The following is a 72,089-nucleotide window of genomic DNA, read 5'->3' as shown; positions in this document are numbered from 1 at the left end:
TTACTGTACAATCATTGATTTTATGTGGGGGATTTGTCTTCAATGACTTTGTGAGTACTCAAAATCCAGGAATTAATATGTCCATGAACTGTTCAAATAATTACAATTAGATTTCCCTTGCTGTGCTTAACTATGAAGTCAAGCATCCATTTAATAGCAGATTTTTGAAAAACTGAAAACTGAACTCCACGATAATATATGATTTTTCAGTAACAGACCATCTCAGGTTATTATGCTTAGAGCCATTTCTATAATAAGAGTTTATAGGAAAAATGAAATAGTAAAGTTAGAAATAAATGTTTCTGATTTGAAAATATTTGTCTCAGTAAGTGTACAGGGATTGATCAATGACATTGTAATTATATAGAAGAATGAAGGACACAATTACAACCATGTTGTATTTACTTAAGTGTTTAGATATATATATGGTGAAAATGTGAATCAACCATTAATTTAAAACGCTTGACATCAAATGTGAGTCAGCCATTGATTTCTAATGCTTGACATCAAATGTGGCTAAGCTATTGATTTCAAATGCATGACATCAAATGTGAGACAGACATTGATTTCTAATGCTTGACATCAAATGTGGCTTAGCTATTGATTTCTAATGCTTGACATCAAATGTTAGTCAGCCATTGATTTCTAATGCTTGACATCAAATGTGAGTCAGCCATTGATTTCTAATGCTAGACATCAAATGTGAGTCAGCCATTGATTTCTAATGCTTGACATCAAATGTGAGACAGACATTGATTTCTAATGCTTGACATCAAATGTGAGACAGACATTGATTTCTAATGCTTGACATCAAATGTGAGTCAGACATTGATTTCTAATGCTTGACATCAAATGTGAGACAGACATTGATTTCTAATGCTTGACATCAAATGTGAGTCAGACATTGATTTCTAATGCTTGACATCAAATATGAGTCAGCCATTGATTTCTAATGCTAGACATCAAATGTGAGACAGACATTGATTTCTAATGCTTGACATCAAATGTGGCTTAGCTATTGATTTCTAATGCTTGACATCAAATGTTAGTCAGCCATTGATTTCTAATGCTTGACATCAAATGTGAGTCAGCCATTGATTTCTAATGCTTGACATCAAATGTGGCTAAGCTATTGATTTCTAATGCTTGACATCAAATGTTAGTCAGCCATTGATTTCTAATGCTTGACATCAAATGTGAGTCAGCCATTGATTTCTAATGCTTGACATCAAATGTGTGTCAGCTATTGATTTCTTATATTTGACATGGAATGAGGGTCAGCCAATGATTTCTAATGCTTGACATCAAATGTGTGTCAGCTATTGATTTCTTATATTTGACATGGAATGAGGGTCAGCCAATGATTTCTAATGCTTGACATCAAATGTGTGTCAGCTATTGATTTCTTATATTTGACATGGAATGAGGGTCAGCCAATGATTTCTAAAGCTTGACATCAAATGTGAGATTGATGTCAATGTACATAATTTTTCTAGTCAATGTATCAAATATCACAATAAAAAACACACAAAAAAAATTAATAGAAAAATAAAGATGCAAAATACAAAGTGAGAAAAAGAAAATGAATGTTTAGAAAGAGACTTAAAACACATATGTCATTTTTTTTTGTACATGTACATTCTGACATCACTTGTCTAGTTCTGTTAGAATTCTGTCAGGATAATAGCATTCTGATTTTATACTTAAAGTACTTTAGGCAGGTCCTGTTAGAGTTTTATACATCAATATGTTAGCATGTCACTTAATACTTCTCTCACTACTGTACATATTGGAGGTTTAATTAACTTGCCAGACTTCACAATGAAAGTCTTTGTATTATTTTGCGACATTTCTTGTCCTGATTTTAACTGAACTCCCATCTTGCTATTTTTTTTTTTTTTTTTTTTCACATTTTCACATCTTTTATTAATTGTTTTTTTTCTCATCTGTGTGAATGTTTTCAAAAATATCTGTTCACTTTCAGCATGATCTTTCATGCTTAGACTCATTTGCATACATTGTTGTTAAGAGTTTTTATATATTATAGGAACTTTATCATCATGCAATAGCCTTTGTTAATATGTAACAGTACAGACACTGATGGAGGTTGTAATACTGTAGAAACAATAGCCTTTGTTAATATGTAACAGTACAGACACTGATGGAGGTTGTAATACTGTACAAACAATAGGCTTTGTTAATATGTAACAGTACAGACACTGGTGGACAGGTTGTAATACTGTACAAACAATAGGCTTTGTTAATATGTAACAGTACAGACACTGGTGGAGGTTGTAATACTGTACAAACAATAGGCTTTGTTAATATGTAACAGTACAGACACTGGTGGAGGTTGTAATACTGTACAAACAATAGGCTTTGTTAATATGTAACAGTACAGACACTGGTGGAGGTTGTAATACTGTAGAAACAATAGCCGTCATTAATATTTAATGGTACAGACACTGGTGGAGAGGTGGTAATACTGTATATAAGTCAGGTCCTACCTGTGCATTGGCAATTATTGATGGCCCCAAATATCATAAGAAAGGGTATGACTTAAACGTCAGTGTGGCTTATTTGTGGATGAAACCATGAAAATCAATAAAACCAGCTTATACTCTGGTGCGGTTTATAGTACAGAAAATATGGTTGTTACTTTGTTGAAATGAATGACCTGGACCCACTTTCAAGGTCACTGGGGTTACGAAAATCTTTTTATAACAATTCTTTACAGCCAAAAGGCCGAGGGTGCTGATATTGACCCAATAGCGGTTTTCTAAGGTCATTGAATGACTTTGACTCACTTTCAAAAATGCAAGGTCACAAGAGTAAGATGTGTTCAAATTTTCAAATGACTTCTTCTCAATCCTTGTACTGAATACTTAAACTGCAATTGATGCATTTCATGTCACAGAGAATGAAAATACATTGGGCAAATATATAATCTGTATATGTAGTATCACTATCAGTTCACAAAATTTTACTTTCATACATATAAGTGCTTGAAACACCTGAAATGTTGATAGGACTTCAGAACAATTAAACTTCAAAGACAAGTGTACAGTTTTAGACGACAAGGTCTGGATGAAACAAAACTGCTGAAGAGTCATTTGGGTGTAACCAAAAAAATGCTGAAATTATGATCACACATTCAATGTATGGAATTGAAAATTATCTACTGAAAATTAAACTGAAAAATAATTATATCTATTTCTGATATTTAAACAAAAATGATTTTTGAAAAGTTAGCATGACAGACTCTTCTTTTGCATTGCGGCCTTGCTTTGATTGCAAGGCTTAGACGTTCATCAAAATTTTCAAAGCAATATTCAATAAACTAGCAACTGAATATCGATCAAAATCATAATTTCAAAACATTTGAGTACAAAATGCTGGTTCAGTCTGACATTTGTATCTTATTTTCCAAATGCATTGCAAAAATGTCGAAACAGAATATTGATTATCTCCTCTCTTTCGTTTTTTATTTTGCAGGTAGACTAATTGAAACGCAGGCGTCAGATATACTGTGCATTGCTACATAAAGAAGATAAGTTTACTGTAACTGAGAAGCTACGTGGTTTTGTTACAAGAGGATCAAAGGCTCAGGAGACTGATTGCGTAGATTCAACATGGAGGACACTTGGTACTCGACTTGTCTTGACTGGAAATATACAATGTTAATTTAAGGTAAGGTTCTTTAGTGTTGTACCAGGAATATTTTATAATCAGTCATGATCAGATCCACACTCACAATGTGTGAACATTTTCAGTATTTTTGGTTTGTTTTTGTCTTTTTAAGTATTTTCAAAATTTAAACATTTTTAAAGAGTTCAATATTTCCCATTTATAACTTAAAAATGTGAGATTAATCTTTTGGCTTTCAATCTGTCAACTCTGATTTATGACGAAATTTGATCTAAGTATTCTGCCTTTACTTCTTACATACAACTTCCTGGTCAAGGTGCCTGTTCAGACACAACTAATATTGAAGAATATTTCCTCCTATAGTTTAATTTAGTTCTTATAGTTTTCATATCATTAATATATTTTTTGTTAGATAGGAGAAAAATCAATGTCAGATTAGACAGGATATTAGAATACTCAATCATCAGATGGATATCAAAAGGCTCAATAGTCAGATAGGATAGATGAAATGATAGACTCCATAGTCAGATAAGAGAGATGAAATCATAGACTCAATAGTCACAGAAAAGGATGAAATCAAAGACTCAATAGTCAGATAAGAGAGATGAAATGATAGACTCCATAGTCAGAGAAAAGGATGAAATCATAGACTCAATAGTCAGATAAGAGAGATGAAATCATAGACTCAATAGTCAGATAAGAGAGATGAAATCATAGACTCGATAGTCAGATAAGAGAGATGAAATCATAGACTCAATAGTCAGATAAGAGAGATGAAATCATAGACTCAATAGTCAGATAAGAGAGATGAAATCATAGACTCAATAGTCAGATAAGAGAGATGAAATCATAGACTCAATAGTCAGATAAGAGAGATGAAATCATAGACTCAATAGTCAGATAAGAGAGATGAAATCATAGACTCAATAGTCAGATAAGAGAGATGAAATCATAGACTCGATAGTCAGATAAGAGAGATGAAATCATAGACTCGATAGTCAGATAAGAGAGATGAAATCATAGACTCGATAGTCAGATAAGAGAGATGAAATCATAGACTCGATAGTCAGATAAGAGAGATGAAATCATAGACTCGATAGTCAGATAAGAGAGATGAAATCATAGACTCGATAGTCAGATAAGAGAGATGAAATCATGGACTCGATAGTCAGATAAGAGAGATGAAATCAAGGACTCAATAGTCAGAGAAAAGGATGAAATCATAGACTCCATAGTCAGATAAGAGAGATGAAATCAAAGACTCAATAGTCAGATAAGAGAGATGAAATCATAGACTCAATAGTCAGATAAGAGAGATGAAATCAAAGACTCAATAGTCAGATAAGAGAGATGAAATCATAGACTCCATAGTCAGATAAGAGAGATGAAATCATAGACTCAATATTCAGATAAGAGAGATGAAATCATAGACTCCATAGTCAGAGAAAAGGATGAAATCATAGACTCCATAGTCAGATAAGAGAGATGAAATCATGGACTCCATAGTCAGAGAAAAGGATGAAATCATAGACTCAATAGTCAGATGAGAGAGATGAAATCATAGACTCAATAGTCAGATAAGAGAGATGAAATCATAGACTCAATAGTCAGATAAGAGAGATGAAATCATAGACTCCATAGTCAGATAAGAGAGATGAAATCAAAGACTCAATAGTCAGATAAGAGAGATGAAATCATAGACTCCATAGTCAGATAAGAGAGATGAAATCATAGACTCAATATTCAGATAAGAGAGATGAAATCATAGACTCCATAGTCAGAGAAAAGGATGAAATCATAGACTCCATAGTCAGATAAGAGAGATGAAATCATGGACTCCATAGTCAGAGAAAAGGATGAAATCATAGACTCAATAGTCAGATGAGAGAGATGAAATCATAGACTCAATAGTCAGATAAGAGAGATGAAATCATAGACTCAAGAGTCAGATAAGACAGAAGATAACAAAACATTTCCTGGTCAGATACAACAGATGAACTTAAATGACTTAATGATCAGGTAACACAATAATCAGCTAAAACCAATCAAATGACTTAGTAGGTATATTGTCAGATAGGTAATATTTAAAGACCAAGGGATGTGGTACTCAGCTATTTCACTGTCACTTCATACTTACCTATCTCTTTTGTTTATATACCACGGTATCCTACAGTTTACATTAGAAGTAACAAATCCTGATAGATTAAGTTTTGCCAATACAGCAAATATGATCAAACATTGTAATACTAAATGAAAATATTGATACTGAAATTGATAGTGTGAATTGTTTATCTTTCTATCAACTTGTCAATAGGATCAAGTAGAACACTTTGTTACCTTCCCATGTGTAAACAGCCAGGATTGGAATTATCTTCAGTCTAATACAAGATAATCTTTTTCATCCTGTCTCCCCAGTGTCATACACTGAAATTTTCCTAATCAGTAGGTTGAATTTCCACTTTTTTTTTACATCTGGGGATATAAAAGATAAAGAAATCAGATTGATGATGTTTTTAAAATCATATATCATGCATTTGTCATAGAAATGTTGCCCTTTGTATTTTTAAACTGGGGGTACAGTGCATTCCAAATAGTGCATTCATATAGCCCTTGAAGTCTTGAATGTTACCAAAGTTTTGAATTAGTGGTCTCATTCAGGATAATGGGGAATACTAGATCAAAATTTAGGGAGTAATTTTTGTAATCATTATTTTGTCATTATTAGATAAAATTGGTGCATCTCACACACACACACACACACACACAAACACACCCTCCCTTCCCCCCAACCCAACCCCCCCCCCCACCCCCCACCCCCCTTCCTACTTGGGGCAGAGGTGCGGTCTTTTAAATACTTTTCCACTCTTCCTTATATGAAACAATTTCAGTAAACTTAACCAGGGGATTCATGTTATAGATATTGTGGATGCAAGAATTCATCGTCATGCAAATTTCCAAACAGTGACAATGCACTAAAATTGCTCCAAACTAGGTTTTAATACAGTGTATTTTTTTTTAGGCAAGCTTTAAATTGCACCCGAGTATAAGCCACAGGGCTAGTTTTTAGCCTTCTCTTTTTTTTGGCTTGATCCCTATATAAGCTACACCAGAATATAAGCTGCACATTTTTCTTACATGTGGTAACTGTTATGTTTCATTGATATAACAGACAATGGACAACAGTTTATTAAGATCGTCAGTGAAACATTTAATATAACTTTGCAAATGAATTATACACAGATAGTCCTTTATTCTGTAGATGTGTTTGAAAAATGTACAATAGCAATTATCAAACTTGTTTGGCTAGGAAGCCTTCAAAGATTGTCTACGCACAGATATAGGGCCTGACTTTAAGTATGGTTTATTTAACAATGTCTCCGTCGGAGTCAGTACTGTGAAATATTACTGAAGACCCTTGTATGCTGACAAAATTCTTGTAGTCTCATATTTTTTCCTGTGAGTTACACAAAGTCATTCTTAAAAGTCGTTCTAGAATTTGACTCGATGACCTATCAATCCCAAGATGCAACAGGCCATTGTAAACTTCTGAAGCAACCAGGAAAGCTCAGAAGACATTATTGTGATTCACATTAAAAGATGTATTAATTCAATCAATCTTGTCCTGTGTACAGTTGCAAATGACCGTTCTAGACAATCTGTTTCAATCACAAACATGTGATGGACAGGTACTCGTTAAAAAAAACTGGTAACTGGTACCGACGCCACGTTCTGATGTACTGGTATCCTTGGTTTAAATCTTTATTTTTTATTCTTTCTAGAAGCGTGACATGTTACAGCAACCAAAATGATCAGTGTGGGAGGTCACGCAGGTCAATAGTACATGTGATACACCTCAACAAAATGGTCGTTTCTAAATGCATGACAGTCTGGAACCGATGTCCAGACGATATTCTTCATTTTGTTTTTTTTCCTTCTGCCAATTTTTTTTTATTCACATATAAGCCGCACTGGTATATAAGCCGCACTGGTATATAAGCAGTATATAAGACTGCAGAGGAAAGTAGATGTGTCTTATTAGCTGGAAAATACAGTGATTTTTTTTTACCTGGATGTAAAAGGATATTTCATATATACCTATCTCATTATTTCATGGATTAAGCTTTCACGATTACCTTGATGTACTGTAAAAAAGTGAAAATATCGTCCTCCCAAAAATGACCATTTATGCAGTATCTGTTTGCTTTTCTGCTAAAAATTGATATAGTGGGCTTGCATTGGTGGATAAATAGGATGACACATGTAATATACATTTATGATAATCACCAAATGAATTACCAAATATGAGCACAAGGTTGGCAGGTAGGATGAATATTGATCATTATATTCGATAAAAATTGGCAAAACGTGTGTTATCTTTTAGAATATGATATATTGCTTGGCAAGAAAAGCATATATCTTAGGTGAGAATACTAGGCACAAAAGTGGCATGGTAGTGTGAAATATGACATGTGATTGATGTGACAGGGTTGTGGTAAACAGAATTAAATTAAATATCTTCAAATGTACTGACTACGATACATTTTCCTGTACATGTCCAATGCAATATTAAGGACTCTGTCATATACTTGGAAACAGACTTTTAGATTTTGGCAGGAGGTATCAATTATTTATTGGTAATGCAAAAAACTACAGTTCTCAAGCAAAGATATAGAGGGTGTCTGTCAGAGCCTTGTTTCATATGTCAAAAACATTACTGTGATGGCTGGCAAGTTGGTAGAAATCATCACTCGACCAGAGTTATGAGAAATTGTTTTTAGACAGATAGATATTTACATTACTCGTAAATCTGTATACCTGTTTTATATATTAAAATTATGTTTGATGATGTAATGAAAATGTGTGGCCAATAGATTGGGATAAACAGACAACTGAGTTAACATTTATTTTGTTTTATGATGGATGTTCTAAGATTAAAAAGTAAAAACTTGATATAGATGCTGCCTCCAATGTTGTCCATTGACATATTCCATCATAGTGTTTTATTGAATTACTTGTAACCCTAAAATATCATATTATATCATAGTATTTTAAATCAATTCTTATATAATGACATATTATGTAACTGAAAAAAGAGGACAAAATGAATGAAAACTGAGTATAGTTTTGAAACATATATATTTGCTGGGAATTACTGTAAAAAACTCTGTAATGTGCACAGTTTTTTTTTTGTCTAAAGTCGGGGGTGTGCACGTTATGTAGATATAGGATTTTGAAGGGTTTTTTTTTTCATGGAAAAACCAAAGATTTTGTGTGACCACCATCATTGTTTGTCAGGATTATTTGGTACTGAAAACTGACACAAAAAGGATTTGACCAATTATTTATGAACAAAGATTATGAATAAGATAATTACTGTATATATTAATGCAAACTACTTGAATGAGTATCACGCAAAACCTGGACATATTGTTTGAAAATGTGATAGCAAATAGACAGACAGAAAACTAATGATCGGCAAAGACAGCAGCCTGTTTGAGACATCAAAAAATACATGTATGTTGATTATAGAAGTTCTGGGATTGTCTTACCAAAATGTGTAATGAAACACAGTTCTTCTTTTGACAATACAAATATGCATGTCTATAGTACATTCTGTGTGATTCCTTTCCATGATCTGTATACCGATTGCTTACATATACAGAGTTGGGGCCTCAATTTATGTCAGCTGGTGCATGTTCGATGTGACAGCGAGACATGAAAGAAAAGTTGATTGGTGGAAATCATATTTTCCTGGTTTGGTCATGAATAGGTAGATAATGACTTGTACCTGTGATTTCAACACTGAACACTGATAATTGGGGCTAGTGTGAAGACAAATGCTTGTGTACATAAGATAAAATAGGGATAATTGGATAGGTAAGTGAATGACAGCAAGACATGTCTGATGTCAAAGAAAACAAGAATAAGCACAAACATTAGGCAGTAATCAAACAGAAAGATATTAAAAGTCAGTAAATGAGATGAAAACAAATTTTGAAGAGAATACTTTCAAGTTTTGGACCTTGTATTGTTGGTCTAGCGTGTTAGCTGAACATTCTGAGATCAATTTCTTGGCTGTCGGAGATCAATTTTTGGTGTGCATATTATGCAAGTTTAAGCTTTTTTTTTTTTTACCATATTCAGCCCAAAAAAATACATGTGCACATTATGTAGGTGCACACATTACATGGCATATGAAATTAGATTTTGCTAAAATGTAAAGTTTTATTTAACATTTAAAAATTGCCATTTTTTTGTATGCTGGACACTGGTTTAGAAATGTTCTCAATCTGTCCATGTATAAACAGAGTGAATGAGAATTTGAATGAGCTTACCCTTTATATTCAACAATAAGCCTGTGTCTGCTGATAAGCCCACACATCATTTACTGTTAACACCTTAACCAACAAAGACTACTTTGTCTTGTTATATCTATCCCCTCCCTGAATAGAATCAGTGACTACTACATAGTTGATAATATTCTCGGATGATATATTAACGGTCAGTAACGATTGTGTGAAAATTATATATACTGTGAACATTTGTACAGTGAATGAAAATTTAGGAAAATGTCTGTTCTGGCCTTTACATGGAAACCAGTACATCAGCTTGTGTGAAAAAGAATACCTTTGAAAAACCCTAACCGAAACAACCACGAATTATTAGCTCCGCAAAATTAGAGGAAACTATGTAGTGCCCCCAAGGCCTTTTTAAGGATAAATATGGCATTAGGTGCAGATGGAACTTAAATACGTACATCACTGCAGCTAGATCTAAACCATTATTACATCAATACAGCCGAGTGATCCAGCATCACCAGCGAGAGACTAATCAATCAAGCTTTGTAGGGCTGATCACTAATATTTTTACAAGGCTGTGCTATAGATCTCTACCAGTAGGTGTCTTAAATGTCACAATGACCTACATGGAGAAAAGCTGATTTTGCAGCCTTGATCAAACCTCTGGCTGCACTGTATATTAGAACTCATTTCAAATTTGTACAGACCATGATTAACCTCAGAAAAAAAATGATTCAGAAGTAATGATTTTCTAGATTACAGAAACAGTCGGGCGTAATTTCTTTTTCAGTTTTTTATTTTTCATTTAAATATACAAAAGCCCCATAAAATTGACTTTTTAGAAATATCTATGTATTTTTTCCATTGATTCCAGAGAAAAGAATGACTTTCTGAAGGTGATTCTTCCAAAGAATCTTTCATGTACTCTGGGGATTGAATTCCATTTTGAAAAAACTAGATGACAAACTTTCCAGTGTCCTAACAATACACATAAACATGATACTTTCCTTGTTTGTTTTTTTTCCAAACATTTATGCAATAAACACAATATGTACTAAATGTATTTAAGTCTTCTTAATTGCTGAGTAATGATCAGTATGAAAGACTGAAGGAAATATACTAAACAAAAAAAGAAAGGTAACACTACTTTATTCTGTGATTAATTATTTAGCCCCTTCATAAATCCTTACCAAGCATGTACGAATAAAGTAATTGATCAATTCTGATAAAACTGCAGTCATGGTTCATTATAAAACTTTGCGTTCAGTTGATTTTATTCGACTGTAAAGGACGTTGGGGTCAATTTCAAAGGTAACACCATTAGTAACGGGTATGGCCACCGTTTGCGAAGTAAACAGCATTGCAGCGTCGTCGCATGGAACTCGTAAACCGGCGGATAATTCGAGGAGAGATATTGTTCCATTCAGCGATCAAGGCTTGGGCCAGCTCCTGCAAGTTTGACGGCTGATATTAACATTCTCTCACACGTCGCCCAAGAACGTCCCAGACATGCTCAATCGGTGACAAATCAGGTGATTTAGATGGCCAATCTAACACCTGTACATTATTCTGCTGCAAGAAAGTTCTGCTGACGCGACTGGTGTGCACTGGTACGTTATCCTGTTGAAAAATGGCGTCTTAAAAATGGCAGAACCACTGGTCTTAAAATTTCGTCTTGATATCGAATGCTGGTTAAATTGCCATTTAACACAACAAGCCTGATACGAGTCCCCCCACAAATACCAACCCAAACCATTACACTTCCGCCACCAAAGCGGTCCGGTTCTGCGATGCAGCAGTTTGCAAAATGCTCCACACTCTGCGCCTTCCGTCACTGTGTTGCAGACAAAACCTGGACTCATCTGAAAACAGAACATTGTTCCATTGTCGTAAGGCCCAACGACAGTGAACACGGGTCCAGTTACGCCGATTATTACGGTGACGTCGCAACAGATTGGGTCCAGTGAAGGGATGCCAAGCTTTCAATTGGTAGGCCCTCAACCTGTTGCGGACTGTTTGGGGAGACACACAACGCCCAAACAATGTCCTTGTAGTCTCTACTGCGGTTACGAATAGATTGCGCAAGTGTATCAATCGTATACAACGGTCATCCCTGGCGGTCGTTTTACGGGGTCGGCCTCTTCGGGGACGATCGGATGTTGACCCAGTTTGGTTTAACCACTGCAACCAAAATGCCGTGCAACTCGACGGCGAGACTCCCGAGCCTGGATCATGCCTACAGCCCTTTCTCTCTCTACTTGTGACAGCCGGGGCATAATGATAAAGTTGATAGATAGCAAGATTCGGTGATTTCTAAGTCCTAAGGATCTAAGGAACAGTTGTCAGTTTGAATGTTTATGAAATTCAAGCGAAGATACAAGTTAGTTGCAGAAAACCTCATGCAGCTCTTTCGTTAATACAGACTTTCACGCTTGAATGATTTTGGTAACCCCCTTGGATTTTGTAATGTAAAACATTACCGTTTTCTAATATTGCACAAACGTCATTTTGTTTTCACTCATTTACAGGTATTCGCCAAGGAAACATGTTTACCTTTCTTTTTTTGTTGAGTATATATGGTGAGGATTATCCAATATCGTTGTAGAAATATTTATAATTCTTTTTGTTTGCTTTAACTTTTTGTGCTTGGATCTTGTTTCCTTTGTGTGAGATTTAGATTAAAGCTGAAACATTATACATTGTACTTTACCAAAACGTTAAAAACATTTATATTTTCATTTTTTTATCATTTTCAGCACTAAACTTTTCCTAATTGATGTAGAATAAGCATTAGCTGTCTCATAATGCATAATAGGGCAATGTATTGAAAAACCAGACTAGTATCTTTACCAACAGTGAAACCTGTCTATAGAGGCCACTCAGTGGAGCAAAGAAAATTGGTCTTTATAGACAGGTGGCCTTTATATAGAGGTTCAATGACTATAAATTGCTTTACATAGGGAACCAAAACAGTGACCTTTACAGACAGGTGATCTTTTTTTTATAAATGGTCTTTTAGATAAATTTGGCTGTTTTAAAAAGCTAGCTCCAGCAAGTACTTAAAATACACCTTCATGCAGGTAGTTTTATGCCCCTGTTACTTTTATTCTGTGATCCATATTCATTATTGTATCCCGTCCTGCTCTGAATCAATTTTTTGTCTTCTAAACAGATTTGGTCCATATTTGCCCTAGAGAATCATAACATCATGTTCTTCACCTTGTCATATTAAGGTTCATCAGTCAAAGTTACAAGGTCAAAGGTCACAAGTGACAAGTTTTGCAAATTCATCACTGATACATGTACTTACTTGTATGGGAGCTGGACAAAAAATTGTTAATAGTAGAGAGTATTTGCTTATAGACTGGATACTCAGAGATCTAAATAAGGAGAATGTCCATTTTTTTTGCCATTTGCATAACTAGAACTAGGTTTGACTTAAATAAAGCTGAATATTTTTAATCGTATATTAAATATTCACAAGAGTAGGAATTGTTACTGGTAATTCTATTAAATTAAAAATTTTAAAAGGCTTTTTCTAAGATAATCAACAAATTTACTCAAAGTTTTTCATCGTGTTTGCTTGTTGATTAAATTGTCTTGTATAATTATGGTTTTAAATTTCAGAAGCAGAATGAAGTATCTTGAGGGATGTATTCTCTACTGCTGTAGAGAAACAAACATGGCCATTTTGACATAAGATCTGGTGTCAGTTGTGTTTCACCCACAGTAGTGTCTGGAGATCTGAATCGCCATCATCATGTTAATCAAAGAATATCGCATTGGGCTGCCCATGAGTGTGGATGAGTACCGCATTGCACAGCTTTACATGATACAGGTAAAGAAATCTCTAAAATATAACAAACTTAAGGGTGTATGGTATTTAAATTTTTTATCTTCTTGCCAAAAAAGTTCAAAACTTTCAAATCTTAAATTTCATTCCAAGAAATTTGTTATTGACTGAATTGATCATAAAAGTAAAATAAGGAATATCCATTCAAAGATACACAAGAATTGATGATTCTTTAACAAGGATACACGGAAATTGATGATATATTTCAAATGTATGTAATAATGACTTTGATATATTAAAATGACTGCATGAAGAAATTGCTGAAGAATCAATAATTAATCTTTGAAAAATGCAGGTTTTATGAACATGTTTAAATGTGCTCATGGATTCATAATACATTTTGAAATACAACATTTAAAAGCACAAAGGGACTAATAATACAGTAGTGATTTGCTACCAGAGAAACATACTGCAGACTTACTGCAGAATATTCTGATACTAAAGCTTGCACTGAAATGTATAAAAATTTTACCTCTATTTTTTTTTTTTTTTAGAAAAAGAGTCGAGAGGAAAGTCATGGGGAAGGCAGTGGGGTAGAAATCCTGACTAATGAACCATATACTGATGGTCCCGGGGGCGACGGTCAATACACATATAAAATATATCACATTGGGAGTCATCTGCCAGGTAAATTAGTGTCATATACAGGAATACAAATACCTGATTGGATTATATGTGTCACATGGCCTGATGATATTCTTTGGTATATTATCATATACATGAATTCCTGTTCTTCAGTAGTTATCAACTCCGTTTTTCTTCAGAGTCCAATAATGCTACATTGTCCAGTAATAAGCCCACCCCTGAAATCTGAATCACATTTCTGGTGCCTCGGAATAGGTTTAAATCATGCTTGGTAAATTCCTTGACATTTGTGTAGAAAGTTACTGAAACAAATACCATTGTTTGATTATTTCTTTGCCAATTTCAAATGTTTTCAAGGCATTTACTTAAATTTATGAAATGACTATTATCCTCTTGATAGCTGGAATTATCTTTCTTTGCCTTGAAATCATGATATTGTATTAACACAGGATGGTTTCGTGCCATTTTACCCAAGTCTGCTCTCATGGTTGAGGAGGAAGCCTGGAATGCCTACCCTTACACTAAAACCCGCTACAGATGTCCGTTTGTAGAAAAGTTTCTACTGGAGATTGAAACAAAATATATCAATGATGGTGGGGAACAAGAAAATGTATTTGACATGTCAACAGGGGAGATAAAACAACGACAATTAGGTAAATTGTAAAACTATAAAATTGACGAAAAGAGGCGCAAAAATCACTATTTCGAATTTTAAAAATTACATTATTTCTTATTAAAGCAGCTCATCATATTACTAACAAATTTGAAAGGATCATGTCATTTTTGCAATCCAAACATCATTAATCTGATACCTTATTCTTATGCAACGTTTCTTTACAGACTTCATAGATTTAGTGAAAGATCAGCTTCCCAGTAGTGACTATAAGAAGGAGGAGGACCCCAAACTTTACAGATCATCCAAGACTGGCCGTGGCCCATTGACTGACAGCTGGTGGGAAGAGTACAGTCAGGAGTCAAGGGTCAAAGGGTCAAGCAAGGCAATGATGACTGCCTATAAATTGTGTCGGGTCGAGTTCCGTTACTGGGGCATGCAGAACAAAATTGAGAGATTTATCCACGATATAGGTAAATTGAGTCACATTCTGAAATAATGTGATATCTTCTCAATTTCTCAATAGATTTGGTTCATATTTACCAAACAGTGCCATAACATAATGGTCAGTGATCAAATTTAAAGGGTCAAGGGTCACAATGGTTCATTTTCGATTAAAAAAAATGTTTATTATGGGTACATATTATCATTAAGTAGTGTTTGAAAAATCACTAAATTCTACCTTTTTGTAGGTCTGCGGAAAACAATGCTTCGCGCTCACAGACAGGCATGGTGCTGGCAAGATGAATGGTTTGGACTCAAACTCAGTGACATTCGACAGTTAGAACTTGAAACACAACTGGCTCTTGCTGCCAAAATGGCTGCCACCACAAACCACAACGAAGATGATGAACTGCAAGAGGAAAACCAAAATGAGATTGAAATAAATATTAATGTCAGACCGAAAATTCCTGTATCTGTCTCCAATCAGGAGATTGGATGTGGCAAACATTTTAATGACCAAGTTGTGGAGGAAGCCATTAATCCAAATTCTAATGTGTCACATAGACAGTCCTTCTCCAATTCTTCAAGGTCAAGGTCACAAGGTAATTAAAGTCTGTTGATATTATGTCAGGTCAGTCAAAAGTAGTCAAATTTATCAGTAAATGCAAGTCAGTTTAGCAGAGAGAAGTTGCCTTTATGGACAGGTGATCTTTATACAGAGGTTTGCTTTATATGTATTACATAAGGAAATGAAACAAGTGGCTTGTATAGACAGGATTTGTTAAGTATAGGTGGTCTCTGAATACAGGTATTTTTTATGCACATGCAACCTTTATAGACAGGTATAATGTACAAGTGGCCATTATAGACGTGTATTTTTTGTGTAAAGGTGACCTGTGTAGACAGGTAGTTTTTATGTACATGTGACCTTTATAGACATGTAGATTTTATGTACATATGGCCTCTAAAGACAGGTATTTTTTATGTATAGGTGGCCACTATAGACAAGGTTTTTTTACAAATATGTGACCTTTATAGACAGGTATTTGTGGCCATTATCAATATTTAAAACCTGTGAAATTATGTATTATTGTGGAGTTGAATTTTTGTTGTTTTCCAAAAAATGTTTTATTCCTGGGCATTTGATTTTATTGATAAATACAGGCCAGTATATGTCCTTTACCAAATGATATCAGGTTGTGGACATGTGAATTTGTAGATTAAGAGTACCCAAAAAATCAGTGAAAATTAATTCCTCATGGAAATGAATGATTTCACAGTATCTAGATCCACTTTGTTAAAAGAACATGCTATTTTCATTGCTAATTACACAATCTTGTAGGGGTATTTATGTGGCATTAATCGTATTCGAAGTAATAAGCCCCTTCATGTCTATTCAAGTTGAGTAGATTTACAAATAACTGCTATTTTCTGAACCTGCAATAAGCCCATTTGGAGAAGATAAATGTGAATTGACATATTTGTATATAACTTGGCTCGGTAGTAGATATGATACCAATTTCTGTAGGAAGATTATCTTGTTACTGTTACTTTAAAATCCATGAGAGAGGTGCAGGCCCTGTGAACCTCTTGTTTACTACAAGTGCTCAGATATTGATGGATATGGTACTAATTTCTGTATAAAGATCATTGTGCTTCCCAAATATTTTTGGGAGAACATATAGTGGCTGCTTTGTCCATTCATCCTTCCATGGCAAGAGCTTAACTTTGCCCACAGTTAAGCAATCACCATGAAACATGGTGTGTGCATTGGTCATGCTAACATGATGCAATCTAATATCAATGTGAGCAATACAGGTCCTCTAGGCCTCTTGAATATTAAATAATCATTGATGTTGTACCAGTTTCTGTAATAAATCATTTTGTTGTTCTCTCTGTAATATCCATGTACCAGTTTCTGTAATAAATCATTTTGTTGTTCTCTCTGTAATATCCATGTACCAGTTTCTGTAATAAATCATTTTGTTGTTCTCTCTGTAATATCCATGTACCAGTTTCTGTAATAAATCATTTTGTTGTTCTCTCTGTAATATCCATGTACCAGTTTCTGTAATAAATCATTTTGTTGTTCTCTCTGTAATATCCATGTACCAGTTTCTGTAATAAATCATTTTGTTGTTCTCTCTGTAATATCCATGTACCAGTTTCTGTAATAAATCATTTTGTTGTTCTCTCTGTAATATCCATGTACCAGTTTCTGTAATAAATCATTTTGTTGTTCTCTCTGTAATATCCATGTACCAGTTTCTGTAATAAATCATTTTGTTGTTCTCTCTGTAATATCCATGTACCAGTTTCTGTAATAAATCATTTTGTTGTTCTCTCTGTAATATCCATGTACCAGTTTCTGTAATAAATCATTTTGTTGTTCTCTCTGTAATATCCATGTACCAGTTTCTGTAATAAATCATTTTGTTGTTCTCTCTGTAATATCCATGTACCAGTTTCTGTAATAAATCATTTTGTTGTTCTCTCTGTAATATCCATGTACCAGTTTCTGTAATAAATCATTTTGTTGTTCTCTCTGTAATATCCATGTACCAGTTTCTGTAATAAATCATTTTGTTGTTCTCTCTGTAATATCCATGTACCAGTTTCTGTAATAAATCATTTTGTTGTTCTCTCTGTAATATCCATGTACCAGTTTCTGTAATAAATCATTTTGTTGTTCTCTCTGTAATATCCATGTACCAGTTTCTGTAATAAATCATTTTGTTGTTCTCTCTGTAATATCCATCCAGTTTCTGTAATAAATCCTCTCTGTAATATCCATGTACCAGTTTCTGTAATAAATCATTTTTTTGTTCTCTCTGTAATATCCATGTACCAGTTTCTGTAATAAATCATTTTGTTGTTCTCTCTGTAATATCCATGTACCAGTTTCTGTAATAAATCATTTTGTTGTTCTCTCTGTAATATCCATGTACCAGTTTCTGTAATAAATCATTTTGTTGTTCTCTCTGTAATATCCATGTACCAGTTTCTGTAATAAATCATTTTGTTGTTCTCTCTGTAATATCCATGTACCAGTTTCTGTAATAAATCATTTTGTTGTTCTCTCTGTAATATCCATGTACCAGTTTCTGTAATAAATCATTTTGTTGTTCTCTCTGTAATATCCATGTGAGTGATACATATTTTTTCAAGCTTTTGTTTTTTACAACTGTTATGACAGTAGTTGATGTATAAAAGTTGTTTACTTTCTCAGGCACTAACAGTCGAGATATATCAGCTTCCCGGATATTTGAAAGTTTAGAGCGACTTCAGGAATCAAGCTCGGAGTCAGAGGACGAATTCTATGATGCTAAAGGTACAAGTATAATTTGGTCATAATATTGGTTCTATTTCAGGTATTTTAGCAAAATGGAAAAGGTAACATTTGATTTTGAATGTGTGGTCAAGAGAGTTGTTTTATTTGAAAGCAATGAAACATCAAAATAGTGGTTTCTTGATTGAATGATTTTAAACATTTATTGAAAACTGTGAAAAATAATCAATTTTCCTTTTTATTATTTTTTTAAGGTCTAATTAATTCTGTTAAAATATTCCTGTTGTTTTTCATTAAAAATAATATCAGTATCTTTTTATTGATGATTTCATCAAACTGAAGATATATTGATTGGATGTGTGAGTTAGATTTGCCAGGTCTTCCAGTTTTTCTTCACTGTGCTTGTTCTGTTGTGGTGACAAATTCCTTGCATGTGTGTCGTGAAGTGTAACATGTTTTATATGGATTTAATTCTGACTGTTTGGAAATAAGACCAAAAATACAATTCTAAAAGAAAAAACATGCATCGTTTCTCTTTCTCTTTTTCTGCATTTTTTTTATTTGTGTAAGGCTTTGACAAATGTTTCAATGATACAGACTAATTAATATTAATTGCAAAATCAAGTGTTGCATTTTCATATTACATAATGAATATTAACATATAATGATTAATTGTTTAAAATGTTATTATTTAAGTCTACATCTGCAAACTAAAATTATGCTGTTAATTCTAACAAAACAAATATTCCTTTTTAAACCACAGAACAATGAAAGTAGAAAAAAAATAAAAGAAAAAGATAAAATGTCTGCATTTGTGGAATTTGAAGTTAAGGGCAGATAACTCTTGTCATTTTCTATCTGTTGGTGTGTAACCATACTGAGAGATAATTCTGCTTCATTTGACATTTTTGGTATTTGAATATTTGTATATACTATTTGAATGTTTATCTTAGACACAACTATAGAAATTTCTTTTGTTTATTGATATTTATTCATTCTTGTTGAAGTTGAAAATAACTATATTTAAGATGAAATAGTTTTTTGGATATGGCCTTCCCAGAATTATTCATAGTTGCATGGTTCCAACATGAGAATATATATATGATAATTGCATGTTACTCTATACCAATCATAATGGAATATGAAATGAAAAATGAAATGATTTTGAAATTTATTCGAAAATAAGTCATTTTCCTGGTGATTAATATGATATTTGTTATAGATATAAGATAAAAGATCAAAAATTCATATTTCACTGTAAGCATTTATCCTTTTGTTTACATATACATAGCATATATATATATGCTATACCTATGTCTCCTTTTCTTATATACCCTTTATCTGTTATTTCTGTATGCTTTTTACATTCGATATTGGAACTATAAATCCCAATGTATTCTATCGGGAAAATTCTGGAGCTGTAAATCCCAATGTTTTCAATCAGGAATATTCTGGAGCTGTAAATCCCAATGTTTTCAATCAGGAATATTCTGGAGCTGTAAATCCCAATGTTTTCTATCAGGAATATTCTGGAGCTGTATATCCCCATGTATTCAATTATATATATATCTTTGTATAATATTCACTTATTATCAGGAATCTATACTGTTTATTTCTTTTATATCTCTTAACTCTTTGCTTTACTTTATTATACATTACTTTCCTTCACTAATCATTGAAATTAAGTATAACTTGTTTTAAATAATGTTAGTCAAAGATATGTTTAAGACCATGAATTTTGTTTCCAAAATTATTCTAGGTTGAATTAAAAAAAGAATGTGAATTTTGCTTTAAAAAATTTTCATGACTTTTAACCAGAAAGAATATTTCGAAAATTGTTATTCCAGGCTAAACCAAAAAGAGCTTAACCAAAGATAAATGAATTTCCTTTCGAAAATTAGCTTAGGCTTAAGCAAAATGGATTGTGAATTTTCTTTTTAAAATCATCTTATGTCAAATGTAAAAGATCTGTAAGTTTTTTGAAAATCAGTCTATTCTGAATAAAAGAAGAATGGTTAATTTCTTTTGGCAAAAACAAAAAAGAAACATGGACATCTCACAAGGCATAACCAGAAAAAAAAATAGATGAAATGAATAAAAAGAAATCTTATTTCTAAAATCATTCAAGGCCAATTTAAAAAGTATTGTGAATTTTATTTCTAAAATTCTTCTTTTGGTAATGACTTTGTCTCTGTAGATCTCTAAGAAAAAATACATCTGTATTTTACTGAGATCTACTTTTGTTTTTCCTGTTATCACTGGCTTCTGGATATTTTGATAAATCTACCAGACACTATTCAAGTTACTCCACTGACTACAATTTAAGTTGGTCTAGTGACTAAATTTGATCTCAAAGTTGACTTTGTGGCTATATGCTATATACAATTTCATTTTTGCTAGTTTTCTGTATCCTATCAGCTGGTACATACAATTTTGTAAGTGATTACAAAATTATTAATCAGTGTTTGCTGTCATAATTTTCAAATTTTATTAGCATTCTGTGTTTCTGGACTTCAAGGAAGCTTTTGCTCCTCCTAGCCAATCAGATTCCTGTTTTCTTTTTTAGATTTAGTTATGGCTCAACCAAGTCAAGCAGATTCCTTTTTTCACTTTTAGTTGTAGCTATGGCTCGTCTTAGCCAATCCGATTCCTGTTTTCACTCTTCTAATTTGATTTAAAACCAGATGCCAGTTTTTGTGACTCTCAGTTTTCGTCTGACCTTGGGTCAGATTCTGATGTGGATTCTGAGGAAGAACGTAAGTAAATCTACAACGACAGGTCTGATTGGCCAAGATCTCAACCAATGAACATTTAAGATATGAAATATGAATGAAGATATTAATTATCTTTTGTATATTCATAACATTTTTCATTCTTTATTTCCTTTTTTCTTCTTTTTCATTTTTTTAAAATGTAAACATAGCACTGTTTGCAATATTATGTTTGAAACCAAGCTTTAAGGTGACATAGCACTTCTACACACATATTATCTTTCCTATTCATACCTTTTTTCAAGTCATGTTTTCCCTTTTCAGGATATTATTTTACCTGTGAAGTATATGTAGGAATTTTATCTAAAAGTCCAATGACAAAAAAAAAAAAACAAAAAACAAAAAAAACATTGTTTGCATCCATTTTGTCTGAAACATTGAAGGAGATCATTTTATCTTTTAAATTATTACCAAAAAAACTCATAAGTAATTTTCCTCTAAGATGAAAAGTTCACTGATTTAATATCTGTACTAAGATATACAAGTACTGCAATATGTTCCCCTGTATCTTTCCATACTGTAATTTACAATACAGTCTTTAATATACTATACAGATATTTTTTTTAATTTACTTTAACCTTTGTGTGTGCTACAAGTACTAAAATTTATCTTCTTTCTTTTAATAACAATAACAGATTTCCATTTGAAAATATTCACAAATTTCTGATATTAATTGATGTAAATATATAATATATATATTCCATTGGTGCTAGCTGTGGTTAATGGACATTTCAAGTTAATACTGTGCTTGGTGATCTGAATGCTTTATTATAAATATCATATATCATTAGTTAGTGCAAAAAAGATACATTGAAGGTGAAAAAATAAAGCAAAATAAATAGAAATGAGATATTAAATTATTTTTTTTTGTTTAAATCAAGTGATATAATGTGAATTTCCCAAATTTTATGTGTCATTTTACACACAAGTAAATATTGAATCCTATCACTACCAGTTATCTCCCCTTCCCTACCTGCCATCTATCCATGAGATATATTATCAGTAATACTGTGGAATTAACAGTTTCATGTACGCAAACTCTGGTATTTTTTACTGACAACAAATATGAATGAGGATTGTATGTAAGTTTGCTTTCTTGAGATTTTCTAAGAATATTTAATTTCACCAAGCCTCTGTTGGCATGGATTGAAAAAAAAAACCCATAGTGACATGTTTCACATATTTCATATAAAGTGGAAACAGATGTCAGATTCTGTTTATCACATAACTTTGAAAATATTCGTGAAAACAGTACTTTATTAGGCTGGCATTATTCTCATTTATATCTGTTTATATAGTGACATCTTTTAGTTAAATACCTTAACAATTATTGTTGATTTTTCAAAAAACTTTGTGTTCCATTTGAGAAAACAAAATCGCTGACCATAGATAAAACCTATAACCAATGTGTGATGTTGACATGTTTTCTCAACTAACAGTAAACTGAATTTTAATACAGTATAAGGGTTTTTTTCCGCTGCTAAACTTCAAATAGTTTTCAGAATAAAAGTTCTTTTAACAAAACCAGTAGAAGATATGAGTGTTTTGATAACTGCACAGTCATGACCATTGTGAAGTATTCTAGAACTGATATACATCTAGATTCACCAGATCAAAATGTGGAATTCTCCTTTTATTATGCAGAGATGAACAAAATGTTTTCTTCTCAAGCATTCCAATGATTATTAATGTAGTAATGAAGATTTTATCAGTGACCCAAGTCGATAGCACTGATAGAACATAATATCTGTGATAAAATTGTTTGGTGATGTGACCCAAAGTTTTCAGCTGCCTAGAGTTATGACCTGATAATTTTTTTTCTTAATGTAACATTATTTCAATGCCTCCGCTAGGAATCGAACCTGGGACCCCTGGCGTACTAGCCTGACGCTCAACCAATCGAGCTAAAGAGAAGTTCTCTATAGCCGAGTAGTATATTGCAGCTAGTATTTTACCAGGGTTACATGAATAATAACAATAAAGAAATAGATATTTTAATCCGATATATCTTATCAATCCAGCAGTAGGAATTAATTTCTAACTGAAGAAACTACAACTTTCATGCTTTGCATAGATGAGATTTCTTAAAGATCTTGATCAAATTATTAACACATAATTAATATATTATAATCTTATGAACCAGGGATCATGAAAAACAATCTTAAGCTTCAGTTCTTGTTTAGCTAATTACATATGGTGTCTCTCTTCATGACTTAATGATTGATTAAAATTTTATTGGTTTTCTCAAAAAAAAAAAAAAAAAATGGAACAATGGAAGTTCTTCCATACCAATTTTCTTATGTGACTTAGAATTATATCATTAAGATACATCAAGGGATTTTCTTTACTTAAGAAATAACATTAACCTGTATGTCCAGTAGTGTGAGACATCTCAGATAGAAATTCACTGAAATATATCATATGTATGATAAATTAAGTAGTAGTTGTCTATATCTTATTAGCTAGAAACTGCTGTAATGATTATGTATAAACATCTATCTGTCTTTCTATCTTCAGTAACACAATCTAATTCTAGACTTACAGCTGTAAATATACAGTATTCAAAATTCCAAAGAACATTCTCCAGAAGATTTTTCTTCAGTTTCAAATATCCTGGAAATTTCTCCTTTTCGTAATAATTAAAAATACTTAAATCTCACCCCTCAGAAAATTTACTTCTTTTGATGCTTGACATGTGTTCATTAATCTTTTATTAAATATATATTTTGAAAAGAAAACTTTACTTTGTAATGCTTAGAATGATTTTTTTATGAAGAAAGAAACTGTCATAAACCATAATCCTTGTTTATCAGTCCTGTCTTAATTTGGGAAAATCAATATTTTGAACTTGTTTTGATCAAAAAATTAGTGGAAATTAATTGTACATGAAAAGGAGGATAGGTCACAGTAATCTGAAGAATCTGTTAAAATTTCTTTTTCATAAACATTATTATTACTGAAAAGTAGGTGTTTTTTTTTGCTTATCTGTGAAAAATTTATAAAAAAAAAATGAAATATTTTATACAATTTTAGGTATGGAACAACATTTCCAATCTGTTTTGAAATTAAAAAAAGTACAAAATAGTATAATGGGTTTAAATTCATACAATTAGTGTATCCTTGGTTTGTGTGTTGTGCTCCACTTAGTGAATAAAGCATGGCTAATTTGTTAACCTTTTGCAGGTGTCATTTGCATATCTTGCTTTTCAGGGTCCGGAATGTAATTATAAGTTTTATAAGATATCATTTAAATAATTTAAGTAAAAAATAATCAGGTTCAGTATAAAAATCATAGTTTTTCTGAAAATATTATGAAAAAGATAATTAATATTCTTTAAAACATACTTATTGATTTATTGGTTTCATGGAAAATATTTTGAAAGATGAAGATATTGATATCAAACAACTGATTGTGATATTTAAAGGACATATTGATATTACATTTTGTACATTCTGAAGTACTTGTGAAAACAAGGATTCAGTGATTTGAAAAAAAATCTTGAATTTAAACAAAGTATAAGCAATCTGTTTGTAGGAAGATATAATAGTTTGTAGGTCAGGTAATAATTAGGTCACAGTGACTTTTTGTGGAGCTGTAATTACTTTGTTAAAAAGTCTCTCAACTTTTTTGTTGTAGAAGAGTCTGAAGGAGCTATGATGGTTCGATCTTCATCCAACGAACTCATCAACAGTAACGACGAATTTTCTGATGCTGTGTCCACCATGTCCTTTGATCCTAATGGTAAGTCAGGTTTCCGGCTCAATAGATAAAGATCAAATGTCAAAAGTATCATTTGGGATCAGAGTTCAAAGTGCAAAGCTTTGTTTTATCAATGCTGTATCACATGAGATGTTTTTAATGTTGACTGTTCTTTTTTACTTGTGTTGTTAATACATGTTATCAATTAGAGTGATCTCCCTTTTGTTGATTTATAACTTTTAAAACATGTTGAATGTATGAGTGATATTTTTGCCCAATAACATCAGATGGTAGGCTGTTCAAATTCCCTTGTGTCCATGATCTGTCGTCCATCCATTTGCTTGGCATGAAACAGTTCTTGTTATCACTTTTTATTATTTTAAGTAAATAAAATATTTCAATGAGTTATAACAGACATCTGCCTTATTTTCAGATTCTCCATTTGAGCGTCGCCTGACAAAGTATAAAATGCATTACCATGGTGACCGGCAGCAGGAGAAAGAGACATCTCCGCCTCATTCGGCTGGTTGTAAATCAAACATCTTGTTTCTGGTGCTTCATGGAGGTTAGTTCAGTTAGGGTATTATTGCAATGGTATTATCAATATATTTAAATAGCAAATATATAGAGGACTGTTTAATAGTTGACATGTTTTGGCATACTAGGCAGTTTAACAGTTCTATTTCTCCCTATGGATTTTGTCTTGTACTCTACACTTACTGTTAACACATCTTTGAACTGGACTCCTGTATTCCACTAGAAATCTATCCTAGGAGGTCGACGATATTACTGAATCCACCAGACTGGATTTTGGATCTCATTTTCTTTGTAATATATTTAATAATGTAATCAATATTATTTCATAGAACATGTTTTTCATCCTCATTGTTCAAAGTTTAACATGAATTAATAACATCTTTGCCATTCAGTAACCTTGCAAACCATTATCAAGCAAAGGCCATTATTTTATAATAAGGTCTTACTAGTCTTAACGCACAACTGATCAAGTTCAAGAGTAGTTCTCTCTAGCCGAGCAGTGTATTATGGCTAAATATATATCAGGATCAAAATTAATATTTTAATATCTTTTGATGATAACCTAAGTCCCTAATTTTAAATCAAAGATATGTTGGTCCTGTGGTCTTCCTTGAGGGAGAAATTATTGTACAGGCTTTCAGCTCCCAAGAAGAGAGTTTGGCCATTGATCACTCTGCAGTGATCGATATTTTGATTTTTTTATCATCTGAAATCTTGCTTAATAATTTGAATAAGCAGTAGATTTACAGGAAATCAAGGTTTTACTGTCGAAGGGATATTCCATCCAAGTTGCAAAACCTCTCACTCTACTTTAAGAACTCATTCTAATGACTTTAAATCTAATGTTAGGATAAAAAAATGTAAATATATCTAGCTAGATCTATAAAGCATTTCCAGAAATTAAATATGTTTGTTTAAATGGTAAATTGAGGTGTATGATTTCCATAAAAATCGAAGTTGATGATTTCATTCAATAACTAACTTGTGCGGCATATCCATTTAAATAAAAACATCAAAAAGGATGTAGAGCCAACGCCGTGCTTTTAGTAAAGTTTAGATGGGTTCTGAGGTCCCCTTGCTTGGATACCTCCAGGTATGCAGGGCGATTGCAAAATAGTAGGAACTAAGAATTAAGAAACAATAGCAACAAGCTAAGGGTTCCGAGATGATAATTTATTGTATTGTCTACCAGTTACGCCCGCAACATATGGGCTTCTTCAGAACCAATAAATAAAATAAATAAGTATCAAGTTACAAAGTTAGATGGCTTCTACTTATAGGGTTTGAATTTTGTTTTTTATTACATTTATGCTAGTGAATCATAGGATTTATCAATTTGATAAAAACTTACTTCATGGTGATACGAATAAACTTTCATACTTTTGATCAATCAGAGCAATGCATTCTAGTCACTACATTGAAATTCACCAATGGCATCATCTTTTTGTCAAGCTTAACATCAAACTCTCTGACATCAAAGAATTCTTCACACTTGTTAAAAATATAGATAAGCATGAAATATATATGATATTGAATAGGACACCATTTGATATCCTCTTATATACTGAACTTAGATGCTTTTTCATGAATTGTAGTGTGCCTTTCAAAGTGGAACAGATTATATAAACACATTCATGTTTGTGATTTTGAATAGGAAGTGTGTTGGACTCCAGTAACCTTGAGCAAGCTTCCAAGCGAGTTGACTTCAACATGATCAAGTCGACGTTTGAAACTGTGATACGTAATAATTACCCAGGAGCTCTTGGCCACATCGCGTTCCGTCTCGTCCCTTGTCCTCAGATTTGTACTGAGGCCCTCAGTATATTGTCCAGGTGAGTACTGAGTAGTTCCATATTGAAGTCATTATATGAACCTTAGGTCAGTGGTCAGCATGGAATTTACAACAGCATTTATCAATTTTACATCTCTGCAAAAAAAAAGGTCAAAGGTCATTAGCAATATTTGAGTTTTGGGTTAGGAAATTTAGAATTGAGGAAGGTCTTTCTCCTATTTGCAAATTTCTTGCTTTTTATTTGATGAAACGGATGTTAATTATTTTTTTCAAATCTTTGGAACAAAGACTGAAGTGTTGTTTCCAACTTGTCAGTTTTGGATAGAATAAGTCAATAATGAATCAGTTCTATGAAGAATTCCTTAATGTCTTTCGTGTTCAGGTCAACTCTATTTATGCACAAAACAGTTTAAGTTAAGAAAGCTTTGCCTTCAGTTTAGAAGTCTCAACATGTCAGATTAAATTTTGAAATTACCTGGAATAATGTATTCATATATTCAAGGTCATTTATCATTAACATTTAAGGGCCCTTTCCCCAATCACCACAATGTGCTTCAAGAAAATACAAAAACAGAAAAAAGAGAGAGAAAAACTGATTTCAACATTATCTTTTAACATTCTCATGATGAATATGGTTTTTTATTCTAATAAGATTTTCGCTTTTATTTCCAGTGTTAGTCCATACAGTTTTGAATCACATTCGCCCACCACTGGAGAGACTGGGGTGATTTGGACACAAGAGTTTGTTCCCCTAGGTGCCATTTCGTTATTTGTAACTTCCAACCCTGACTACCAAGAATATGTCAACAAGATGGTCGCAAAGGCCAATCTTATTTATCATGAATTTATGTTGTCAGACGAGGGTAAAGGATTTACAGGACAGGTAGGTTTTTCTATATTCTATCTTATTATGACCTGAATTGCATCTGGGACTTATTTCTGTCAGTCCAGTCGCATGCCTTTCTGGATAAATATCTTATGTTGAGAGCATCTTCACAGATTTGATTCCCATTTTTCTCATAAAAAATCATAAAATTAGGTTCATCACCTTATTACTTTAGAGTGATCATTGGTCAAGACTGAAGAGTCAAAGGTCGGTTTGTCAGTCCAGGCAGATCCCTTTCTGAATAAAAGTCCTATGTTGAGAACTTTTCAAAGATTTTAATTCTATTATCTCATAGTATCATAACATTATGTTCAGCATCTTATTAATTACATCGATCATTGGTCAAGGTTAAAGGGTCAAAGGTCACATTTGACAACTTCTGCAAATTCATCACTGTTACATATATATGTATGGGGCTGGGGCACCCATTTCTTATAGATATTTTCATTTTTTTGTCTTAAATTCTCCTCCAGGAAAAATTCTTCCATATTATACAAGTGTTTAAGTGTGGTTTATTTCAAGGATAATCTTCTTGATCACAATTTTGATAAATCTATAACATTCATTATACTTTTCTTTTACTGTGAATATGGTAAAGGCATCAAATCATTTGAATGAAGTTAGTTAACTCTGATACTCATCATCAGACTTTGTTAGGATCAATGTGTTTCACTAACTCTTGATATCAAAATAGGTCACTGTGACTGTTATTTTCCACTTCACTGGTAATGTTTCAACTTCACATCAGCTATGATTCATGGGTTTTTTTTATATTTTGAGCAGGGCATATTATTTTTAGCAGATATTTTCTTTCTCTTAAACATGTTATTATGAAAATGACTCCAGTAATTTGTTTTATTACTGAAATTGATTTATGTGAAGAAGAGTTTTTAGTATGAAAATTTGGAGTAATTTCATGAGAAATTTGTTTCTCTTTGTAGGTCTGTCTGCTTGCTGATGCTATGGGATCTTTATTAGGGTATGACGCCTTATGTCAAGCAAACCCAAACTACACCCGTGGCCTCAGTACCTTTGATAGTCATTGTAGCCTCAACGACCCTGACTCCTCAACTCTTCGTCAAGAGCAGGACCAAGACTCCACTCTCAAACGTGACGCTCAGCCAGAATCATCAAACCTCAGGCCAGAGAACGCTCAGAACTCTGGAAATACAAACTTAGAATCTTTGAGACAACTGAGTCACAGCGACCCAGATTTGTGCTTATCATCTGCAGGTTTGAGTGAGAAACAACTTAGTAAAAGTGATATTGGACCTGCAGAGTGCAAGCTGAGACGTCAGTGTTCTGCTAATGTACGTCCACAGCATACCCACCTCAGTGTAAGTGACAAGGAGGACTGTGGACGCAGAACTAGTATGGGCAGTTACAATGATGGCTCCCTAGTAAAGTTTGATTTTGATGTCTCGGATTTCTTTATGCTGGGTTCACCCCTTGGACTAGTTCTGGCCTATCGTCGAATGTTTTTTGGAGATGATCGTAATTGTGAGTATTGACGCAATTATAAAGACTAATATTTACAGTTTCTTTGAATAGTTCTTGAAGGGAATGCTTTCATCTTGTTAAGAACATAACTTGATTGGCGTCATTTTGACACTTATCTTTCTGCACTAAATGAAGTGAAACAATCTTTGAGTTGAGAACAGGCTTGGTTTAAGAGATATAATTCTGTGTTTTAATACCTTAATTTTATGGATTTGTCATACAAAGATCTTGATAGGTATGAAAGATTATATGCCATGTTCTATAAATAGACATTGATGCTCTTAATGAGTTCTAAAAATCAGCTTTGAAATACTTTCTTTGTTCTAAAAAGAAATACTTATGTACTTGCCATATTCTTTAAGAAGACATTTACTTATATAATTTCCTTGGTCTATAAATAGACTTTGATATACTCTCCATGATCTGTAAATAGCTGTTGGCTTATTTTCCTTGTTCTATAAATAAATATTGATCTCCATTCAATGTTTTACAAAAAGTTTCTTGCTATTACAGGGTGCCCATTCAGCCCAGCATGCCATCAGGTGTATAATATGATCCATTCAAGTGACCCGACAGCCGCTCGACTGGAACCAATGCTTCACAGTAGCTTTAAACACATCTTCCCCATTAAAGTGCCACGCTATACTAAATTTCCTGTCGGGGATGGAGAGCCTATACATGTTGGTAAGTGAGTCTGTCTGTTCAAGGGCTCTTTCGGAATAAAATTTCAATACCATTCAAACTTCACAAATCTTGCTGTATATATTAAGTTAGTGCCCTAGTTGTGCCTTTTCCTGTTGACAACATTTCATTTTTTTAACTTTTTCTGTTACCATGTAAACATAGTCAAAAAACACATAATTAGTGTTAACTTTCCTTTCTGGGCTTCAACTTTGAAAGCATTCCATACAACTCCACATAACTTTCTCTAGGTATTAGGTTAGTGCCCTAGATGTGCCTTTTTTATCGAGGACATTTTATTATTTATCTTTTTTTCTGTTAACATCAAATTTTTTTGATTTCTTGTGACTTATTGTATTACTGCTGAGCTTATAGAGTGTTGCATAAATTTGTTCATGGACAATACCAAGCTCTATTCAAATATCAGAAGTCAAACACACAGGATCTACATCAAGATACGAACTCTTACTATAAGGTTATATATCATAAGATATATATAAAATGTTGAATGCAAGGAAATTTAATTGATAATTGACAAAAGAATATGTTACATTTTGCATTAACTAGCACTTTCACGATATTATTAGATCATCAGGTGATAGTAGCGGTACTTATTTGAGTGATGTCACAAATATTTGGATATTACACCTGGTTGTGGGGGATAATGCCATGCTTTGCGACTCCTTATTTTTGTTTATTTTACCCCAAATAACCACCAACCTATAAAATTACCACCCATGGTTGACTGGTAGATCCTGTTACATAGTTTAATGTTGAGGTAAGTTTTCAATTCAGGGATAAAACTAGATTTGTTGTTTCTCTGATTTCAAATCGGCGGTTCAGTATTATCCCTTGTTTGTACACCTTTAGAGGGATTGAAGAATAGTGATAAAGTTGGAATGTTCAATCACATCAAACAGGCACGAGATCATACAGTGTGTAGGTTTATTTGTGGTGTATACTAGGTTTACCCAAACTCTTCATTAACCGTTAATTCCTGATGATGCACTGGTTAGTTATTTTTTTAACTAATTTACATTAATTGCTTTAATTATCATATGTTATTTGATCAAAAACTTGTTTTTAAGAATGTGGTCAAATTGAATTGTCAATTATTATAAATTAATTCAGGCCAGAAAAAGCCGTGTGAAGATTATCTCAGGGCCTGAATACCCATCATGCAATTTCATTCGATAACGAAAGTGTACTTTGATTTGCTTTTCTCAGGACAATTTAAGTATCGATAAATTCATCTTTTCTTTAAGTCTGAATTATATGATAATGATAAAACTACATCAAATTTCTGACTCTTTGTTCTGTTACAGTGGAGACGATACAGAGTAACTTGTCACTGTTTATCAATAATCGTCGAGGTTCCACAGGACCTAGTCTCCAGCGACAAAACAGCGTGTCCAGTGTGGTCAGTCAGATCTCTGGCCTTGGAGAGTCCATGGTGTGCAGTATCACAAACGGTGAGCACCAATCAGTGTTACCTTTGACAGTTCCTATATAGACCTACCATGATATCACCAACTCCAAAAATCTTCACCTTTGAACTTGCATTCTCTGATGAGAAAAAAAACAAAAAGCGAACCCAAAAAGGGAAACCAAAAGAAAAATAGAAAAATTTGTCTATGGCGTCGACAATAGCTGGTGTATTTTTACAACTTATAACTATATCAATATACATACTGTACCAAATTTTACGCACAAGTCATTATTTGAATTCAATTGACTTCTTTAGATGGCAGAATTTGGGAAAGTTGTCCATAAAGAAAATTAAGCTTTATTTATATATTGGAATGACCATGAAAATATCACATGATGATGTTGCCAGAGCCTGTTGACCTTGAGTGACCTCTGTATTTCAGTGACTAGTAAGTGGTGGGGAAATAAGCGTATTGATTTCACCCTCTACTGTCCAGAAGTCTTGCACTCCTTCCCTACATCAGCCTTGCCCCATCTCTTCCACTCCAGTTTTTGGGAATCTTCAGATGTAGCTGCCTTTGTACTTAGACAGGTAAGGTATTCTTAGGTGAAGATAGTGTTTTACAGCTTACTTACACAGGTATTCTTTGGGGGTGAATATAGTGATTACTTAAACAGGTAAGGTATTTTGGGGTGAAAAGAACTCCTATTTTGTATAAACCCTGGCCAGAAGGACAGAATTAGAATTTGGGGTTAAATCTTTAACATAATGTATTTAGATAAGATTTTGTCAAAAGCATCCATAGGTAAATGGGAATCGTAGTGAGTTTCAACCCAAACTGAGGGCAGATAGGCAGGGCCTAGAATTAGGCACATGGAGGCAAATATCTAAAATATTTTCTCATTTTGACTAATTTTGGTTAAGACCATCTATTAGTGAAAGATTTTTATTTTTGGGACATGTCATCTTGGAAATCTTGGGACAGTGCTGAATATTTGTAATAGGTCAAATATATTTGAGGATTTTCTAGTTATATGATTTGCTTTGAATTTTATCATTTGTTGTTCTTAAAGTTGTAAGATGGAAAATTCTGTGTAATGAATTATTTTGTCGTAAATGCTGAAGAAAGCATATGTTCAAATGCATGATGTTGTTATGTTGAAAGTTAGGCCTGCTTCAAATCATATGTTACATTTACACAGTATGTAAGCGGTACTGGCTTTCTCCTCTTGTAAATTCTATTTCATTACCTGGCGTATTGGCACCAGATGGTTAATAATCAATGTTATTGGTTTTACTTTAAAGGATCAAACTATAATTACATGTATGAGTTGACAGGAAAAAAAATTGTGAAATTTGTTTATAACATAAGTCAAAGTCAAATATAATAAAACCAGAGAAAATATGAACAAAAGAAATATTTACACAGAGACTTGTGAAAAAGCACAAAGTAGATAAGACAAGGTGTTCCAGAAGAGAAAGCATGTGAAAAAATACAAAGTAGATAAGACCAAGTGTTCCAGAAGAGTAAGCATCTTCTGCTTCATCAACAACACTTGTCATGTAAATCTAGGTTAATCCAAGTTAGTAATGTCACATGATCTCAAATGAGTATACAACAGACCCTAATGAGCATCAAATACATTAGGATTCAGAATGCACAAGGGAACAGGATGTATCCTGATGACACCATTATGACAAATGTAAATTTTTGCTGCTTTTGGATGAATTGTTTTATTTTGTTTTACAGATTTTACGCCATGACATCCTCAATTTGGATATGGATAAAGATCTGGATCGTCTGACAGTCAGTCCAGAATCTGTCAGTCTTCCTAGAGAAAAATGGTTAAAGCGAAGGACCACCATTAAAGTGAAGGTGAGTGTTTGATATAAACTGGGGTGAGAGGTCAATACAAGTGAAGGTCAGTGTTTGATATAAACTGGGGTGAGAGGTCAATACAAGTGAAGGTCAGTGTTTGATATAAACTGGGGTGAGAGGTCAATACAAGTGAAGGTCAGTGTTTGATATAAACTGGGGTGAGAGGTCAATACAAGTGAAGGTCAGTGTTTGATATAAACTGGGGTGAGAGGTCAATACAAGTGAAGGTCAGTGTTTGATATAAACTGGGGTGAGAGGTCAATACAAGTGAAAGTCAGTGTTTGATATAAACTAGGGTGAGATGTCAATACAAGTGAAGGTCAGTGTTTGATATAAACTGGGGTGAGCGGTCTTTGGAAGTAATTAAAATGTATATAAAAGTCAAATATTATAACATTGTAATGTTAAAGATTATCATTACTTAGGTCAAAGTTCAAGTGTGATTTCAATAAAAAATAGAAATTAATGTTACTTATTATTTACTTACATTGATAAGGCTATTGTATCCTTCTACAAAAACACCTTCATTTACATTCATCATTCGTTAAACACGGGGCACCAGATGATACAAACTGATCGTCAGTAGGGATGCTGTTGTACATTGCTAAAGCAATGAAATATAACACATTTATATGGATATTGTCACAGTATTTATATGGATATTGACACAGTATTTATATGGCTATTGTCACAGTATTTATATGGATATTGACACAGTATTTATATGGCTATTGTCACAGTATTTATATGGATATTGTCACATGGATATTGTCACAGTATTTATATGGATATTGTCACAGTATTTATATGGATGTTGTCACAGTATTTATATGGATATTGTCACAGTATTTATATGGATATTGTCACAGTATTTATATGGATATTGTCACAGTATTTATATGGATGTTGTCACTGTATTCATATGGATAATGTCACGGTATTTATATGGATGTTGTCACTGTATTTATATGGATAATGTCACAGTATTTATATGGCTATTGTCACGGTATTTATATGGATATTGTCATGGTATTTATATGGCTATTGTCATGGTATTTATATGGATATTGTCACGGTATTTATATGGATATTGTCACTGTATTTATATGGATATTGTCACAGTATTTATATGGATATTGTCACAGTATTTATATGGATATTGTCACAGTATTTATATGGATATTGTCACAGTATTTATATGGATATTGTCACAGTATTTATATGGATATTGTCACTGTATTGATATGGCTATTCTCACGGTATTTATATGGCTATTGTCACAGTATTTATATGGATATTGTCACTGTATTTATATGGATATTGTCACTGTATTTATATGGATTTTGTCACGGTATTTATATGGATGTTGTCACGGAATTTATATGGATGTTGTCATGGTATTTATATGGATGTTGTCACTGTATTTATATGGATATTGTCACAGTATTTATATGGATGTTGTCACGGTATTTATATGGTTATTGTCACAGTATTTATATGGATATTGTCACTGTATTTATATGGATATTGTCACTGTATTGATATGGATGTTGTCACGGTCATGGTATTTATATGGATGTTGTCACAGTATTTATATGGCTATTGTCACAGTATTTATATGGATATTGTCACAGTATTTATATGGATATTGACACAGTATTTATATGGCTATTGTCGCAGTATTTATATGGATGTTGTCATGGTATTTATATGGATGTTGTCACTGTATTTATATGGATCTTGTCACTATATTGATATGTATTTATATGGATATTGTTACAGTATTTATATGGCTATTGTCACAGTATTTATATGAATATTGTCATTGTATTTATATGGCTATTGTCACGGTATTTATATGGCTATTGTCACAGTATTTATATGGATATTGTCACTGTATTTATATGGATATTGTCACTGTATTTATATGGATATTGACACAGTATTTATATGGATATTGTCACTGATATTGTATTGTCACAGTATTTATATGGATATTGGCACATTATTTATATGGATATTGTCACATGGATGTTGTCACAGTATTTATATGGATATTGTCACTGTATTTATATGGATATTGTCACTGTATTTATATGGCTATTGTCACAGTATTTATATGGATATTGTCACTGTATTTATATGGCTATTGTCACATTGATGTTGTCACAGTATTTATATGGATATTGTCACGGTATTTATATGGATATTGTCATGGTATTTATATGGCTATTGTCATGGTATTTATATGGATATTGTCACGGTATTTATATGGATATTGTCATGGTATTTATATGGATATTGTCACGGTATTTATATGGATATTGTCACTGTATTTATATGGATATTGTCACAGTATTTATATGGATATTGTCACAGTATTTATATGGATATTGTCACTGTATTTATATGGATGTTGTCACTGTATTTATATGGATATTGTCATGGTATTTATATGGATGTTGTCACTGTATTTATATGGATCTTGTCACTGTATTTATATGGATCTTGTCACTGTATTTATATGGATATTGTCACAGTATTTATATGGATATTGTCACGGTATTTATATGGCTATTGTCACGGTATTTATATGGATATTGTCATGGTATTTATATGGATATTGTCACTGTATTTATATGGATGTTGTCACAGTATTTATATGGATATTGTCACAGTATTTATATGGATGTTGTCACTGTATTTATATGGATATTGTCACTGTATTTGTATGGATGTTGTCACGGTATTTATATGGATGTTGTCACGGAATTTATATGGATGTTGTCATGGTATTTATATGGATGTTGTCACTGTATTTATATGGATATTGTCACGGTATTTATATGGATGTTGTCACAGTATTTATATAGTTATTGTCACAGTATTTATATGGATATTGTCACTGTATTTATATGGATATTGTCACTGTATTGATATGGATGTTGTCACGGTCATGATATTGATATGGATATTGTCACAGTATTGATATGGATATTGTTACAGTATTTATATGGATATTGTCACAGTATTTATATGGATATTGTCACAGTATTTATATGGATATTGTCACATGGATATTGTCACAGTATTTATATGGATGTTGTCACAGTATTTATATGGATATTGTCACTGTATTTATATGGATATTGTCACTGTATTGATATGGATGTTGTCACAGTATTTATATGGATATTGTCACAGTATTTATATGGATATTGTCACAGTATTTATATGGATGTTGTCACTGTATTTATATGGATATTGTCACTGTGTTTATATGGATATTGTCACTGTATTTATATGGATATTGTCACTGTATTTATATGGATATTGTCACTGTGTTTATATGGATGTTGTCACAGTATTTATATGGATATTGTCACAGTATTTATATGGATGTTGTCACTGTATTTATATGGATATTGTTACAGTATTTATATGGATATTGTCACATGGATGTTGTCACAGTATTTATATGGATATTGTCACATGGATGTTGTCACAGTATTTATATGGATGTTGTCACATGGATGTTGTCACAGTGTTTATATGGATATTGTCACAGTATTTATATGGATATTGTCACTGTATTTATATGGATATTGTCACAGTATTTATATGGATATTGTTACAGTATTTATATGGATATTGTCACTGTATCAAAAGCAAACTCACACATTACTCTGATTTCGTTGCCCATTTTTCCCCATCATAACTGATACAATAGAGATGGTAATTTTACAAATGGAAAATGCTATTCCATGTAAAGGATTAAACCATTGGTTATTGATAATTTGTTTTCATTTTATTTTCATTGGGCAGTGAAATGTGTAAATAATTTGATATACAAGCATTGAAAAGACTTATTGTATTCTGGTTGATGTCGATAACCAGGTTTTGTCACTAAGTGCAATGTACTTTGACAATGCAGTTTGATGCGTGTAGTGATAAATATATGGTTATATATTAATAGTTTTATGTTTGTTGTCTGTGTTTAGAATCTGCAGCCAAATCACCGTGGTAATGATGTCATCGTTATGGAGGACACAGATCAGGAGCTCAGTGCCAGATTTATGTATGGTTCCTTTGATGTTACCTCATTGTCAGGAGAAAAGGTAAGAGGTCAAGTTCACATGCAGCAAATTCTAGGTTGTGTTCATTAGGGTCAAGGTCAAATATAGCAATGTCAGGTACAGGAAGGTGAAGGTCAAACATTAAGATGAAGGTCACATACAGTGGCATTCAGGGCACATTTAGCAAGTCCAAGGACACATACAAGGTGAAGGTCATATATAGTAACATTTACATCGCATATATCTATGTGATAGTCACATTCAAAAGATTGTCATGCAAAGTTGATGCTGGTGATTGGCTCATCTGGAAGTCTGCTATTTTCAAAGTTTAGATGAAATAATTCTTTATGTTCCATTTCGTTGGATATACATTACTGATAATATCTTATTGTCTCCCTCACTTTCACATGTGCATTCTCTTCTTGACTTGGGAAAGGCAAGCATTCCTTGTCCTAAGGGAAAGGACCAGTCACACATGCAAGTGTATGTCGTCACTGTATAACTTTTGGAATGTGTTATCAATGTTATCAATTTAGACACATTTCATGTATGATTTAGTGTAACTTTTATGTATAAAGTTTACAATAATAACTTCCCATATCTTATCATTGCAACAGCTTCTATAGACTGTGGATGAAGTTAGTTATCACAACCTTTTGCAAGCCTTTTGAAAGTATCATCTTTGAGGTGAAAAAAAAGTGTCCATATCACACAGAGGTGAAACACCTTATCATTGTCTTACCCTGGACAGGTCAATCCTTTTACTTGATGTATGATTTTGTGGCCTCACCTAACAGTTTACATTGATATCCATCATTCATATTTATGATGGTGTGAGGCTTTGGGATAATAAAAACATACACCTGAGGAGAGGAGTGGGGAAGAGAAAAAGAAGCATTTACGTCCTTGTAGGTTTGATAGGGGAAACTCAGCTGTAACGGAAAGTCAACTTAATAATCTTTCCCAGAGGGTTGAGATTCAACAATATCACCTCCCTGAAGTGGAAGAATCTTCGTATTAGTCTACTATTGTTGTGATCCAGTATTTCACATATCATTATATCATTAACCCTTAAATTTTAGACTGTACCATTGTGTTAACTTTGATAGGTGGATTTCAAGTGATGAACTTTATCATTGTGTTAACTTTGATAGGTGGATGTTCACGTGATGGACCAGTCTACAGGGGAATGGAAGTTTCTTGGCACTGCAGTTACAGACAAACATGGCCGCCTCAACTACACCATCCCAGAGGAAAAACGCCTACATCAAGGGATGCATTCTGTCAAGATTGTCGTAAGGTAGCCATGTTTACAGATTAATCCTGATTTTGTTGAACTCTGATTAGACAAATAATTATTTATCTGAAGTACACACCTTTATAATCTTATCTTGTATAACAAAAAAATTTGCTTATGATGTTTAGGGAAAATATGCTCTCTGTAAAAACTTTGATGCAAGTGCATTATTTTGAACAACAAATTAAAATTACCTTAATTTTTTTCAATAGCATTTTTTGTTAAAAATTAAAATCCTGTTAGAATACTTATGACTAGTCATCAGGTCTTGTGTTCAGATGTGTTGTATTGTATTGTGTATCTTTCAATTGTATCATCCGTACTTTTCAGATGTGTTATAAATATTGTGTACCTTTGTGTCATCAGTTCTTGTGTACTTTTCAGAAGTGTTATGACAATTCTTCTTTAATGTATCATATTAAAAAAAGTGAAATGAAAAGGTTTTATAATATATATAGAAAGGTAAACTTTACAGATACCATAACTAAAATGCTTCTGATAGATTGATTGAAATGCTACATTAGTGTTTTTTTCACTCCATAACTCTTTCTGTCACGATATTGCAATGCTGATGATGCCTGATTGAAACCATGGAAACCTTCAGCCAATCACAACAAAGCTATATATTACAAATGTGTCACAAAACAATTAGTGGAACAGATTTAATGACTGCAACAGTAGGTATGTGATAAATGAATTTTTAACATTGTGAACATCTATGATCTGACAGAGGAGACCACAGCTGTGCCGATTTCTTCCTGACAGTCTTACCACAGAAGACAGAGACTGTGGTATTTAGTATTGATGGCTCGTTCACAGCCAGCATGTCTATATCAGGTCGTGATCCCAAGGTTAGGGCTGGAGCAGTCGATGTTGTAAGGTAACAAAATCTTCTCAAAAGCCTTTTTTTCCAAATAATTAAATTGAAAAATAAAACATCTCTTTTTTATTTTAATCTTGATATAATGATTGAAAAAAAATCAAAGATGTAATTTTAAGGATTTAAATGGTTTTTTGCTTATGTCAATAAAACCAAGCAACAAAGATCTGAAGACATTTAAGACTTGAAGAAAAGACATCAAAACCTCTATTTCACCATGTTGTGTTATACCAGGCATTATCAAGACCAGGGTTATCTGATCCTGTATGTGACGGCTCGTCCAGACATGCAACATCGTAAGGTTGTGTCATGGTTGGCCATGCATAACTTCCCTCATGGCATGGTGGCTTTCATGGATGGCCTCTCAAAAGAACCACTCCGTCAGAAACTCAACCATCTCAAAGGATTAGTGTCCAAGGTGAGACAAAAATCTTTTAAACAGAGGCAGATATCAATAAAGATTGTCATTCCACAATTTGAATGGGTTGAACCAACGATAAAGATAATACAATTATTAAAAATGTTAAAAATAAATACATCAATAAAAGTACAAAATAAATAGATAAATAAATAAAATAAATAAATAACATTTGATCATGTTTGAAATGTTCTGAATGAAATCTTTACACAAGACAGTAATCCAAAAAGACTTTCTTTATTTAAAAACACTGCTTTAACATAAACTTCTGATTTTCTTAATTCCTTTTGATAAAACTCTCTAATCCAAAATGATTTATTTAGTACTTACTTACACAGATCTGAGTCAGGAAAGTGTTTAACACAGATCTGAGTCGGGGAAGTGTTTAACACAGATCTGTGTCAGGGAAGTGTTTAACACAGATCTGAGTCCTGGAAGTGTTTAGCTGTTAATTGATTTGTTTAAGGCTGGTATCGTGTACAAGGCAGCTTATGGCTCAAACAAGGACATCTACGTGTACCGGGAACTGGGACTTACATCTCAACAGATGTTTATCGTTGGCAAGGCTTCCAAAAAACAGGCGGGACAGGCTCAGGTAGACTAATTGTTTTAGGGCAGATTGGAGGATGGAAGTTGGGGGGACACTATCAAACTTCTTGAAAGTAAAAACTTAGAGTTAAAGGCTCCTTATATGATAATGAAGTACCATTGGTTTTTTATTTTACCATATGGAAATAGATTTTAATTGGAGACAATAGTACCAGGCATGAATTTATCACATGATAAATATTATTAGGATACAACCTACCTTAGCTTTCAAACATATAAATTGTGATTTGTGATTATGATGTCATAATTCTGCTTTGTGAAACTTTGATTTCAATTAATTTTACTGTATTTTTGACATATCCATCACAAGATTTCAAAATCATAATGGCTACTTATATCTGTTATGATGTATCCTGCTCTTTTATTTTTGTGTTTTTGTTTTTGTTTTTATTTTATTTTCATTTTTGTTTGGGTTAGATATAAACTTTTCCTTTAAATAGTTAAAAAAGTTGATCAAGCAGTAATTTACTTGTTTTTACAAGGACAGGTTTGGGTTAATCTTGTGTGTATCTTTCTATTTAAAAAATAAAACTGGTACAGAAAATAAAAGAAATCACATTGATTTTTTTTTCTTTTTGAGTTTTAATTTATTTGTCTCTATTGTGTATTTTTAAAACAGATATTGTCCGATGGATATGCTGTCCACTTACAGTCATTACAGCTATTAGGGCGTTCTGCTGTGGGGAACGCACGCATGTTTATAAGAAAAGGGTGTATGACAGTCCCCAATCAGAGTGAAGGAAAGAAAAGTGAAGGCAAGCGGGCTGTGAAGAGGGTCTCCTCAAATTCAGCACCAACGAGTGGTGGTGATTTCCTCAAACCACAGGATGTATTGATAACAGTGGGTGACACTGGTAATACAATCGTTCAGAACAGTCAGGCAGATTTCCGTACCACAGCCCGTGCTCGAGGCTCCTCGCCACGACCTAAGGTGCCACTGTCGACAGATGTGCCTCGATGATTGAATGTTATGAAAAAATATTGACACTGTGTTGCACACTTCCGAAATGTAAAGTAGAACTGTCGACAATGTACATTGCATTGTCAATTTGCTATTGAAGACAGCTTCAGAGTTAAGGGCACAGTGAGACATATCCTCAATACTTTGGTGGTGTATTCATTGGGTTTTATACCCGTTAGATACAGGCGTCTTAAACAGTTGTGGCTAGTTGGAACCACTGGCTAGTGAATCTGAAGGCATTTTTACAGACAAGGTTAACAGTGTCTTAGACCTTGTGAACAGGAGCATTAGACAGGTCGTGGACCATTAAGTGCTCTCAAAGACAACTTTGTCTAGTCACGATATGTTATAGAGATCATGAATTTATAGTGCTGTTTGGTTAAACAAAGAAATTATAAATTCAGGATCACTTGAATCATTCAGCAGTGAATATTTTACCTAACAGTCCTCAAATTATCTTAAACTATTTTATCTTTATTCTTTCGGTTTTTTTCCCCTCTATTTCAACAAAAATAATGTGAAGATTGTAATTTTCAAAGAGTTTTATTTTCAGCTGTTTTCAAGGATGGAATAATAGTGCAAAAATTCAATAAAAATTAGTTAATTCTAAAATTTAAACTGATAAAGAAAATTACAATCCTTTTCATAATTTGTCTGAAAAATATATCTATTTTTCAGCAAGATTTTGGTAAAATCATGAAAATTTTTACTATTAGAAAAACAACTTTGACATTTATGTCAATTATTAATTCAAATTTATATCTTGTAAAATTCTGATAGTTTTTTTTTTTTTAAATGTTGTTTTGTAGATAGATATAGTTCAATAAATCTTATTAGACTAAGTTCTACAGTTTAAGGACATATGAGTACTAACAAGAATAAAGCCTCCTACAAATTTTTACAGAATTTACAAGATTTATCTTTGTCTTGTTCAATGGTTCATTTTCAACAGACAGCATTTCTGCAAGTCATATCAGTGTAGTACTATATATGGTCTTACCGTTTTATTTCTGAAGATTGCGTTCATCAAGTGTTTTTTATACATCTGCAACTTCCTTCAGCCGTGATAAAAAACAACACGGCTGTGTAGGTATAAATGATTCACTTCATGTTATTGTTACCTAACATGAAACTTCAAAAAGTTTCAAATTCTGTCATGATAATGCCATCTGTTGTTATAGTTTATTTCTCTGATTTGTTATAAACCCTTGTATTAGATGAAGGGTAGATTTGTTTCATGTTATCAAACTCCTATTGGTCAACATAAATGTAGAATGATTGTTTGTGGTCATCTGTTTTGTTGTGTACCCAATGTACTTTTGACCCAGTTGTCTAAACAAAAGTTAGGGCACATGATTAAGTTTATAACTGTTAGTTCTAATTGATAGATAATTTGATCACTTTTTCATTTTGAAAACATATCTATATATATTATTTATCTACAGTAATTGTAAAATGTGTTATTTTCTACATAAGAGCTCATCGATCAAGTGAAAAGATTGTTAGTAAAATCTCAATGAACTCGATTTTTAATCATTTTCATTCTGACTAAATAAATTTTCTTGGCAAATTTTTTTTTTTAACTATTAACTCCACAGTTCTTCTCTCCAAATTGGCAAAATTAATCTGCCCCAGTGTTTTCCAATTAAGTAATAATTAATGCACTTCACTAGGTTTTGGCTGAGGATGTAAATTGAAATGAATGTTGTTCAGTTTAGTTAAAGAGTATGTTTAAATGCATCAGTGGAATGCCTATATAAAAGAAATTGATATCCTAATATTAGATATTAGATGCTCATTAACACTTAATAATGACTGTAAACTGTCAAACACATTCTAGAGGATACCAGGTTTGTTTGAAAAACACTCTTACCAAAATGCAGAGCGTGTATTAAGATAGTAAGACAGCCTAAAAATGTTTAGAATAAGACCGGAAAGGAAAGTCATTGTCAAGTCTTTTGCCAGTAATTCTACTGATCTTGGAACATTGTAAAGTTAGGATACGGTTTCTAACTGTGCTTTTCCAATGCAGAGTGTAAAAGTACATTTTTAGAATTTTACATGAAATTATAAAAAATAAAAAATGAGATAGAATCTAATATTTCTAAGTATATCCTTGAAAAGACATGACAAAATTAGTAGACATAAAATGAAAGAAGTGGGTGGACTTTATGATTATTAGATGCATTTTTGACCTTTTGCTTAAAAAATGAACATGAAGTTCATTATCAATCTCACTTTCAGTTTTCCATGTATAACAGTCAAAAATTATCTTTTTGTGTGATCTTTATCAATCTAGTTGTCTGTTTCGTTATGTCTTTAATGTTGGAAACTTTAGAGTTGAGCTAAAATATATCTGAAAAAACATGTTCAAATTCATATAAAAAGTCCAGTTTATATATATATATATTTTCCATCAAAATCATTACTAAACTGCAATTTTTCCCAGTTTGTGCTAACATATCTTCTTTGATTGTTTACCACATGCTTTTAGTTTTATAGGTATGAAAAGATTTGATTGGTTGATATAACATGTTGTTTGATTGGATGTTAGAACACTTTATTTGATTGGTTGTTATAACACGTTGTTTGATTGGTTGATTTTTGTATTACTCAATATGTCGCAGACCCATTGATATATTTATTGTATTGTTTCACAAACACACTTTTTTGATATAATATATACAAATTTATGACAGCATATTACTTCAAATAGGACCCTCTCTCTTCCAACTTTTGGAAGTAGTTGGGGTTAATGACGAGTAACCCTCCCTCTTATTCAAACCAAAAATTGAAGAGAAAACATTGAGTATCTTTTATGATATAAATTGTACTCATTCTCTGATATGATCTGTGTCTATTTCTAACAAAACAGGTTTTATTTAAACATTTTCATTAAAATGAAACAGTGTTTTTTAAATGAAAAAATAAAGTAGTCCATATTTTAACTTCTCTTGACAACATTAGGCATGAGAGGGTGAACTGTGGACTTATTAACCTGTCTATATATTGATATTTTACACTAGATGTTAGATGATATTAAAAACAAATTAAAGTAGAGAGCTGTTTGATTGTGAATATTGAAATAATAAAACAAATTTAGGATTTAGAAGTTGTATCTATACATATAAACTTCATTGGAGGAACATTTACATATCAGGAAAGACAAGCATTATATAGGAAACGAACAAATACGCAATATTTATTCATAGGAACATTTTTTCATTCAATTTGTTGTAATGTTTCTGAATATATCTTTTTTTTCAAAGCAGGTTGAAGTAAAGATTGATTTTAAGTGGTGTCCTATTCATGCAATAAAGTTGGGCATTATCTTTATATCAGTGCATGATCTCCTCAGCACACATAATTAAAATGAACGATTTTCAGCATTACGACTAGAGTTATGTTTGGTGATAGACTTTTAAGTCAGTTTTTTTTGGTAGGAAAATCAAGCAACACTATCTATTTAAGCATTACCTGAATTAGTTATAGTATCAATGAAATGGCTGTGATAAAATTGCTACTTTTAAGGGAGGTCTTTATCGCCAGCCCGCCACCTCAGGGTCGCAAGTTTGAGGCCAAAGATGGGCAGTTGCCAGGTACTGGCAGCAGATTGGTGTTTTTTATGAAGGAACAAATTTTCATCACTACGCAAACCTGATACCTCCTTAAATTACCCTGACTGTTAATGTAAACAATAAGAAACTCAATTACTTGTGAAAACTGTAGATTTTGTAAGTATTTGCTGCAATAATTGTAAATCTCTAGTCATGTCAACTTCAGGATACCAGTTACATGTAACTCAGGTTGATGAAATAACGAGAACGTGAAAGACAATAGCGAATTTATAATTTACATATAAATGTTTACTGTTGTAATCTATCCTTTCTATTCAATGAAAGAAATTATACCCTATTTACAAGTACATACAAAAAGTTTTGTGGTTCCTATTGTCGATATTCATAAGTAATTACCAATAACAGGTTATTCACCGACATGAAAACAAGGAATTGATCATCCTGTATTGATGTGCCACAAAAAATCCCACAGGTTATGAAGATCTGATTATACATAAAACTGAATACATCCATCTGACGGATGAAATTAAATGAAAATTATAATTCTAGTCACCAACATTTTGTATATTAAAATTGTGTTCACATCTTTTTGAGTTTTCCTAGAACTTGCCATAGTTTTGTTTCTAGCATTACTGAAGGATTCCAACAAAAGTTATTTGATTTTTAAGAAAAAAAAACAAAAAATAGGCAAAATTCATATTTAAAAGCTCCCTTTCCTTTTTGTATACTTTTTAAAGTCTACGACTTTTATGTAATACAGCTTTATTCATGCAAGGACAAAAAACTAGAATTTTCCTGTTACATACGAAGATATGTTGTTTCTCTTCGTTTATTTGACTAGTTGACAATCAATCTTGTAGCTGTGTCACATGTTCTGTTATCTATTGTGAGATATATATTTATTTTGTGTTTTGTTTTCTAAACAAATGACCATGTAAACGTACCTCAATTTTGATGTAAATTATAGATTTGTTGCTATATCATTCAATGATACACAAAATACATTTGTACTTAAAACAATCGAGGTTAAGATGGAACCAAATTAGGAGATAAACTTAGATGAAATAATCTTTTTCTCTAAAACAGATATCTGTGTTCTATTTACAAATAATATATCTGTAATAGGACACCCATGTTCGAATTTAATTTCCTTACCGATTTGTTGGAGATAAATGGCATTGTTTTGTTTTCTTTGTGTCCTGGTGAACAATACATAATTTTAGATGCATTATCAATATTATTTGCACCTTTTTTATCTTATATTATTTTATCTTATAAATTTTGTATATTATTTATGTATCAGCAATACTTTTGAAATATAATTATTTATCATATATCCCATTCACATACTATTCCCCCCTAAAACTCATTAATTATACTTTGAAACAAAAGATATTTGACGGTGTATCCCTATAGTCATTTCCTTGTTGTTTCCTTCCTTTTGTTGATACTTTGCATTAGATGTACTGACAGGAGGAACCCACACTAAATGTCTTCTATGATTAAATTACAACATTTTACACACTGACATTTTTGACGGTAAAGCAATACTTCTGTTCTGTAGCATTTTGATCATGGTTGTCAATGAAAAGGATATATGCCACCATTGATTCTTATGTAAATTATCAAATGAAGTTTAATATCTTTTATTAGGTTTAATCAATAAAACCTTTACAAAGTTTGACTTTCAGCAAATTTTTTTTTTTTTTTATTATGTTATTGAAGATATATTTACATAATTTTTTTTCTTTCTTTTTCATGAACTTTATTCTCTTTTGGATTAATTTTCCATAAAAATCATAATTCCTTCATTGTTGATTTACTGTTTGAAGAATATCAGATGTCTTGCCGTATTTCCAGGAAACAACTTTGTTATGTTTCTACAATAAGTAATTAACTAGTTGTTGCTACTTAATAGTCCTTTTAAATGATTTGCTTTCTTATTATGTTGTGAATGTTGTATTTTTGAGACATTCATTATTCCGATAACTCACTTTCTTTTATGACTACAATAAAATCAATTCCAAGCTATTTTCATAGTAGTTGAAAAAGCGAAAACAAATAAAGTGGTGCATTCATTTCATGATATTAAAAGTCTATGTCATGTACAAATATAAGTAGCTCTTACCTCTTCAAATGGAAGCTTATTATTTAGTCTGATACAACTCATGAGAAGTCCAAAAAAAGTAGGTCCTGATATTAAAAGGAGTTTAAATGAAAAAAGGTAGAAAAATCTATTTTATCTTTCACAGTCAAATACTTCCGCAGAATAATCACATTAAGTTAACGTCTGTGTATTAAAAACACTTCCAGTTATAGGATTGTTAACAGAGACCTTGATATGTTTATTTTTCAGATATTAGTAATTATATGTATGTCTCCCAAAGCCTCAATTGTATGCAGATGTCATCAACTTGTTTGATACATTGTTGATTGTTACAGTGGAATTTCCACCTACATCGCTTCAATCTCCGCTAGCACCATTATTTTAAGTAGCATTAAAACTAAATACCGGGGTAAGGAGATATTTCTTTATCTTTATTTTCAGGAAATACAGTGAGATAACACATACATAAGGTATATATTAATTGATTGTGTTCTTTTAGATTTACAATTACCAAGATAATGGTTTGTCACCTTCCAAACGTACGTGAATCAGTGTAATATTCTATACTAATCCTTTTGTTGTAAGTATTTCGCTATAAATGGAAGCGGACATGGCTACTATATTGAGATGATGTTGTTTACACTAGCTGAGCTAATGGTGCTTAAATTGCTGTTAATTAATGTAATGTATATTTTGAAAATAGCACTGAACAGTTTTGAATGATGTTTTATATACAAAATGTAGTATTTTTCACAGAATTCTGGGGTTTGATTATAATGGATTTTCCCCCTTGAGAATTGTGCTCTAGGAAAATTTGTCATTTAACTGAAAATTTGATAAAATTCTTTCCTTCCCTGACTTGTTTATTTGATGAATAACAAGACTTTGGTTCTTTTTATGGGTTTTTTCATAGAAACGAAGACAATATGATATAAGCACTGTTTTGGTTTTTGTAAATTACAAATTGAAAATTACATTACAAATGTTCTTTTGCAGAGTAATTATTTGTGTTTTTTTGTTTGCTAAGAAAACTATGAGTGATAAATTTCATTTATTTTACAACAATTTTGGGGTATTCACACCTGCCTAGGTGAAAGACAAGTGGGATACCACTACGCCACCCAACCATCCCAGTTCAGGTTTTCATGACACAGAAGAAACTATGAATTTTTGAAACTAACTCTTTGTGATCGAAAAAAGTGACATTTCAATCCGTTGAGATGCAGTTGTAAGACAATCATAGAAGGAATAGCTTTATTGTAATTTTGATGTAATCCTGCCATAGAAAACACAAATTGTACCATTTATATATCCAAATTTGGACATATCTTTATAGATATACTTAAAAGATAATTGACATTTTTTGCAATATTTTTTTTTTTTTTTTTCAAAATCACCAAACCAGTATGATATGTTGATCTGCAAGCATATGAATAAAACACTTATGTTTGACAACTGAGACTTTTAAAATCAGTGTTATAGACGGAATGAGATCAAAGTTGACCTTACGTAGACATTCACTACAATATCAACTACTGTAGATTTTTCTATATTTCTGTGCTATCTTTCCTCCTTATGTTTAGGAAAAATTTATCTAACAAATGAAAAATTGTTTTGTTGTCAAGATGGTTAATTTTTAGTCAAATTTGTTCGTCGTGGCATTTGTTTAATGTCTTGTATATACAGTCAAACCTTGATTCTCAAACTCAGCAGGACCATTGGAAAACTTCCAGTTAAACGAGTATTCAGTTCAGTGAGTTTGAATGTCTTGTGTAGAGTTAGGCAGGGACAGAGGAAATGCTTCAAATTCATCAGGGTTTTTGAGTTAAATGAGTTTGAGATCACAAGGTTCAACTGTATATATATATATGTGTGTGTGTGAACTCATGACATGCAGAGAAATAATTTTTTCGTTATTTTTTTTCAATCATGTCATTGTTGAAGTCATGGTTTTTTATAAGTTTCTGTTAGCTGTTGACATCAACAGAGCTGTAACTTGTTATGGAACACAGCCATGTTTCGTTGATCTGTTTGTCTGCCTATGGTGACATTTTGACTCTTTTCTGAGTAATCACGTTTACTGGGTACAATAGTCCTTGGATTAGCAGGCCCAGTCTGTTTTAAGATTTACTAGTTATCATTTATATGTTGTAAATAAAACCGTGCTACAATGTGATTAGTTAAATAAATATAGATATAAAATTTATCATATTTTTATCAATATTGTTTGTTGTTTGTCGAGAAATCTGGAGTATTTGGATTTTTTCTCATTCAATTAACAGATGTATAATGAGAAATTGATAATTAAATGTTTTTATGAACAAGAAACTGAGAGTTGTTTTGTTTGTTGCTGTATTCAAAACTGAGTACTTTTCATACAAATTACAGAGCTTTGCTATTACATGGTATATATATGCTTGTTTGTGGTTTTAGATGTTTTTATTTTGATTCAAATATATTTTCTTGCCATAATTATCAGCAATAGGTTTGAGTACAAGTTATTACAACATTATATAAGCCCTTTCTCGGAACAAATTGCAATTACAGCCATTGGCGATTTTGCCAAACTGCCATAATATTTGCCAATGCTATATAAACCTATGGTTTTGTTTGAGGTCATGCTGTTTATTAAAGGAGAGATGAAATAATTGATTTGTCTGTGCTTATGTCTGTCCTACAATGCCTAAGCTTTTCATTGTATTCAGGAAAATTTTTGATCTCCTCAAAAAGATTCACTTTATAAACACTAAAAATATCTTATGAAAACATTGTCAAGTTTAGTTTATCACATTAAAACATCATTAATTTCTCAATATTTTGGTGTCCGTCCATCATCAGTCCATCAGTAAACATTCTTGTTATAACTATTTCTTGAGAAGTACAGGATAGATCTTTCTCAGATTTCATGTGCAGGTTACCCAGGATCCCTAAGTGTGCCCTTTTGATTTTAGGAAAAAACCAAATTGGCTGGCAAGTGACCATCTTAAATTCTGACAATGAAATTTGTTATGGCTATTTCTTGAGATGTACTGGATGGATTTTTCTCAGATTTCATATGTACACGATGTCGCTTAATTAAGAGAACAAGAGCAAAAGCAGAATGAAGAAGAGAAAGGAAGGAAAAAGATCCAATTTTAAAAGAAAATAAAGATCAAACAATAGTGGACACCAAGATTCCTCTCCGCCTTGCAGTACTTGTGTTGTATTAATGTCTTATGTTAACTTCCAGCAGTAACCTTTTAATGCAAAGAAGCCTGTTAAATTTTCATCCTAACAACAGAAATTGACAGCCAAAATAAATTTTAATGGGTAGTGTGACAACTGATGCAGATAAATTTCATAGCATGCTTGTCTGGCTGAAATTTTGGTACCAAAAACTCATTGACGTTTGTAATAGTTTAAATTTTGTAAGAATTCTAACACCATTAGTTCTGTTTTTCTCTGTTTCAGGCGAAAAATAAACAGGAAGAAAATGTTAAATGGATTTTATGTTTGTTTCGAAACTCTTCAGATTCCATGACACTAAAATGTAAAAGTGGGACTCAACTACACTCAGTAACACTGTAATGGACTCATGAGTCACCATAGAACAATGTGGAGAGAAAACTTAGAATTGTATTGAATAAATTGCAGTAAATGATAATTAAAATTATCACAATACTGCATTACAAGGACATGAAAGAAACTTCATCTTAACTCAAGATTCCTATACAATAAAGAGGAAAAAGAAAAGCAACCTGAACTAATATTGTGTGTCCTCCCGAACGGCTATGGTGTCTCTTATTCAGCGTCGCATGGAGTCCATAAGGACATTGACTGTCCGTAGAGGAATATTAAATTCCATTTCTTCGGTAAGTATGTTGGACAATTGTCGGACGTTATTTGTCTAATTCATCTCACGCATGTTCGGTCGGGGCTTTGATATGGAGGACGATCAACAGGGACGAAGTTTTGGGTTATAAGAAAGTCCCTACAAACTCGTGCGATGTGCGGCCAAGCGTTATCACTCTGAAAGGTAAAATGTTGCCTTATAATGTAAGACACAAGACGAGGCCTTATGATCTCATCTCGATAGCGTACAGCCGTTAAATTCCCGTCAATGCATTTAAATCAATGCAAATTCCTCCCCAAACCATAACCGATCCCCCACCCCCCAAAATCTGTCGAGCTCCAAAAGCAAGCGGCTGCAGGACGCTCTCCTAGACGCTGGCACTCATTTTGATGGCCAACCGATCGAAATAATGTGAGTCGAGATTCAACCGTGAAGTAAATTTCCTCTCACAGTTTTCTGTTCGATTCGACAGTTGCCGTTAACGATGGTATTTTTTGCAGTTTCGTCTGCGATTAATCTCCTGTCGCGCAAATGGGCAAACCTAATGAACCGATCTTGACGTAGCAACGCTACTGTTAAACGTCTGGATATCAGTCTGTCATCGAATCTTCTCGCGGTGTTGAGACGTAAAAATAACCGACTTAAAGTCGATTTGTAATCATTTCCAAATATTTAGATTTTTTAAAACCATATGTAAAAAGATACGGCACAACAATATAGCAACAAAAATCGCCGTTTTTACAACGAAAATAATAGCTGCTTGCTTCCTACTACTTGGAATGTGGCCTTTCCAAAAATTTCAAAAAACTTTTCAAAAAGCATAATAACCAAATCAGTTACACGTAAAGAAACTCACAATGCTTGTAACATTGTACATACATCAAATTCCATGTGAAGGTACGATGCTCAATCATAACTCGTGCAAATTAATTAAGTTATTAATTGATTAATCTCCAATCTATACACTCAAGTGAATATCTAAGTAGTACATACAGTTGATCCCTACTTTGGGCGGCTTGTATTTTTCAGGAATCTGATATTATGGGCCGTGTTTTGATATTTCTATCTTTGGTCAATTTTTAGATAACGACGAACCTCCCGCATTTCGTTCAGTCAGATAACAACCGACAAGTACTTGGAAATTTCGCCTCAAAGTGACATTGGTTGTTAACTGGACAATGACTTAATGTAAAATGGGTAAATTATGGAATAAATAGGAAATTTTTTAATTGGTTAAAAATTAATGTCAGTTACAGGAAACACCGTATTTTTGGAGGAAATAGTAAATCTTCCGTCATAACTACTAATGCCGGTTTCCACAAGGGTCAGTATTGGGTCATCTACTTTTTATTACATGAATAATTTCAACGGATACTCTAAGTTCAGCCACATAAATTTGCAATGCTGGCATTTTGATTTCACCATCGACCAAGATGCAACGCTTAACTCAAATTCAGAGGGGTAGAGCAATTACGATGATGGTTGGCCATACCCAACTTCTGTCGCACGGCAGTTTGGCATTGTCCCGTGCATAATCAATGTATTTGTAATACATATTTATCAATTATTTGTAATAATACATTTATTGACATAAATAAAACAGAAATCGAAGAAACCATCCTGTCCTGGAGGGGTGCCCAACAAATAGTCATGTCTTAAAATCGTGCAGTAGAATCCAACACCCAATTTTCTATTCTTGGGATCTCCGATGCCCCATAAACAGAAGAGACCTCGAAGAAACCATTTCGACCTGGAGGGGTGCCCAACAAATAGTCATGTCGTAAAATCGTGCAGTAGAATCCAACACCCAATTTTCTATTCTTGGGATCTCCGATGCCCCATAAACAGAAGAGACATCGAAGAAACCATTTCGACCTGGAGGGGTGCCCAGCAAATAGTTACGTCTAAACATCATGGAGTAGAATGCAATGACCCTTTTCTATTCATGGGCTAACCGATGTCACAGACATGTCTGCACTACGGGAACAGTGTTTTTGAAATACCGCCCTGTACGAGAGGCATTATCAGATTTAGCAGACGCGCCTAGAAATCCGCGTAACTGTGATGATATTTAAAACTCTGACTCACTAAATAAAGAATTGATAATTTTTATTTTTTTTCAAATTGCAATATGAAAGCACTTTGGTGACCGTCTTAACATTGATAGACGGTGGACAATGCCAAGTCTATAATTAGTTATGTTTCTCAAAAATCAAGGTACTTCAACTTTTTTATGTCTCATACATTTTCTAAGTTCAAGGAATAGAGAACTGGTTTTCGTTGGTTGCCTCATTTTGACTTCCTGGAATGTTCTAAAGCTTCTGCAGTGTTAGTAATGTTTATTTTCAATGTTTTGTTGTTATGATTTTAATTATAATTTGTTTCTGTGTACAATGCGTGTGAACAAGCATACATTATCATGCTTTGACAGGCGGATTTACCAAAACTATGTAAAATAAATCGGCAGACATTATTTTATAGTTAATTGTAGTCGCTAACAAAATCGAAGGGAGATAACTCCTATACCAAAAGCAAAATGACCAAAACTGCAACTACAGCTAATAAAGTTGACCACCACTGCTGCCACTGTTACAGTTGTAAATGACCAACATCAGATGGAATTTCTTTATAAGACCTTACGAGGTCAAGATCCACTGACAAATATAGCAAATAAGAAAACAATTTAAATATCAGTGGTCAAGATCATTTCTACCGGAAATGGTCAAGACACTTAAAAGTTCAATAAAAATCAATGATGAACTCCATGTGCACCGATCGCACAAATGAAGTGACGTTACTACCTTCCGATCTCCTCTACTGCATGGATGGTGCATCGAATCTGTAATGAAAAAAAATAGACGTAAAAACGTTACATGTACCAATTTTGAAGTATATTGCATCTCTTTCTACAGTTCAAAATGTGACAATTTTGCAACTACATGTATATTGCAATCAAAGTACCTACCTAACGAGGCAGTGGGTACCAATAGTTGATCTGGCGCTGGATGCAAAGAGGAAACAGCACCAGGTGCTTCTCTTCAAACTGGTGGCAGAATTTCCTTTCCCAGTAGAGGCTATCTCGGGGAAGCTCTTTGGTAAGAACCACGGATAACTCGAGACCATAGTTGAACAATTTCATTGCTTTTGCTCGCTCGGCGAAATTGGCTTTGTCCTTCTTCCGAGATCCGGAAGGTTTCCACAAGGATTTCCGTTTGGCCTGGCATGGGACAGTTCCGCAGTGAGGACAGCGTGAAGGACCTAAACAAACAATGTATTTCCAATACATTTTCAGAATACAAGGATTTCACTATTTATCTGATTAATCATAGCTGTCCAATAGGACAGAAACCGTTAGACATATCCGTACGGAGACAGGGAATATATACAAGAGGTCAACCGTTCACTTGGACATTTCAGTTTTCACATAGAAATGATTTAAAACTATTCCGCTATTTAGCTAAATTATTTTAGGCAAAGTAGCTGAAAATGAAATTATCGATATTACTTACGTGTTCTCCATTCCTTGAACTTAAAAAATGTGACCAACAAGGCCTGTTTGGCTTTGTTTCCAAGCGACGGCGCATATCCAAAAAACAGGGTCAGAAATACACATATAAGGGTATAGAGCACTTCGTGTCCCATTCGCTGAAATAAATTTAACATACAAGAAATAAATATGATCATTTTATGAAAATAGCTTTTCATAGAATGGTTCATATGCAAGAATGTTGGATACGAATAGGTCTACACGTTTTCTACCTACCTATAAAGCAAAACTACGGATTGATAAAATGTGGAATAATTGATGAAACAAAAAGCATAGATAGTAACACAGGGACTTGACAAAGAAGGTTTTAACGAAACATACAAACAAGAAAAGAGAGATATTCATCTGAAAGCTGTAATTCTGTTAAGGGAGTTATTTTAGAGATTTTTTTTGTGTGTTTTGTTATTTTTTATGTTTGTTTTTTTTCAAGTATTGTAGGCAGGCATTGAAAACAAAATTGATCGGGAAAACGATGTTTCCAAAATGCCATTTTCCTTCAAAACCTCGAATATCTGAACCATCGGAAGTTATAAGACAATTATCTTGATTACAGTAGTGCTGACATGTTCGGAAAAATTATGGTGTGAGATTCTTACCAAGATCAAATCGGCTGGCGTTGGGCATACTTTCTTGATTTCGTTGGCAGTGACATAATGATAAAATCTGTTCACATATCCAGGCTCTGGCTCCACGCTACACAAATAAGGGTACAACGAAAAGAAAAGATAAATAAAGAAATGACGTAGTTTGTTTCTGACTTCCGTAAAAACAATGTTTTGGCAATATCGCTAAAATTTACTATCGAAAATTACAACTTTCACAGAAATTCGAGCATAGTGATTAAATATCCAAACTTACCACTTGAGGTCCCGATAAGCCCCTGGACCTTGGTGGAATATGCTCAGCACTACCACAAACAGCAGTAACAGCTTGATATCAATTGTGGTCCACCAAAGATTCAACATTAAATGTTTATATTTGGGGAGAGACTCATCATCTTCATTTCCGATTGACACTTCAACACACAAATGGAACACAAGCGCATGTTTTAGCACAATTTGCAATAAACACACACAATAAACACACACACACTAACACACACACACATCCACACACACATACCACACATCAAGCGCTGGCAGAGCAGAAAAGTTAACGTGAATATCTATCTTCAACAAACACACAGACACCCTCACACACACTCTGACATACCACACACACATCGTCTCTCTCCCTCTCTCTCTCTCTCTCTCTCTCTCTCTCTCTCTCTCTCTCTCACACACACACACACACACACCTTTTCACTCACACACACGTAAACTAACAAAAATACAAACAAAGAAAATAGTTAAAAGAGAAATCGGCTAGGATTGATATGTGCAGCACAGTCGTTAGAAATTAAACAATTGTGTTTGTACGTTAATTCATCGGGGTAGCGGTGGCAAGTGCTTAATATCAAACTGATACTAGTAATTACATCCGGTTAATTGAATGTGTAGGCGAGTTTCATCGGTGAGTTACCCACGTGACTTCAACTGACCTAGACAAGGAAGTTTGGTTAGAACTGGCAAAATTTTGCGACGTGATATCACGGTTTACAGCATGGAAACAGAAATGGCAAGTAAATTGTCTATTCGTCAAGCCCAAGTGCATGTATCAACCATGTGCTCATGGTGTGATAGTAAAGAGGACGTCAACTGGTACTGTAATGACTGTCAGGAGGCTTTATGTGGCCGCTGTATGGAGGGTCATAAACGCGGAAAGAAGACACGGAATGACAAAGTCGTACCGATAAAACAGGCGGACAGACACAGCGATAAGGTAGTACCAGAGCTATGTAAGGCACATCCCGGTAAAACATGTGATCTGTTCTGTACCGATTGTAAAGTCGTAATGTGTTCAATGTGTTTTACCAAAAAACATAAACAGCATGCTTTCAAACATTTAGAAGACGAATTTGATTCCCAGAAGCGGTATATGCAGGACCAATTGAAAACGTTAAACTCCCAGTTAGACAAGTTCGATAGAAAAATATCAAAACGTATGGAAGCGAGCAAAACATTCAAAGACGGTGCCGATATAATCAGGAAAGATATTCATGACCAGGCTTCAAAGTTGAAGACTGAAGTAGATTCACACGTCACTTCCGTCTTGGCTGAATTGGATTTACTTGTTGCTGAAGAAGACAATATCCGTAAGCAGGACTGTGAGTTTGATGAGAAAAACATCACAGAGATACAACAGTTGATCACAGAAATTGAGCAGCAGTCGGGGAAACTGTCTTGTCAAACCTTGTTTGATTTGACGGGAAGGATGAGAACCGCCATACCGCTGTATGACGTCACACGGAAGCCTGTACTGCCACGACCTCCAAGTTTTGTAGCCGGTCAACTTAACATTGAAAAGCTGATAGAAATGGTGGGACATATCATTCCTTACAAGAAGGTGAAAATCAATAGCCGTCATGTCAAAATACTTTGTACTAGTAAAGTTTCTCAAAAGAATAGTATAATATCAATTTGCCCTACTGACGCGGATCATGCCTGGATATCGGTGTTCGGATCCAAGGACTTGATCAAAATTCACAAATACGGAAACATCACCGAGTCCGTTCAGCTTGATTTTAAACCACGAAGTCTGGCTTTAACAAGCACGGCAGAATTACTTATCACTGGCTTAGACGCTTCACCACTTATCTACAAACTGTCTACGGACAAACGCGTGACGACATTTGCAAACGTTGGTCCGCTTAAGGTATATGATATCAGTGTTAGTGAAAGGAATGAAGTGCTAATCAGCACTGACACTTCAACAATACTGGTACTCGATTTGTCCGGGAACAAGATAAGAGAGTTCTCGTGTGGGCAGGAGAGAAGCCGTATCGTATGTTTAACTGCAGACTATATTGCCATTACAACTGATGTTGGCTTAATTGACATCTTCAACCAATCAGATCAGAGTAAACGCAGGTGGGATGGAAGAGTGGACAACGATAAGAAAATATCACGGACAGTACAATATATTATAGCACGTGATGGATACAATAGAGTGTTTGTGCCAGACGTCCATACTGACCAGGTGCTTGTCCTGCAAGGAACAGAGAGAAAGGCTAGATGTCTCTTGGACAAGGATCATGACATAAAACGTCCATTGTCTGTGTGCGTTGACGAGAAGGAACATGTTTGGATCGGCTGTGATAATGGTACAGTACATGTAGTACAACTATAGGTAAACCAGGATATAACCCCTCACCCCAAAATGCAGTTTAAATTTTAAGACATCGAACAACTACTTGGTAATGTTAAATTACATTCTGAATGATTTTTTCATACTGTAATTTTCTCAATCGTATTAAAAAGGATTGTTATGAAATTGAAACTATTATATTTATCATAATATTGTATATATGGTTATATGGTTTTATCATTACTGTGTGTCGGTAGATCAATTAGAGTCCGGAGTAGCCATCGTAACATGATACCAATCAGGCGTAGAATATACAAATGTATGTCATTTTTGTCATAAAATAGAAATATTAGTAAAAGTTAGTATCTGCAATGATCGTCTTTGTTTTTATGTACAACTATTGAATGATTCGGAAGGACGAGTAAAAAGTACAATTATTCACACACGGAATACTGGTGTCAGCACACATAATACTAGTTTCAGCATATCACGATCACACACGACATACTGGTCTCAGTATATCACAATCACACACGGAACACTGGTGTCAGTATATCACAATCAAACACGTAATACTGGTGTCAGTATATCACAATCCCACAGGGAATACTGGTGTCAGTATATCACAATCACACACGGAATACTGGTGTCAGTATACCACAATCACACACGACATACTGGTGTCAGTATATCACAATCACACACGACATACTGGTGTCAGTATATCACAATCACACACGGAACACTGGTGTCAGTATATCAAAATCACACACGTAACGCTAGTGTCAGTATATCACAATCACACACGACATATTTGTGTCAGTATATCACAATCACACACGGAATACCGGTGTCAGTATATCACAATCATACGCGGAATACCGATGTCAGTATATCACAATCACACACGGAATACCGGTGTCAGTATATCGCAATCACACACAGAATATTGGTGTCAGTATATCACAATCACACACGTAACAATGGTGTCAGTATATCACAATCACACACGGAATACTGGTGTCAGTATATCACAATCACACACGGAATACTGGTGTCAGTATATCACAATCACACACAGAACACTGGTGTCAGTATATCGCAATCACACACGTAATACTGGTGTCAGTATATTACAATCACACACGTAACACTGGTGTCAGTATATCACAATCTCACACGACATACTTGTGTCAGTATATCACAATCACACACAGAACACTGGTGTCAGTATATCGCAATCACACACGTAATACTGGTGTCAGTATATTACAATCACACACGTAACACTAGTGTCAGTATATCACAATCACACACGAAATACTGGTGTCAGTAAACAGAATACTGGTATCAGTATATCACAATTACACACGTAATACTGGTGTCAGTATATCGCAATCACACACAGAATATTGGTGTCAGTATATCACAATCAAACACGTAATACTGGTGTCAGTATATCGCAATCACACACGGAATACCGGTGTCAGTATATCACAATCACACACGGAATACCGGTGTCAGTATATCACAATCACACACGGAATACCGGTGTCAGTATATCACAATCACACACGGAATACCGGTGTCAGTATATCACAATCACACACGGAATACTGGTGTCAGTATATCACAATCACACACGGAACACTGGTGTCAGTATATCACAATCTCACACGGAATACCGGTGTCAGTATATCGCAATCACACACGGAATACCGGTGTCAGTATATCACAATCACACACGTAACAATGGTGTCAGTATATCGCAATCACACACGGAATACTGGTGTCAGTATATCACAATCACACACGGAATACTGGTGTCAGTATATCACAATGTCACACAGAATATTGGTGTCAGTATATCACAATCACACACGGAATACCGGTGTCAGTATATCACAATCACACACGTAACAATGGTGTCAGTATATCGCAATCACACACGGAATACCGGTGTCAGTATATCACAATCACACACGTAACACTGGTGTCAGTATATCACAATCACACACAGAATACTGGTGTCAGTATATTACAATTACACACGTAACACTGGTGTCAGTATATCACAATCACACACGAAATACTGGTGTCAGTAAACAGAATACTGGTTTCAGTATATCACGACCACACACGACATACTGGTGTCAGTATATCACAATCACACACGACACACTGGTGTCAGTATATCACAATCACACACGGAACACTGGTGTCAGTATATCACAATCACACACGGAACACTGGTGCCTGTATATAACAATCACGCACGGAATATAGGTGTCAGTATATCACAATCACACACGTAACGCTTGTGTCAGTATATCGCAATCACACACGTAATACTGGTGTCAGTATATTACAATCAAACACGTAATACTGGTGTCAGTATATCGCAATCACACACGTAATACTGGTGTCAGTATATCACAATCACACACGTAACAATGGTGTCAGTATATCGCAATCACACACGTAATACTGGTGTCATTATATCACAATCACACACGAAACACTGGTGTCAGTATATCACAATCTCACACGACATACTTGTGTCAGTATATCACAATCACACACGGAATACCGGTGTCAGTATATCACAATCATACACGGAATACCGGTGTCAGTATATCACAATCACACACGGAATACCGGTGTCAGTATATCGCAATCACACACGTAATACTGGTGTCAGTATATCGCAATCACACACGTAATACTGGTGTCAGTATATTACAATCACACACGGAATACTGGTGTCAGTATATCACAATCACACACACGGAATACTGGTATCAGTATATCGCAATCACACACGTAATACTGGTGTCAGTATATCGCAATCACACACAGAATACTGGTGTCAGTATATTACAATCACACACGTAACACTGGTGTCAGTATATCACAATCTCACACGACATACTTGTGTCAGTATATTACAATCACACACGGAATACCGGTGTCAGTCACAATCACACACGGAATACCGATGTCAGTATATCACAATCACACACGGAATACCGGTGTCAGTATATCGCAATCACACACAGAATATTTGTGTCAGTATATCACAATCACACACGTAACAATGGTGTCAGTATATCACAATCACACACGGAATACTGGTGTCAGTATATCACAATCACACACGTAACACTGGTGTCAGTATATCACAATCTCACACGACATACTTGTGTCAGTATATTACAATCACACACGGAATACCGGTGTCAGTATATCACAATCATACGCGGAATACCGATGTCAGTATATCACAATCACACACGGAATACCGGTGTCAGTATATCGCAATCACACACAGAATATTGGTGTCAGTATATCGCAATCACACACGGAATACTGGTGTCAGTATATCACAATCACACACGGAATACTGGTGTCAGTATATCACAATCACACACAGAACACTGGTGTCAGTATATCGCAATCACACACGTAATACTGGTGTCAGTATATTACAATCACACACGTAACACTGGTGTCTGTATATCACAATCTCACACGACATACTTGTGTCAGTATATCACAATCACACACGGAATACCGGTGTCAGTATATCACAATCAAACACGGAATACCGGTGTCAGTACCGGTGTCAGTATATCACAATCACACACGTAACAATGGTGTCAGTATATCACAATCACACACGGAATACTGGTGTCAGTATATCACAATCACACACGGAATACTGGTGTCAGTATATCACAATCACACACGTAACAATGGTGTCAGTATATTACAATCACACACGTAACACTGGTGTCAGTATATCACAATCTCACACGACATACTTGTGTCAGTATATCACAATCACACACGGAATACCGGTGTCAGTATATCACAATCATACACGGAATACCGGTGTCAGTATATCACAATCACACATGGAATACCGGTGTCAGTATATCACAATCACACACGGAATACCGGTGTCAGTATATCACAATCACACACGTAACAATGGTGTCAGTATATCGCAATCACACACGGAATACCGGTGTCGGTATATCACAATCACACACGGAATACTGGTGTCAGTATATCACAATCACACACGGAATACTGGTGTCAGTATATTACAATTACACACGTAACACTGGTGTCAGTATATCACAATCACACACAGAATACTGGTGTCAGTAAACAGAATACTGGTGTCAGTATATCACAATTCCACACAGAATATTGGTGTCAGTATATCACAATCACACACGAAATACTGGTGTCAGTAAACAGAATACTGGTGTCAGTATATCACAATTACACACGTAACACTGGTGTCAGTATATCACAATCACACACGAAATACTGGTGTCAGTAAACAGAATACTGGTGTCAGTATATCACAATTACACACGTAACACTGGTGTCAGTATATCACAATCACACACAGAATACCGGTGTCAGTATATCACAATCACACACGGAATACCGGTGTCAGTATATCACAATCACACACGGAATACTGGTGTCAGTATATCACAATCACACACGGAATACTGGTGTCAGTGTAACACAATCACACACAGAATACTGGTGTCAGTATATCACAATCACACACGGAATACCGGTGTCAGTATATCACAATCACACACGGAATACTGGTGTCAGTATATCACAATCACACACGGAACACTGGTGTCAGTATATCACAATTCCACACAGAATATTGGTGTCATTGGATAACAAATATGTCAGCAGAATCCTAATTCGATTTAACTTGGAGTAAATGTGAACACAAGAAAGATATTCACGGAACCTCAAGTACAAGGAGAATAAGACCATGTGTTCAGGAAGTGTAAGCATGTTTTGCTTCATCGATGTTACAACTGAAAAACACAGTAAGATTCATTTTTGGATTAGAATTAGAAATGTTTACGTTTAACGAAAATATGAATTTTTAACAGTTTTGGAAAAAAGTATTTTTGAGACACGAAGTACCTTGATATAGGTATCTATGTTCTTGTTTTATTTTGTTATTGCAACAGATATTTGGGTGGTTATTTGATACTCAGAATATTTTATCTCAAAAAGTATCGAAGTAGGTCGGTATCCAAGGGTTAAGATATGGCTACCTGTCATTTCTTATCTATATGTGTAGTTTAGATTATATTTGTATTCATTTTGGAGTCAAGCAAGGAAATATCTAAATTAAACTCCATACACACTTTGCACAGTATGAGACAGATTATAAACAGGCATCTGGGAGTTCTGTCACTTTTCAGGATATTGTACAACAAATTATAGAGAAAACCCTTGTGCCTTGTTCTATACTATACACGTGTGTAGTACATTTTCCGTTTTCCTGTCTTTCTTAAGTGCATTTTGATTCATCCATAAGGAAATAAATGGAAACTTAACTAATGTTGCTGAGAAACTTCAACAGCTGTTTTAATCTAAATATCCTAATGAAAAATAAATACATTTAAATATGTTCAGTACTTGCTTTATTTATTTATTTATTTATTTATTTATTTATTTATTGCGTTTACAAGTGGAACAAATGCCTAGAATGTTAAAATGAAAAAACAAGAGAAATTTCACATGATCAGCTCTCATGTGAGCGCTTCATCCCTCAGTTTTGAAACATGATAATTGTGTTAAGTTGGAACAAGACAAATTCTCTATTAAATAAGCAATCTTCTTCTACATGATCAAATATATATTTACTTCTTAAGATATGAACACAGGTTTATCTGTTAAACTATGTTATGTAAAATCATGATATACCCTACCTACGATTCGACCTGTGGTTTATGTGTTGTATTACGGTAAATTGACGAGATCAGTGACAAGAGACGTGATATACAATGTGTGTCAGGTATATACACACTGTCGTTTATGTGTTATATTACTGTAAATTGACGAGATCAGTGACAAGAGACGTCATATAAAATGTGTGTCAGGTATATACACACTGTCGTTTATGTGTTATATTACTGTAAATTGACGAGATCAGTGACAAGAGACGTCATATAAAATGTGTGTCAGGTATATACACACTGTCGTTTATGTGTTATATTACTGTAAATTGACGAGATCAGTGACAAGAGACGTCACATAAAAAGTGTGTCAGGTATATACACACTGTCGTTTATGTGTAGTGACAAGAGACGTGATATACAATGTGTCAGGTATATACACACTGTCGTCTATATGTTGTATTACGGTAAATTGACGAGACGATCAGTGACAAGAGACGTGATATAAAATGTGTGTCAGGTATATACACACTGTCGTTTATGTGTAGTGACAAGAGACGTGATATACAATGTGTCAGGTATATACACACTGTCGTCTATATGTTGTATTACGGTAAATTAATTGATCAGTGACAAGAGACGTCATATAAAAAGTGTGTCAGGTATATACACATTGTCGTTTATGTGTTGTATTACGGTAAATTGATTGATCAGTGACAAGAGACGTGATATAAAAAGTGTGTCAGGTATATACACACTGTCGTTTATGTGTTATATTACGGTAAATTGACGAGATCAGTGACAAGAGACGTGATATAAAATGTGTGTCAGGTATATACACACTGTCGTCTATGTGTAGTGACAAGAGACGTGATATACAATGTGTGTCAGGTATATACACACTGTCGTCTATATGTTGTATTACGGTAAATTGACGAGATCAGTGACAAGAGACGTGATATACAATGTGTGTCAGGTATATACACACTGTCGTCTATGTGTTGTATTACTGTAAATTGACGAGATCAGTGACAAGAGACGTCACATAAAAAGTGTGTCAGGTATATACACACTGTCGTTTATGTGTTGTATTACGGTAAATTGACGAGATCAGTGACAAGAGACGTGATATACAATGTGTGTCAGGTATATACACACTGTCGTCTATATGTTGTATTACGGTAGATTGACGAGACGATCAGTGACAAGAGACGTGATATAAAATGTGTGTCAGGTATATACACACTGTCGTTTATGTGTAGTGACAAGAGACGTGATATACAATGTGTCAGGTATATACACACTGTCGTCTATATGTTGTATTACGGTAAATTGACGAGACGATCAGTGACAAGAGACGTGATATACAATGTGTGTCAGGTATATACACACTGTCGTCTATGTGTAGTGACAAGAGACGTGATATACAATGTGTGTCAGGTATATACACACTGTCGTTTATGTGTTGTATTACGGTAAATTGACGAGACGATCAGTGACAAGAGACGTGATATAAAATGTGTGTCAGGTATATACACACTGTCGTTTATGTGTAGTGACAAGAGACGTGATATACAATGTGTGTCAGGTATATACACACTGTCGTCTATATGTTGTATTACGGTAAATTGACGAGACGATCAGTGACAAGAGACGTGATATAAAATGTGTGTCAGGTATATACACACTGTCGTCTATGTGTAGTGACAAGAGACGTGATATACAATGTGTCAGGTATATACACACTGTCGTCTATATGTTGTATTACGGTAAATTGACGAGACGATCAGTGACAAGAGACGTCACATAAAAAGTGTGTCAGGTATATACACACTGTCGTTTATGTGTTGTATTACGGTAAATTGACGAGACGATCAGTGACAAGAGACGTGATATAAAATGTGTGTCAGGTATATACACACTGTCGTTTATGTGTTGTATTACGGTAAATTGACGAGATCAGTGACAAGAGCCGTGATATAAAATGTGTGTCAGGTATATACACACTGTCGTTTATGTGTTGTATTACGGTAAATTGACGAGACGATCAGTGACAAGAGACGTGATATAAAATGTGTGTCAGGTATATACACACTGTCGTTTATAGGTGTCTCATTATTTCATGGATTAAATTTTTGCGATCACTTTAATGTACCGCGTAATAGCAAAAAAGCTCGTCCCTGCGAAAAAAAAAACGAGAAAATGGTATATATTTTTTGTATCACATTCTTATCCATTTAAACAACTTTTCTGATGAGACAAACTCGCAACTGAGACAATTTGTGAAAAAATTACCAGAGAACAGTTTTGAATGAAGGCTCTCTTTACACGTCGTTGTAGATTAAAAGCAACGACACTCTTATCTCAGGTAAGGATCTAACTCGGCAGATCCGGTTAACTAAATCATGTCACTGAATGACTTCAAGACATTTTCTTTATTGTCATTATTATTATGATTTTGTGTGTAGCCCAAAAAGTCATAAGAACAAACTTTTGAAAGCTACCATTGAATATGTCCCAGTTTTATCCGAAGTACAACATATCTGCTCTGCTGAAAAGCATGCACAGTTTTCAACCAATATTTCAGGAAATACTTAAAAGCTTAACTGCAAAATGCTATTAATTGTTCAACATTGTTCATATACTGTAGCTTATGTGATTATAGGTGTCACATATAATGGAGAAAACTGAAAGAAAATGAAAATTCCCTGCATCCTACTGGTTTCGGATTCTCAGTCGATAACATAATGTTGATAAAATATGTGATACTATTTCCACAGCAAACACATTGCACAATAACACACAGGGATTGATAAAACTATATGTTATGTCTACTTAGATAATATATATGAACAAGCAAATTTTGAATTTCTATGGGCATACACGCGATTGGTGTACACCTGATTTTTCCCTGCAAAACATTACTGATTATGTACCTTTCGTATTGCAACCAGTAACGGTAAAATTTGGTACATTTTCATTAATCAAATTGTGTTGATCTAATCAGTCTTTATCAAAAGGGTTCTTCGTTGGAAGGTATTATTTTTAACTAAGTAACTTTCTTGACACTGACCAGCCCATTCACTCCTTCTCATATTCCGTCATATTGGCTTCTATTATTGCAAAGTGCGCGTTTAGTTACTAAACGTCGCGCGAGGTACAAATCTTGGTTACCGTGCTCCCAGAGCACATCCTCAGAAAGCTTGATTATTACGAATTTAATTATGTTCTCACCGGAACACAGACTTGAGCACAAGCACAAAAGTTGAGCTTTAGCAAGGGAACGGCTTCGTGATTATGAGCCCATAAGGTCGGTATCTATTGCATAATGAGCTTCGCTGCTACCATTTTGATATATCCCCTCAACACCAAATTTAAATATATATCAGTGTTACAGGTCTACGTGTGCGTGTTTATCATTATTTCATAATAGTATCTATGGAATCAGATGAGATCAGAAGGGAATCTCCAAGGTTGGTCAGAATCGCTAGCTAAATGAAATGAAAATTGTATTGGTTAATTCCGAGTCGCCGCAGATAAAATATTTTAAAATAAAACAATCGAGCACAGGACAAGTAAGCAGACACGTGTATGTGCACATGCATCCTTAAAAATTCATATTGAGACTTGCTGCGTATATATAAGTAAACGCCGTGTAACCTAAAAAGATTCTTTTAAATGATATAATTTAATGTTACATTATTTCATTCATTTTTGTATACAATTTCATCTGTTTGGAACCATTTGTTGAAGGTTCTATCGATTATCAATGCTAATTATGCCAAAAATATCCCCCTTTTAGCGATGACCCTACTTGTATTGCGCAACGCGGCCGGACATTTCAGTATCTTGTGTGTCCTCCATGCGCAGCTGTCGCAGCCCTGATTCTTCTATGCATGGAATTCATCAGGGTGTTAACCCTTGCAATGGGGATGTTATTCCATTCTTCATGCAAAGCACGTGTGAGCTGGACCAGATTAGTGGGGGCATTTGGACGTCTCCTAACTCTCCTATCCAATTCGTCCCACAAATGCTCAATTGAAGACAAATCTGGACTGAATGCTGGCCAATCGATTGGGATTACGTTATTGTTGGCAAGAAATTGCTGACAAACTCTAGCGACATGGGTCCGGGCATTGTCTTGCTGGAATATCAGGTTCCGTGCTTGCACACATGGCACGGCAACTGGGCGAAGGAGTTCGTCTCTATACCTTACGCCGGTTAAATTACCGTCAATCACGATCAGGGGTGATTTAAACCCATAGCGTCGGTGTAACGTTCCCCTCGACATCGATATACACGACGTCGCCCGTCCGAACGGTAGAGAGTGAACCGGGATTCGTCAGTGAAGAATACCCGTCTCCATTGCCTCATAGGAAAATTTCTGGGCGAGTGTGCTTGTAACCAAGCCAATCGGCGTTGGCGACGCGCAGGAGTTAGGGGCAGACCAACATAGGGACGTCGGGCTCTTAGGCCATTGACGCGTAATCGGTTTCGAACCGTATCAGGATGAATATGGCGGTTATGACTGCCTATAGTGTTATTTGCTGTTTCGGTAGCTGTGAGATGGCGATTACGTAAGTGAGAAAGTCTTATAAACCGATCCTGATGTGGCGTCGTGACGCGCGGACGTCCACTTCGCGGTCGGTCGATGACCCTCCCCGTCACTCGCACACGTTGGACAAGACGTTGAATTGTCCGAATATGCACACCAAAATGTGCAGCAACCTGAAGTTGGCCCTGACCCTGCAAAAGCATTCCTATAGCCTGTCCCCGCTGGACTTCTGTCAATCGTGGCATGGATGTAAATTGCTTAATTCGAATCAAACTTTGAAAAATCAATCCGAATACTTGAACAGTATCAAATAGACTGAAAATTTCCATTGGCGAACTCAATGACCTTCCCCTGCACGGGATTCTTGTATTTTAGCACGTCTCTCGCACGGAGCGCGGAGGTCAGGTATTGTGTGATTTTAAACACGTGTACCTAGTGACCGCGAACAACACATCAACCTGACCGAGTGTCATTATTCTAGGCCAAGCAATAAATCATTTGTAGTATATTTAGTGTACCCAGCGTTTCTTTTTCGTGTTAGTATAAATATATATAGTTAAAACGTCCGGTTAATAGGAAGTGTTAGAGAACATTGTAAAGACGACACTTAAGTGTTTCCTGAATTAATCTGGACAAGGAAATGTTTGTATTAAAACATACGAAGTGGATAAAAAATAACGCATCCATGTTAACAGTATCATACATGTATGTGGTATAGAACAAGCAATGGCAAGTCAGAATGAAACTCATGTACTCAACACGTGCGTTTGGTGTGATAGTAAAGAGGACGTCAACTGGTACTGTAATGACTGTCAGGAGGCTTTATGTGGCCGCTGTATGGAGGGTCATAAACGCGGAAAGAAGACACGGAATGACAAAGTCGTACCGATAAAACAGGCGGACAGACACAACGATAAGGTAGTACCAGAGGTATGTAAGACACATCCCGGTAAAACATGTGATCTGTTCTGTACCGAATGTAAAGTCGTAATGTGTTCAATGTGTTTTACCAAAAAACATAAACAACATGCATTCAAGCATTTAGAAGAAGAACTTGATTCAAGCAGGCAGTACATACGAGACCAATTGAAAACCTTAAAGGCAAAACTGAATAACTCCAATAGCAAGATATCGAAGCGCCAAAGAGCAAGCATAAAACTCAAACACAGCGTCAAAATTATAAGGGAAGATGTCCAAGCTCGCGGTACAAAACTAAAAACAGAAGTTGATTCAGTCGTTAAATCTGTCTTAAAAGAATTATCTTTACTGGCTGATGAGGAAGAAAAACTCTTGACAAAGGACTGTCAATCTGAGGAGAAAAACATCAAAGACATAAAACAGCTGATTAAAGATGTGGAGCAACAGTCCAAAAGGACGTCCAGACAAACGTTGCTTGACTTGATGGGGAGGTTGAGAACCGCTGTACAGCGTTATGACGATGAAGGGAAGATTGCATCACCACAATTTCCAAGCTATGTTGCCGGGAAAATCGATACTGAACAGTTGAAAACAATGATTGGACAAATTCAGGTCGGACATGAGCGGAGTGATGTGATCCCATTTAAGAAGGAAGAAGTTGATAATTTAAGTGTTCAAAAACTTTGTACATTCCAGGCCAAAGAACAGAGTTATATAATGTCAATTTGTCCTATTGACGGCAATTATTCATGGATATCACAAATGGGGTTTCATGATTTGTTCCGAACCAACAAATTGGGAAAGACAAGAGAGTCTATTAAGCTTGGTTTTAAACCTGAGAGTCTGGCTTTGACCAACACAGCAGAACTACTCATGACTTGTCAGGATGGTTCGCCTCTGATCTACAAATTATCTCATAACAGACAGGTGACGATCTTTGCCGATATAAGTCCACTGAAGGCTTGGAATATCACTGTGAGTGAAAATGACGAGGTATTCGTTAGCACTGACACGACAACAATACTGGCATTGAACACATCAGGGCACAAAATCAAGCAGCTGTCGTGTGGACAGGAAAGGAGCCGTGTCGTTTGTCTGACTGCAGGGAATGTTGCTGTTAGCACAGGTCAAGGCTTAAAATGTGAAGAATTGAATATCGTGGACCAATCAGGTCAAATCACACACAAATGGAGCGGGGATCTAGAAAATGGTGAAAAGATAAAAGAAACGGACCAATACAGTATTGCGAGTGATAAAAGTGGCAGAATTTTTGTACCAGACGTACTCACTAACCAGGTATACGTCTTACAGGGAAATGAGATGAAGGCAAAGTGTCTCCTGGACAAGACGTGTGAAATTGCCCATCCGTGGACTGTGAGTGTAGACAGGTGTGGACATGCTTGGATAGGTTGTAGTGATGGTACAATACATGTGGTACAACTATAATAAAGTTAAGATAGACTTCCCTCTCATTTATTAGCTTCTGTAGAGAAAATGCAATATATTTTTTAAAAAAGTACAAAATTATCTAATAATTTTCGCATTTGAGATTAAACTATCATCCCACAACAGCAATATTTTCCAAAAACTACTTCAAGTGGTCTGTAATTATTTATCAGCTAAAATTGTTAATTAGAAAAAAATTATTCCCAATAGTATGCATAGAACTCTATTCAATGATATCTCCTTCAATTAATTTTTTATTGGTTAAGTACCTTTTAATTGATTTTACTTGAAAATGACTTTTATTGGGTTTTTGTTTTGTTTATAATGTTAAGAATAAGTCATGTTACACCGACAGTAGGACATAATAAACATGTACCATTAAATAAAACAAAGCCTTCTCTCTGTTATAAATACGATGAATTTTCGTCAACATAAGTACGAAATGACAGCCATCCAAAATATGAGAAATATAAAAAAAAATCCTTAAACACGCCTGAGATAATCTGAAATGACAGCAAGAAACTTTTTTTATGAATATTCAAATATACCGCCCAAATAAGAGGCAAATACTATCCAGTGTGATAACAATCATTTGAGGGTCGACCATTCATGTGTCGAGGGTGACGAACTAAGTTACATTCACGTGTCGACAGTCACGAACTAAGGTAGCAGTAAACAGTTAATTTGCATTTTTCCTGAAATTATTTGTCATGTTTGAGATATACAGGTATAGCAGATTGGTTATGAAAAATACATCATTACATGTATATAAATTTATAAACTACATAACAATTACATTAACATTAGAGAGATGAAATTTGAGTAAAAAAAAAATTTCTCTGATTTCTGACATTTGATTGTCATGGTTACCTACTGATAAAATGCTAAAAATGCAAAAATACTGCTAATTCCAACCCAACGCTACAACTTTCTAGGAGAAATTTAATTCTAAACACCTATCTTACAATCAACAACACTGTCATGGTAACAAAGTACTTACATTTCAGCAAATTCCAACTCGGAAATTCTTCATAACAT

At 34.1% G+C, this 72,089-nt stretch overlaps 4 protein-coding genes and 1 pseudogene across 4 annotated transcripts; 3 read left to right on the top strand and 2 right to left on the bottom strand.

Annotated features, from left to right (window-relative positions):
* Positions 1-13,707: 13,707 nt before the first annotated feature.
* LOC132544957 (protein retinal degeneration B-like) lies at positions 13,708-42,147 on the top strand. Its single transcript, XM_060208621.1, has 23 exons — positions 13,708-13,785; positions 14,295-14,427; positions 14,835-15,038; positions 15,226-15,471; positions 15,691-16,044; positions 18,672-18,773; positions 21,416-21,487; positions 25,140-25,244; positions 25,636-25,767; positions 27,394-27,571; positions 28,204-28,414; positions 29,359-29,501; positions 29,559-29,917; positions 30,431-30,601; positions 31,924-32,070; positions 32,470-32,618; positions 33,778-33,903; positions 37,908-38,024; positions 39,137-39,282; positions 40,010-40,159; positions 40,394-40,577; positions 41,044-41,172; positions 41,806-42,147. The coding sequence occupies exons 1-23, from the start codon at positions 13,708-13,710 to the stop codon at positions 42,145-42,147; spliced, it is 3,978 nt and encodes a 1,325-aa protein (XP_060064604.1).
* Positions 42,148-54,629: 12,482 nt separating this feature from the next.
* LOC132544956 (uncharacterized) lies at positions 54,630-56,176 on the bottom strand. Its single transcript, XM_060208620.1, has 4 exons — positions 56,070-56,176; positions 55,808-55,904; positions 55,174-55,309; positions 54,630-54,922 (listed from the first exon to the last, which is right to left on the bottom strand). The coding sequence occupies exons 1-4, from the start codon at positions 56,174-56,176 to the stop codon at positions 54,630-54,632; spliced, it is 633 nt and encodes a 210-aa protein (XP_060064603.1).
* A 637-nt stretch (positions 56,177-56,813) lies between these two features.
* LOC132544955 (uncharacterized) lies at positions 56,814-58,487 on the top strand (annotated as a pseudogene).
* Positions 58,488-68,374: 9,887 nt separating this feature from the next.
* Positions 68,375-68,932, bottom strand: LOC132544954 (uncharacterized). The gene has a single exon (XM_060208619.1). It carries the CDS (start codon positions 68,930-68,932, stop codon positions 68,375-68,377), a length of 558 nt encoding a protein of 185 aa, XP_060064602.1.
* A 508-nt stretch (positions 68,933-69,440) lies between these two features.
* LOC132544940 (uncharacterized) lies at positions 69,441-71,051 on the top strand. Its single transcript, XM_060208604.1, has one exon. The coding sequence runs from the start codon at positions 69,525-69,527 to the stop codon at positions 71,049-71,051; it is 1,527 nt and encodes a 508-aa protein (XP_060064587.1). The 5' UTR covers positions 69,441-69,524.
* Positions 71,052-72,089: the final 1,038 nt, after the last annotated feature.

The sequence above is a fragment of the Ylistrum balloti genome, unplaced genomic scaffold (assembly GCF_031769215.1).
Source record: "Ylistrum balloti isolate Yb309-2 unplaced genomic scaffold, AGI_CSIRO_Ybal_v1 Utg369816, whole genome shotgun sequence".
NCBI classification, from domain to species: Eukaryota; Metazoa; Mollusca; class Bivalvia; order Pectinida; family Pectinidae; genus Ylistrum; species Ylistrum balloti.
This window is presented reverse-complemented; position numbering and strand designations above follow the sequence as displayed.

What these genes read in the sequence shown, in the direction of transcription:
- LOC132544957 (XM_060208621.1), top strand. Translation starts at nt 13,708, where the DNA reads ATGTTAATCAAAGAATATCGCATTGGGCTGCCCATGAGTGTGGATGAG. An exon ending in CATTGGGAGTCATCTGCCAG is followed by an intron (nt 14,428 to 14,834) that starts GTAAATTAGTGT and finishes GTATTAACACAG; the next exon opens with GATGGTTTCGTGCCATTTTA. An exon ending in GGACCACCATTAAAGTGAAG is followed by an intron (nt 33,904 to 37,907) that starts GTGAGTGTTTGA and finishes GTCTGTGTTTAG; the next exon opens with AATCTGCAGCCAAATCACCG.
- LOC132544956 (XM_060208620.1), bottom strand. Translation starts at nt 56,176, where the DNA reads ATGTTGAATCTTTGGTGGACCACAATTGATATCAAGCTGTTACTGCTG. An exon ending in CGCCAGCCGATTTGATCTTG is followed by an intron (nt 55,310 to 55,807) that starts GTAAGAATCTCA and finishes AATTTATTTCAG; the next exon opens with CGAATGGGACACGAAGTGCT. An exon ending in GTTCAAGGAATGGAGAACAC is followed by an intron (nt 54,923 to 55,173) that starts GTAAGTAATATC and finishes TTGTTTGTTTAG; the next exon opens with GTCCTTCACGCTGTCCTCAC.
- LOC132544954 (XM_060208619.1), bottom strand. Translation starts at nt 68,932, where the DNA reads ATGCCACGATTGACAGAAGTCCAGCGGGGACAGGCTATAGGAATGCTT.
- LOC132544940 (XM_060208604.1), top strand. Translation starts at nt 69,525, where the DNA reads ATGGAGGGTCATAAACGCGGAAAGAAGACACGGAATGACAAAGTCGTA.